Raw genomic sequence first — 58755 nt, 5'->3', positions numbered from 1 at the left:
GTGAGCGTGCATGGATGGCATGGCGGTTCAGCGCATTGCTTATAGTTTTCTTTGAAACAACAGTACCTGCTCTGATTGGTTGTAAGTCTATCCAATTGAGTGCAGAGGCATTTTTTGTCCTGGTTCGGATGAAACACGCCCCTTAATCACAGCAGCCCATTGGAGCGGTTTCAGACTTAGATTTGAGTATGACAACGTCAGGCTAACCGACAGGCCTACTCAGTTTTAAATCGTCTGGCACTGGCATTTATCCACTAGGGGGCGCTGCAGCTAAACTGATAGAAGGATCTCACCACCACAGCAACCATTTAAAGGGTTAGTTCACCCAAAAATGAAAGTTCTCTCATTACTAACCGTCATGTTGTTACAAACCTGTATAAATGTCTTTGTTCTGATGATATTTTGAGGAATGTTTATAACCAAAGTAGTCTTTATTCCTATTATAAAAAGTGAATGGGGATCACAAACGGTTTGTTTACAAACATTCCTCAAAATATCTTCCTAACGGTGAGTAAATGATGAGAGAGTGATCATTTTGGGGTCAACTATCTCTTTAATCACAGCACACTTAAAGCCAAATATCTACAGCCAGCATTCAAAGTGCAGTACACTAACTAAAGTCACTAAAGTGTGTGTGTCATCATCCTGAAAGGCCCTTCAGATGGTTGGGAAGCTCACGGCTCTCAAGACGACACGGAGAGTCATTCAGTGACGCTTCCCAACAATACATGAAAATCACACTGTGTCATGTATTTATTTATATGTAGGTTTACCCCATGACAACCATCTTGTGGGAAATTAAGGTTGTTGTTTAACCATTGTTCTATAAATGCAAATCAATATGCTAGAAACAAGATGGTGTCAAACCCTGACAAAAGATGGCTGTATAAAGCCCACAAATGGCTGGATCCACAGGGACATTTAATTCCTGTTGAATTAACATCTGAAACCTCTCTCAAAGAATTCACATCTACCCCTGAGAAAACCCACCCCCTGCACTCTTAAAACAAATGGGTTAAAATAACACATCTTGTGTGTTGTCCTTAACTTGAGACATCTTTTTTGGAACAACACACTTTGTGTTATTTTTACACATCTTGTGTTGTCCTTTTTATTTATTTGAACTCAAAATCAACACAAAATGACATTTAGGGGCGGTTTCCCGGACCAGGATTAGCTTAATCCAGGACTAGGCCTTAGTTTAATTAGGAAATATAACTAGTTTTAACAAACATGCCTTACTAAAACATTACATGTGTGCATTTTGAGGTAAAACAAAGGGCACTGATGTATTTTAAGATATGTCAGTGCAAGTTGTTTTCAGTTTGGAGAGCTCTTAAAAGTGTTTAAGTCTAGGACTAGTCTAATCCCTGTCCGGGAAACCACCCCATAATGTTATAAAACAACAAATAATGTGTTAAATATTTTAACACAAAACAATGTGTTAAAATTAACCCATCCTAGATAACACATTGGTTTTAAGAGTGTGGTGTGGGGACAGAAGAGTCACCGTCTCCTCAGCTCTTAGAGCTAAATATGAACCCTTTACATGCACAAACTATCTGAAACAGGGCTGGTTTGGTCTCATTTGAAATAGTTCAACCAATCATAATTGCACTTACTCTTAATAGGGTTAAGTTTAGCCTATCGTCTGCCTTTTACTATTTTGGTCTGATGAACTACTTACACACTTAATCAATAGAGTAAAGTTTGGCGCATCATCTGCCTTTTCACTTGATGTGGTCTGACCAACCACTGAATCTTAACTACAGGGTTAAGCATTGGCGCATCGACTGCCCATAATGACTTGGTCTGACAAAACAGTTAACTCTTCTTACCAGGGTTAAATCTTGGCGTATCGACTGTCGTTAATTATGAGGTCTGACTAAGCTAGTTGTATGGTCGTGAACCTGCAGCAGCTGATGCAAGGACTTTAAGCGACAATTGAGATCCATTTAAACGACTCACTATATTAATCAGTTAAAAAGAATGATCAAACGTTTATCAAATTCCATAATTATATCTAGTGGATCATATTACAGATAAGTCAGATAAAACTACCTAAACTGTGTGAAGTTAAAACGTCATTGGTAAGCACCGGAAAAGACAGAATGCGAGGACACTTCGCCATGCTGGTTGGTTTCCACCATTGGGCAAGACGGATTGATATATACTTATTTGCAGCTGTATCATACAAATAAATAGTAAAAAAATTAACATCGTGATTCCTGGATTTTTTTTAGATTATGTCTCTCACAGTGGACATGCACCTACGACAACAATTTCAGACCCCTCCATGATTTCTAAGTGGGAGAACTTGCAAAAGAGCAGGGTGTTCAAATACTTATTTTGAAAGTGCTTGAAAAATGAACTAAGTAAGCACGGGAAATCAAAAACACTTTATTTTGGCAACAGCATGTGAAGAAGAGGTCCAGATACTTTTCACTCGTAAAACTAGAAGTGCTTCTGCAAGTGTACAGCAACTACACATATAAATATATATATTATGTAAAGACAATTGACAACAGGCCTAAAAAATAATGCAAAAATAATATTTGCAAAAATGCAAAAATAATATTTGAAAATAATGCACAACCAAGGTGGTAATGTAGTACAATGCAAAGTACCGGAGTCAATTATTCCTCTTGTACCTCAGGGGTGTTGAATGCTTTCTTCTGATTGGTTGAGAAATATACATTTCTCCACTTCGTGTGTTTTATTTTAAAATTATTTAATGGCCTGTCATGAATTATTCCTTATATACCACTGTTACCACAGACATTGCTCTTAAAAGTTTGATATTAATTAAACCAAAGAATGTCAAGCCGGCATTTGAACTCAGGTTCCCGAAAATACATCTGAACGGTGCGCAGCACTACTCACTACACCAGCTGAAACAATTCATAAGAAACGTAAAGGTAGCTGTTCGGATGTTATAGCTCAGTCACAATGGCTGATTTTAGTCATATAAGGATTAGTTTTGAAAAATATCTAAAATAACAGCAAAGAAAAATGATACTGCTTTAGTAAATGCACAGAAATATGACAAAATCCACTTCTGGCCTTAACATAACTGTAACTTTCTACAAAAGAATGAAACCATCATCTACAGGTCAGGATCTTCTACAAAAGGAGATGAAATTTAATTACTTTAGTATATCAAATTTTGCTGATGATTTTGCTTCCTTCTTTGTAAAGAAAACAAATACTTTCAGCAGTCAGTCGCATCTTGCGCATGCTCAAACTTCTGAAGAACGCTCACTCCCCTCCTTCTCTCTCCTATCTGAAGCGGACGTTTCCAAGGTCTTTGCTTCTAACCATTTGACTACCTACCCGCTAGATCTCATACCCACCCATCTCCTTAAGGCCATCTCTCCGTCAGTTATCCCTGCTCTCAACTACATTATCAATTCATCTCTTTCCACTGGTACTTTCCCCGCAGCATTTAAAGAGGCTCGGATAACCCCGCTGCTGAAGAAACCCACACTCAATCCTGCTATGCTAGAGAACTACAGACCAGTTTCTCTTCTTCCCTTCAGTGGCAAGACTCTTGAACGTGTGGTGTTAAACCAGGTCTCCTCTTTCTTAACACAAAATCATGTCCTTGATAGCAATCAATGTGGTTTCAAAAGCGGTCACTCCACTGAGACCTCTCAGGTAGGTAATTTACGGTATCCTGAAGAGGTGACGTCTCTGATCCCCGGGTGTCTCGATAACGGGGTCTCTCAAGGCTCCGTGCTTGGACCACTTCTCTTTTTAATATACATGACATCCCTGGGTTCTGTCATTCGAAAACATGGCTTTTGCTACCACTGCTATGCGAATGACACTAAGCTTCACTTGTTTACAGTTTCTGCCCGCATCTCGGCATGCCTGAGCCGAGGGTCATCTCACTCTGGATAAAGGATCACCATCTCCAGCTTAACCTTGCAAATCAAATCTCTGAAATGACTACACAGACTTTACAATAATTGTAACTGTCTGATTATAATACTATAATTATTTATATTTAGTGTTGATCTAATAAAAGATGTGAACTAATATCATTTTATGTGTTTCATAATTTCCCGTTTTCTATGATTTCTTTCTTTTCTTGTTTTTTACTGTAAAGCTGCCTTGAAACAATGCAAAACTGTGAAAAGTAGATTTGAATTTTATCCCAATGACTGATGTGATTTTATTTTCATCTGAATCAGGAAGAGATTATGGCTGATGTTTCCTCCTGACCCATCTGTCATTCATTTTATGCTTATACAGTAAAGACATCAAATGCACATTCATGAAATATTTTCATTGTATGTATGACAATATGACACATAAAGCCACAAGTGATAGTACATAAAGAATCAGTTTAGAGACTTCAGGAGTATCAGTCATCTCTTTAATTTACATAGAGTGACCCATAAAGATTTCCTCATTTGAAAATTGCTTTGGGATCTGGAAAAAACTGATTGTATTGTATTTAATAGTTCAGCATACAGTTATGTTTATTTATTTCTCCCTGATGATGTATTTTCATCTTTTTATATCATTTTTCTATTTTTCTCCTGTTTCTTCTGTGCTAACATCATGTTTTTTACGCTGTGAACATTTCTCTCCCCATCAACAAATGTGATGACCGAATTTGGCTCTGTGTCCACTTTTCATTTCCCTTAAAAGAGAAGAAATATAGTTAAAATCTAGTAACCATTGTGTAAGGGAAAAATAATAATATGAACACCTCTCTATCAGCTAGAAGTCTGACCCTCAAAGACCTGTTAGTCTGCCTTTAAAATGTCCACCTCCACTCTATTTATTATCCAAAATTAGATGGACCTGTTTGAGGTCGTTAACTGCATAAAGACATCTGTTCACCCCATACAACCAGTAAGAATTAAACTACTAACATGACCAAGACTAAAGAGCTGTCCAAAGACACTAGAGACAAATTTTTCTATTTCCCTCGGACTGGGGCTTCATGCAAGAAAGGTCAGAAATCAGCCCAGAACTACACAGGAGAAGCTCATCAATGACCTAAAAAGAGCTGGGACCACTGTTTCCAAGCTTACTGTTGGTAATACAAGACGTCATGGTTTGAAATCATGCATGGCACTGAGGGTTCCCCTGCTTAAACCAGCACATGTCCAGGCCCATCTTAAGTTTGCCAATGACCATTTGGATGATCCAGAGGAGTCATGGGAGAAAGGCATGTGGTCAGATGAGACCAAAATAGAACTTTTGGTCATAATTCCACTAAACGTGTTTGGAGGAAGAAGAATGATGAGTACCATCCCAACAACACCAACCCTACTGTGAATCATTGGGGTGGTAGCATCATGCTTTGTGGGGGTTTTTCTGCACATGGGACAGGGCGACTGCACTGTATTAAGGAGAGGATGACCGGGGCCATGTATTGTGAGATTTTGGGGAACAACCTCCCCTCAGTTAGAGCATTCAAGATGGGTCGAGGCTGGGTCTTCCAACATGACAATGACCCGAAGCACACAGCCAGGATAACCAAGAAGTAATTCTGTAAGAAGCATATCAAGATCTCCAGACCTAAACCCAATACAGAATCTTTGGAGGGAGCTCAAACTCTGTGTTTCTCAGTGACAGGCCAGAAACCTGAATGATCTAGAGAAGATCTGTGTGGAGGAGTGGGACAAAATCCCTCCTGCAGTGTGTGCAAACCTGGTGAAAAACTACAGGAAACGTTTGACCTCTCTAATTGAAACAAATGCTACTGTACCAAATATTAACATTGACCTTCTCAGGTGTTCAAATACTTATTTCCAGCTGTATCATACAAATAAATAGTTAAAAAATCGTGATTGTAAGAAATTGTGATTTCTGGATTTTTTTCCTGATTATGTCTCTCACAGTGGACATGCACCTACCATGACAATTTCAGACCCCTCCATGATTTCTAAGTGGGAGAATTAGCAAAAAAGCAGGGTGTTCAAATACTTATTTTCCTCACTGTATCTAAAAAGGCTCAAATCAAAGTAATCAACATTAGAGCACCCTCATCAGGCTGCGTTACAAAAGGACACTACAGCTCTGCTCAGAAGCGCTCAGTCATTTAAATGCAACGCTTGTGCTAAACCACTAGCAGTTAATTCTAGTCATATATCTTATGATAGGACCAGGAATCTGCCCCACCTAAATGTAAAGTCAGGAGCAGCTACTGCATTGATGGGTTGAACAACATGATTAACCAAATTTTACAGATAATATACAATGAATGCTAAACCAACTCAACCCCCCCCCCCCATTACTCAAGAGTTTGAGATATTTAGTTTGATAGAAATTATTACATAAAGTGTTTAGACATAGCAGCTTGCTTCTTGTAAAAAGGCTCTTTTTCTACACAGATGTAGTTCTTCACTTTCATTTAAATTCATCACAGCAGTATTAAACAGAAATGAATGAATCTTTATCTTAGAAATCAATGATCTTGCAGACTGTAAACTCACAGAGGAACTGTACATACTGTAGACCAGAATGATGTTCAGAGTTTTACTCAAATCAATTCAGCAGGTTCAGATTTCTAAAATAGACTATAAGCTTTGAGCTTTTTAGTCAAGCGTCAGGTCAGGGCTTGTATACCTCTGCTGCGGTGTTAAGAATGTTATGTGAAGTGTACGTCATGTTTTCCTGAGACGTCAAGCCCCGCTTGGTCTCATCCAATTACCCACAATCCCCCTCTTCTTCTCTCATAGAGTCTCATGCATGGCAATCCAGACCTGGCATCTAAAAGCTTTAAAGAAGATTACACTGAAAAACACTCACCAGCTTTCCATGTTTCTAGATTCTTCTCTCATGAAGATCAACTCTACTGAAACTATTAGTGAAATAATACATCTACAAAACACTGACTGAGCTTTCACTACAAACATATTACATTAAACAAGTGTTTATGCAAGTTATCAACAATTCAAAAAAAATGTATCCATTAACTAAACTAAGAAGGAACCAACACACACGTGCACACACATGCACACATACACTTTTTAGTATGTTTATTTAGATCTTTAGTTTACAGGGACACTTGTTGTGTTTATAGCATAATACACAGGTCATTATACACTATTCAAGACAAACACACACGCACACATGCAGACACACACAGACACACACACACACACACACCCGCAACTACTGCGAACATTGAAGACAGAGCTACAAGCTGCAGGCAGAGTTTCAGAGTTACACCCAAAACAAGCGTACAAGTACTAAAATAAACATCATCTCCACTAATGAGAAGAATATATAATGTGACAGTGCCTTGTTTTGAAAGTGATTTGATGTTGTTAAATGAAGATTTACACCATATATAATGCAGTTAGTGTCAAAGATTATAAATGAATAAATGAAATATAAAGTGAATATATGGTGTTATAAGATGATTGCAATCTGTCTGCATCCGTCAAGTGCATTTTAAACTCACGCCAGGGGTTTGGTTATCTAAAATTCAATACAAACAACTGAAAAGATTAAAAGAGTTATAAAACTGTGAGCTATTATTAGAGGAATAAGCTCTTTTACACATGTACACACATGTTTTGTGTGTTTATGCTCGTGTATACGAACAGAGATCTTTTCTGAAATGCCAGAATAAATGAGTATTGCATTATTTTAAAATGAACATGCAGTAATGTAAACAGGGCCGTAATGTCAAATATTCATTTATAATAAAGTCAGTGTAATCAGACTTAAGAAAAATGAGGCAACCAACCAACAAAACTACACTTTATAATTGAATGATTTTGTTTAGTTACAATCTCTCTTTGTTTTATGGGGGGCACAAAGGGGATGAACCCTACTCAAGGGTGGGCTGCATGCATGAAAGGCATAAGAAACACCATCTTAACAAAAAATATTCAAATACAAGATTAGTTTTCAACAAAACTCAGTTCTCTGTGGTGAAGTTATTGACATTAGCTGCGGTCCTCTGTGTGTTTGTGTGTATAGCGAGGCGCATCATGCTCTCACATGTTCAGGAAACAAGACATACACACACACACACACACACACACACACACACACACACACACACACACACACACACACACACACCTTTAATAAACCCTAAAGAGCATTAAATCAATTAGTGTGTGATGGGAGGAGTCGATCTTTGACCTTTAGTGAGACTATAAAAGAACAGAAGAGAGAGAGACGGCAGACAATTCACAGAGAGAGAGACGCCACCCGCCGATCATAAGCACAGGTAAAGATCATCCTGTCCTAGTGTTATTTCTGATTTTACACTAGTTTAGTTAACCAGATTTGTGTGAGTTTAGTCGTACTGAATATCAGAATGTGTGTTTTTAATGAATTTATGATGATTTGCACTTCAACTTGATTACATGTAGCATCTTGTACTTCATCATAAATATCATCTGTATGAGAGAAAGAAATAGTTGATCTCTGCTGCAGGTGCTCAATAATATCGACTGGATAAAGAAAATCTTATATTTGTGCTGTTTATGTGATGAAGAGCGAGAGTAGTGTCATCATCATCATCATCATTATCTATATGAGAGTTTGATGTGGATTATTATGATTGTGTGAGATTGTTATGTGTTTAAGTCAAATATCTCACACAGAAATAGAGTCATGTAATGAGATGAAGCCATGTGCAGTGGATTGTTGTGAGTGACAGATTAATCCCATAATCCCAGATTACTGAGTCTCTCTCACCTGCTTCAGCTCTCAGGAGAGCACCGACATGAACTCTGCTCCTCCAGCAGGAAGCGCTCTGGCCACGCCAGCAAGCACAGCGGGACCCACCACGCCCAAGAAAGGGCCTCCGAAATTTAAGCAAAGACAGACGCGCACATTTAAGAGCAAGGCCCCTAAACCTGGACAGAAGGGGTACAGACACACACACACACATTATTATATAACATTACAGAAAGTTGCGGTGGGTAACCGTGATTCTCTTTCTTTCAGGTTTGGCGATGATATTCCTGGTATGGAAGGACTCGGCACAGGTGAGCATTTAATGAAACGCTTTATATTGCAGATTGTTTTTACACTGCGCTCTTTTAACAGCTCTCCTCTCATCCTGTGACAGATTTCACTGTTGTGTGCCCATGGGAGGCGTTTGGAGACATGGAGCTCAGCGACTTGGCCAAATATGGCATTATCTAAAGTCCCCACGTCCCCGCCCCTTTACTTCATGTTGTCATGTGATTATGATGTGTGATGGTATTGGATTGATACAACAAAGAACATTGTGTCTATATTAATACTGCTATTGTTATTATTATATAATATTTTATATTTTGTATATGTTGAAATAAGACGACAACCTTTTTACAACCGTCCCTACATCCCGTCTATCAATCAACAAATCAAAGCATCGTCATCGAGACCAAGACATGATCCTAGTCGTAACAGCGACATCATGTTTTTAGTGGCAACACTTACTGTATGACATCACTTCCTTTCCACACAGGAAACACGTTTATATTATTAAATGTGTCATTTGCGATTACTGGAGTTGTTCAAAGTTGATATTTTCAGTAACTCTGTTGACTTTATTGTAAATGACTAACAGAATTATTGATGAATGTGATTAAAGATTATCATGCCAACAGACCGTGAATAAACACTGAATTAATGCTATTAAACATTTCCATTATAAACATATTGACTTGTGTGGAACGTTACAGTGATCTGTGCTGATGAAACTCGCAGTCTCTGCTGGTGAAAACACACTTTTAAAAAATTATTCACAACTAAATCTAATAATCCCAACAGAAATTTATAAAAACAGCTAAATGTTTCTAAACAGATTTAAACAACAGTCAGCGTACAGAATAGACTCGTAAATATTCTCTTTACTGTAAAAATTATCTGATCAACATTTCACCAACTAACCTCTAGTCAAGATCTAAAACTAAATGGAAAGTTGAAATTACTTTTGAACAGTCAGATTATATGTAAACATTTACAAAGTATGGTACACACACACACACAGAGAAAGAGAGAGCAGAAAGCTTATCTTCTCCACCTACCTGACAGACAGACAGACAGACAGACAGACAGACAGACAGACAGACGAGTATGAGGATGTGTTGGCTGTGTGGATGATGGACAGAGATTCTGGCTACAGGTGAGACAATTTCATTTCAATAAACTCTTAATAGAGCATTAAATATCAGATGAAGTTTATATAATAAATGAATGATATCTAATCACAGTGAGGTCACAATGTTGTCATGTTTGTGTTTGACATGTGTCGTAATTTACTGTTAGTTTTGCCTTCATGCTCAAGAACAAAACTAGTCTGGACAAAATGAATCACAAACAGGTGTCAGATCAATGAATCAAAAGCTTTTGTTTCAGTCATCAGTTGTGTTTAGATGATAAATGAACTGAGATACACACACGAGCAAAGAAAAGATTTTAAAAGCATAAACCAGTAAAGACTTTTAATACTAGTGACTGCAGAAAGACAAATGCAAATGTGAAGCAGGAAAGAGATAAATCCAGTCAGATAACATCAGAATTAAAACCATGAAGAGGAAACCGTCCTAAATATCATCATTACACTTCATCAGTAAAGCTTTACAGACCTGCTGCAGATGTTTTCTCCTTCATGTCATTAACTTAAAGAGGAAGCCCTGCTGAAATAAACAATAGAAACCATGACAGAGAGATTTATTAATAAACCATTATCAAGTGTGTGTGTATTTACCATTAAAACCATTGCAACATATCTTTGTGTAGTGTGTTTGATCTGCTAATAGAAATACTGTGAATAAATCTCAGGTGTCCTGTCAGAGACAGCAACAACACAATAAATGCAATGTTATATGACCCTCATCATAGATTACAGAATGGCAAACCATCTGTACACGGTGACAGATCAAAAAAACTGAAATCAGATCCAGACTCAGTGGACACAAGCTCACTATAAAGATGGACACAGAAGGAGAGACGGTGTCCACACTGTGACCAAAACCAAATTCAGACAGAGCTTCACTCTCAGTACACAGATCTTCTACCAACAAATAAACTGCAAAAACGAGACATTTGAAAGTCTATCAAACAATGAGAAAATCATCATTCTTTTAGGAAAACACAATAACTGATGTGTGTTAGCAGCACAATATGACCTAACCCTAATGTCTTCATTATATAAGTTATCTCTCTCTCTCTCTCTCTCTCTCTCTCTCTCTCTCTCTCTCTCTCTCTCTCTCTCTCTCTCTCTCTCTCATACACATGTGTTCAGGTCATCTTTCTCACAGTCTCTTGCACAAAGATTTGAATCAGACTCAATTGAACTCTATTTTGTGTAGGTCATTGTGAGGATTGGATTCAGCCAAAGTGAATTTGTAGCTGCCAATCAAACAGACATAACCTCCCCAACGACACTCTCAATGGACGCAGAGGTCAGAGTTCAGAGACCAAACGGCTCCGGGCCCGCGGGCTGCCGCTCGGATTTGCAGGAGATTTACTGGCACCTGTGCAACACCTGGGGCATCGCGGTACAGGCCGCAACTGCTTTAGGCTTCGTGACCTGTGTGGCGACGGTGCTGGGCCTGCTGGTGAGGTGGGGGCACGTGTCTCGTGAGCCTGGGCGAAGAGCGGCCCTCCTGCTGTTCCTGCTGGCCACGGCGGGCGTGTTCGCTTTACCCTTCTCTTTTGTCATCTCGCTGTCTGCAGATGTGCCCGATACGGGTGTTTCTGTTTGGGGTGTCATTCGCCGTAGCGTTCGGCGCTCTGGTCGCTCGCGGTCTCGCCCTGCTGGACGTTGGGCTGGCGCTCGGGTGGAGGGAGGTGGGAGTGATCCTGGCACTGGCGCTGGTGCAGACGATTATTGCAGCCGAGTGGCTGCTGGTCGTTTTGGTGCGGGACGGCAGGCCGTGTGCGTTTTCGCAGCCGGAGTTTATCATGTTGCAGCTTTACGTGATGGTGCTGATGGGTGCGGCGCTGGTGGTGGCTCTGCGCTTCCTCCGAGCTGCATGTGTGACCTACAGCTACAGTCACACGGGGCACACGCGTCAACGCGCCAAACTGCAAGCCGGGCTGCTGGTCCTCACGCTGTTGTTCAGTGTGTGCGTTTGGGTCACCTGGATCACTCTGCTCACATACGGTAACCTCGTAACGGGTCACAGGCCAGACTGGGACGACCCCGTGATCGGCGTAGCGCTGGCTGTTAACGGCTGGGTGTTGCTGCTCGGACATGGCTTCCCTCAGGTCCGCTTCCTGTGCCAGCGAGAAGGATACGCTAAAAATCCGCCGCTAGACTTCACGGGGTGGACGAGCTCCACGACAGAACCGGCAGCCGAGCCGAAACCGGGCACAGACGACAGCGGCTTCCAGCTGGATGCAGATGAAAGAAGAGGTGAGAACGAATGCAATGTATTTAAATGTATAATATATTTTATACTTTATTGGGACAAATGCTGACATTTGTTCTAACCCTAACTGCAAATGAAAACTAAAACAAGTCATAAAGAATATCAAAGCATGCAGGTTAAAGGTCACATCTCTCTGTTGCAGATCAAGCGCTGGAATCATTTGGAATCCCCATGAAAGTGAGTAGGAAATGTCCAATCACAACCTTTTAGAGCGGGTGGATTGACGCTGTCACAGTCATGTGACTGAACTCTAACTGTGTGTTTTATGTTTCAGGAAATCAATGCTGAGAAAAATTATAGGATCCCACGACCTACAGCTACAAACATCAACCAAACATATGATCATTATTATGAACACAGAGCTTGAGGACACACAAACACACACACACACACACACACACACACACACACACACACACACACACACACACACACACACACACACACACACACACACACACACACACACACACACACACACACACACACACACACAGATGATGAGAGATACAGTACAAATATACATCATGGTTCAATAAAATCCTCCAAACTCTAATACTTGAAGATTAACTTCCTAAAAATAATACAACATTTAACAACTTAACGTTTTATTGTTACTTTAAATGTGGTGAAACATACTGTCAGTAAGATAATCTAAAGCTTTAAATGAAAGAATAATGACACTTACAGTTTTTTTATGGACCAGGTCAAAAGATGTAAACAACACTGGTCCAGAAGCACTTCCTGTTTCCGTTTTTTAACACTAGATAAACGTTGGGATAAAATAAACCAACAGAACATATAAACCTGAATTAACTGAAGTTAAACAAACATCTTAAAGATAATAATATATGTAAAATAAAAAAATAACTGTCACAAACTGTAACAGGAAGTGTTTCTGGACCAGTGTTGTTTACATCATTTGAACTGGTCTATATTGCTAAACGTCAGTGGGCACAACTGGAGTCACATGTGCAAAACTCTAACTACAGTCTGCACAGCAGCAGTTCATGTGGACCAAACTCTAGTTCATTTTTCATTGCTTGAACACAGTTTTCAAAACTTTACACACTTATCTCATGACTTTAAACACAACCTGCACAACACTGTGGATTTACAGCACTTTGTTCAAATGCTAACACACTGCTGTCAAAACTGTGAACCACACATTCAAAACACATTTGATTTCAGACTTGTGCCTTTCAAACACTGCTGACTGCAATTTCATATAAATATAATTATATATAAATATGAATAAATGTATATATATAAATAGATATAGGTATAGCATAGAAAGACTAATTTTGGAAATGGAATAAGGAAGACGGGTTCATGGAGGGAGAAGGGTGGCATGTAGTGGCCTGATGCTAGAGAGAGGCAAGATTAGCCCCTTAATTATTTGTTTGAATTACAGTATGTACTTTTAGTTTCTACCTTTTTTTCTCATTACTAATTCCGTAAATTACTCCAGACTACTGAAGCAAACTGCTAATTTTCATTTACCTTAAAGAATTGTTCTGTTCTAAAAATGTAAATACATCATGTGATAAATAAATAAATAAATCATGTGATAAATAAATAAATAAATCATGTGATAAATAAATAAATAATTATTTGAAAAAAATATTATTTTGTATGAAGTCACTAAAATTGTTGAAACTGTAAAGATATAAAGTTAGTATTTTGTGTATTGGTGTTTGATGTTAGTGTTTTTCCTCTCAGTGTGTTGTGAGTGACAGTGTGTGTGTTATCTCATTGAGGGTTGTATTTAGTGTTTAACTGCACTGAGCTGTTTTGAGTCATGTGTTAAGAGTTGTGTTTCTTGAAGTGAGTTTTGCAGGTGATATGAACAGTTTACAGTAGCTCTTTTATATTATAAAGGATATTACTTGGGTTTGTGTGATATTATTGTGTATGCTGTAATGCAGAACACACAAAAAATGTGTAAAAAACTTTTTATTTTATTTTTTCTAATTTATTATTATTCATACTACATACATCACTATGTTACCCAACTGTCTGAAATGTGGTTTTATTTTCATCTTTAAAGAAATTCCAAGAGTAGATTAATCAATATCCAGTTTTACTTTACAATGTTTTACATTAAACACGTTGAAATGGAATAATGATGATGATCAGATCTTTGTGGGGATCAAACAAGTCTACTCGACGTTCATACAAAAATGTCACTTGATTATTATAGTTTCATGGTAAAGAAACCCATTTAATATGTATGTCAGTATAAATATTTGACAGGATGTTTATTTAGTGAAGAAGCCGCAGATTCAGTGCAGTAAATGATTTAATCTCTGCAGGGTTTTGAGTTTAGGTTTCACTTTCACATTGATGTAAATCTGAGAAAACAGCGCTTCTGTTTCTGCAGTAATGAAACTCTCTTCATCTCCTGACGTCACTCGAGCTGTGGACCAGTAAGAGCGCGCGGCGCAGTAGAATAGGGCGCGCGCATGTCAGGAAGGGCGCAGTTTACTGTAGACGCTTCAGCTATTGTACGGGCAAACTTCATGTAAGCGTAACTTTAATGTTTTCAATTTGTTAATGTTGTTTTTGTTCACGAGCTGTAGTTTGATGTGTTCTTCACTGTTTCATCTAAAGGATCACTCAAGATGGACGCGTGCGCACAGATGTGTAAATGTTTCCTGATCTTGTTTAACATTCTGTTCGCAGTAAGTGTTCAGCGTCACTCAGATACTTTTAACTTAACTTTTCATGTAAACATGTTTTAACATATGGATGTTTATTTTTACTTGAGGAAATCATATAATGATGATCGTTCAGTTCAGGGCAGGAAATGCGGGGGGTGGGGGGGGGTGTAGCTTATATCAAAGTGTGAATCAAAGCAGTTAACATAACATATCCGCCCACTATAAAACTCAATCATGTGTTTTTTTAGGCCTGTCAGTAATAGAATCAAGTTATTTAATTTTAATTAAAAATTACTGTAAATACATTTTGGCTCAAAACTTAATCCTAAAAGCAGTATTTAAAATTATTGCATAAGGTTCCGTTAAATGCGTATTTTGTCCATAATTAATTGCACGAACTTAATGGCCCTAAATAACATAAATGCATTAGATAACAATGTTAGTACAGTATAGTACAAGAATGTTGTGCTCTCAGTTAAAGTGGATATTAAAAAACACACTGAAAGCACAAGATAAACACTCACTGTGTTGTTTTGTGTGACCGTGTGTGTGTGCGTGCGTGCGCCAGCCGGTGCTTGTGCGCATGTCTGTTCCTGCAGCAGGTGCATTCACTGCTTACAATCTTTTAAGCGCTACTCAAATTCCATGAGTTATTACTTCGTCATTACTTCGGTGTCTAATGCATTGCACAGTAAATTAAATGATAACATTTCTTACAAAGGGGCGGGTTAGTTTACCATGATAGATAAATCAACAAGCGTTAAAATGAAGAAATAAATGACTGGCATATTACTAAACAAATCAAACAAGCGCGGTGGCTCTTTACTGAGCAAGGCTCATGGGCTCGAGCCAAGTCAAGCTTAATGTTAAGTCCAGCCTTGATTCTGGTAATAATAATATTGATGAAAAGATTTTTTTAGCGATGATGAAAACGGTGATGATAATAATTGTGATGATTTTAATGGTAAGGATAATAATAGTGATGGTTCTGTGTTTTTCAGTTGTTGGGTTTCGTGATGGTCGGTCTGGGTCTCTGGTTGAGGTTCGGTGCTGAAACGAGAGGATTTTTTGACATTGATCTGAACACTGCACAGTTTACTATCGGTGTGTATTATTGTTATTAGCCGTTATATATTTGCTAAAATTAATTCTTTTGAATAGCTGAACCTTATGCTAATTTTGTTTCACTATAGAGTTAACCCTAACTAACCCTTAAAATCAAATACTAATTAATTTCTCTTTGTCAGGTATAATTGTGTTGCTCGTCACTGGTGCATTGATGTTAGTGGTTGCTGTGGTTGGTAATTGCGGAGCGTGTTGCGGGAGTAAATCAGCTCTTGGTGTGGTAATGTAAATTATTATTACTTTAACTTGTCACACTCAGAAAGCAGGAATTAAAATGCAGAAATACATAAAGAAGTTTTCTTTAATTTTTACTCATTAATCCACAATAGATTCAGCATCATTCAGAGGATCTCTCTTACTGTGACGTCCGTCTGTAGTGTTGTTGTGTTAAAGTTGTATTACTGTATTCTTCTTTTGTCTTCAGTTCTCTTGTCTGGTGACTGTACTGGTGATTATTGAAATAGCAGCAGGTGTGATGGCCTTCATCTGGAGTAAACAGGTAAACAGTCCAGCTTCATTTTAAAGGTACATTCATCTTATCATGATATTACATTTGATCACATTTATTTATTTAGCAGTTGCAAATTTGTACAATTAGAAATTGTATTACATTTAATATATAAACATTTATCATTTTGATATTTGATTATATGTAGGCGTGGGCCGGTAAGAGATTTTGGCAGTATGATAACCTTAAGCAAAAATACCACGCGTGCCATATTGCCATTGCAACACTAAAATGTGTTATTTTCAAATATACAAACAACAACGACTCAACTGGACACAATACATTTTATTTTTAAGCAACATACAACATGTATGCCAGGTAAAAATGAAGCCTTTAAATGATAATATTCTTCCAAAAAAGTTTATTTTTGTAATATATATTAAACATCAAATCAGTGACTTGATTTAATACATTTTGTGTAAACACCGCTCATGGCGTTATCACAGAACATTTGACTCTTTAAAAGCTCGGTATACCATGAAAGCGGTAACGGGCCGTGTCTAACTGTATGTGAGCTCTTTTGGGCTTCTGCTAGTTTGGTCAAGCTGCTGGATTTTAAATCATTAGTAGCGCTTTGATCAGCTAACAGCAGTAATCCAGAGTCTGTGTGAGGAGTTAGATATCTTAACCTTTAATCTCCTGATGTTGGGTTAGGGTAAATCTGCATGACCGTGTTGTCTTTGTGTTGTGTTTAGTGAAGGTTAGCTCTGGTTATTAAAAACGACATGAATGTTTCTGGTTGGTGTTTTGGTTTTGTACCTGCAGTATTTGGATGGATAAGTTAGGGTTAGCCGGGATGAGCTGGAGATTTCTGATGCCGTCTGTTTTAAAACAGACGAATATTGTCAGCATAGCAATTAGTCTTTTATATAATATCAGTCCTGCCCAAGAATATTAGCACCCTTGGTAAATATCACCAAATAAGGCTGTGTAACTGCATTGTTAATCCTTTTTCTTTTATTTAAAAGATTCACAAAGATCTAACCTTTCATTGGATGGTGGGAATTTGGAATGGGGAGAGGTGTCATTGTGAAGTGAATGATTTGCTCTAGTACACATTGGCCACAATTATTGGCACCCTTTTATTCAATACTTTTTGAAACCTCCATTTGCCAGTTTAACAGGTCAAAATGTTCTCCTATAATGCCTGACAAGAGATCAGAGACCATTCCTTCATCCAGAATCACTCAGGATTTTTCTTGTAACCCTCCCAAACAACATGTGTTGATGTAGGTTCTGTTTGATAATGTTTTTAAAGGTTTTCTGAATCAGAGACGTAACTATTTTCTGCAGTTCTCCAGCTGTGACCCTATGAGAGTCTTTAGCTACTCAAAATCTCCTCCTCACCGCACATTAGGACGATATCGAAACACGTCCTCTTCCAGGCAGTTTTCTAACATTTTCTGATGGTTGGAAATTCTTAATTATTGCCCTGATGATGGAAATGAGAATTTTCACTGCTCTGGCTCTTTTCTTAAAGACACTTCACCAAATTATCTTTTGCTGCACATCAGAAATATATTCTTTGATGTTATGTTTATAATCATGCTGGAGTGCTTTAAATTGTGAATATGAATGAAAATATACTTCAGAGATATTTTACTCATTCTAGGGGTGCCAATAATTGTGTCCTATGAGTGGTGGAGAGAATCATTTGTTTCATGGTGACATTTTCCCCCATTTTGAATTCTTATTATCCAATGAAAGGATACATTTTTGTGATTTTTTTTTAAAATAAAGGATGGGTTCATTTTTAACACATTTTTTGTGTTGTGTTATTTAACACATTTTGTGTTCAAATAAATAAATGTGTTGTTGTTATAATAATAATACAGGGATGTGTTGTTTTACAACACTTTTAAGAGTGTGTGTTTTTTTGTGTAGGTCTCAAAGGAGTTGGCCAATTTCTACATCACAGTCTACACTCAGTATCTGAACACCCAAGCTGAAGGTCAAGCTGTTACCCTCAGATTCTTAAACCATGCTGTAAGATACACAACACACACACATCTACAATAAAATATATAACTATTTAAATCTTATACACCACAGCATATTATGGCTGAATACTAACATGTGTTTGTGTGTCAGTTTGACTGTTGTGGTGTTGGAGGAGCCATTGAGGTGTTTATACGAAACACGTGTCCTGACGGCAGCTTCTTACAGCAGATCACATACTCTGTGAGTCACTTTTCTGTGTCTCTTAAATCTGTTAAATACTGAAGTCCTCACAAATCACTCACCTGTCTGTCTGTCTGTCTGTCTGTGTATTTGTCTGTCGGTCGGTCTGGTCTGGTCTTGTAGAGTTGCCCCAGTGTGATCGAGGGTATGTTTCAGACGAAAGCTCCGATGGTGTTGGGTGGTTTTCTTGGAACGGCTGGAATCATGGTGAGTTAAATCATGAACGCTCACTCATTGGTCTGCAGTCCTGCACACGTGTTTAACCGTCCACCCGTCTGTGTCTCTTCCTGTTTGTTTGCTTGTCTTTCCTGTCGCCCTCAGTTGGTGGCGCTGGTGTGCAGCAGTGTCATCAGAAGACAAAACTCACCATCTCACATGTCTCCACCAGCATACGTGCTCCTCACATCTCCAGATACTGCGCCGTACCCTTTACCAGCTTACCATCAGCAGCACGTCTAACTTGCTTCTCTCTCTCTCTCTCTCTCTCTCTCTCTCTCTCTCTCTCTCTCTCTCTCTCTCTCTCTCTCTCTCTCTTGCAGCTGGTGGCGCTGGTGTGCAGTTGTATTCTGAACAACAGTCTAAAGACGTCTCTGCCCATCTACTGAGAGACAAACTTATCTGTCTGAGTCTGTTGAAAGTAAACTGCTTAATATTGTTACATTTGATTAAATTTTTTGAATGTATTGTTTGGTCTTTGATTTCAACGTTTTCAACTTTTTTGTGTTTGTGTTACTTTTCACTATAAAACATTAAAGACACTTTCAAAAGCCTGTTAAAGTGGACTGTGTTTTTATTTATATGGTGCTTTTTTTAACTATGTTGTACATCTTAAGATTGTAGCCGGATCATTATAATGAAAGCTAGATTAGCAGAATTGACTAAACCCAAAGATAAATTAATCTAATCATTAGTCTCTCAGTAAACAAGCCAACACGCTTGACAACGGCTAGGAAGTCAACAGAGAAGTTCATAAAAACAATGACGAATGCAAGCTGTTACCAAGGCCAAAGCAGTCCATGCAAAATAAAGTGTTTTGGTATGATGTGGGATTGAACCATACAAACAATCGTGATAATAAAGTGTAGAAACCACATCCATTCATTCATTCATTCATTGATGTTACTGTAAGAGTGTAAATCTGTACAGTAGTCGAGTGTAAACAGTCAACAGAACAAAACTCACAGTCGGAGATGTCTGAAACTCTGGGGTGGAGTGAACGTGACTCACGTCATCATGATTCGCCCGCCAACATGTTGTTTTTATTTGAAAAGATGATCGTCACTGACAGAAAGAGAGAGAGAGAGTCACATGACATATTACTATATAAACACCTAAATATTCCCTGTCATTATTCCACTAAATATGCTGACATTTTCTGTTGTGTTTCCTGTATGATTGAATGAAATGCATTCACCGATACATGAAAGGGCAAAACAAAGTTAGTGTTACATGATAACTGCATCTTTCTTTGCAATTTTGTTTATGTTAGCATCACAAATGTTTGGGTTGCTAAGCTACTCATAGAAATGTGTGTGTGTGTGTGTGTGTGTGTGTGTGTGTGCGTAAGGCAGTGGGGTGTGGTTGAGAAAAGTGTGAAGCATCATTCATGCGAGCGTGTGTGAACATGCATGAATAATGAAAGATGGGAGTGTCCAAAATCTTCCCATCCAAATTTCAACACAAAGACAATCAACAGTTAAGAAATATTGCAAAACTTGACAGACTTTCATCTCAGACACAGACAGACAGACACTTCTAGAAGGTTGATAATGCAATACGTGCTTGGAAAGAAGTGTGTAACGTATTGAAGTTGTGGGAAGCGTTTCTCACACGCAGGCTTATAATGAGGTGTGTGTTCAGGTGAGGTTACTAACTGTCCCGCAGGTGAAATCTGGTTGAGCAACATTTTAACATTCTCCTTTCATTAGGGTGTGATCTCTAACACGAATCAGACACTGAAATCATATTTTATAAAGAAACAAAGCAAGGATTTATGAAGTCAATTTATGATAATAATAATTTTATAATGCTTTATTTGGCTCTTTAAACACATGAACATTTTCCTCACAGACACATACACACACCCTACTGAAATGATGATGATGATGATGATGATGAAGAACTCTTCATATAAATCATAATGTAAATAACACTCAGAGTACACAGACAGATCTGTCAATATGAATGTGTCATGTCATCTCTCTCTCTCTCTCTCTCCAGGTGTAATTAGCAGACCATACTTCATTATATTATAGTGTAGTATATTATAATGATTACTACACACTTTTTGTCATGCAGTTATTTATATAACTTTCATGTAGTTGACAAGAACAGGGCTTGCCAGCAGCGTCCCAGCCCTGTTACACCTTCAGACGAGATGAACGGTTACCCAATGAAAGAATGAGCTGGTGAGAGGGGTGGGGCTTAAGTTTGACAGGGTGGGGTTAGTTTGAGTTAGGGTTAGAGGGAGGGGTTAATACTTGTGCTTTAGTTTGAGTGGCAGTTCAGGCTAAATTGATACAGTCGAACAGACATCACATCTGTATCTCTGAACTTCTGTGAGGTAAGATTGAAAACTTTCACTACATATAATGCTCTTGAATGACCTTTCAGTAAACATGAGTGAAAATAGTTTTGTTAGATTATAAGAGTAAGTGTTGGTCAGATTGTGATGATGTTGCTGCTCGTATGATTGTGTCCGATGTAGGAAACCGTGATTCTGTCGCTTTATTCGGTTTTCTGCATTAAAAACAACAAAAGACATCCAGATGAAATCTGAAGAGAAATGTTGTGTTGAATTAAGTGTTTGTGAGGAGACACTAAAACTCTTTTGGCACACTAGTTAGGGAGTGGCTGCTCTGTGGAATACTGAAGACAAGTTTCAACTCATCTAGCTTTAAAACATTCATTCATACCTGTGTAACACACACACACACACATACACACCTAACATCACACAACACACAGAGAGAGAGAGAGAGAGAGATTAATAACATGTTATTTGCTGCTGTTTCAATAAAGGAATAGAGAAGTCAAACTGTGACTGTGTAAACTGATACTAACATTAACTGATAAACATCTCATTGTTTTTTTTATCTGTGAGTATCATGTTGATTTTACTTGCTGCCATTTTCATTCTCCACCTCGCCTGCATCGCACTGCTGCTGGCTGCCACCATCAACAATGTGAGACATACAGACACACACACACACACACACACACACACACACACACACACACACACACACACACACACACACACAAACACACACAATAGATGTAATGAATTGTAATGAATGTATAGGTTGTATATTGGTTTATGGACTTTTCTGAGGGGAGGACGCACCGCTCTGCATATTTTGTATGTTTCTCTTAACTGACAGACACACCCAGATCTGATGATGGATCTCTATTAATGATCTGAATCAGGTGTGTGTGTATGTGTGTCTGTGTGTCTGTGTGTGTGATAAAGGAGACACACAACATGTGCGGAGCAGTGGGTCCCCGGGGAACCTTTTGAAAATGACTGACCCTTCTCCTAATCAAAGTTTTTCTAAACTGGGCTTCACAAACCACCCGTGATTCAAATGTAAATTGCAGGAGTTTTGTGGGTTGATAAAACAAATTAAATCATAAAATGTTAATAAATCATTTTAAAAAGTAGAACATCTCCATACACCACTTTTTACCAAAAAAACTGAGATTTTATTTGTTTAATCTGAGACCATTAGACAACACTACAATCTAAAACTGCAAAATGGAGAAATACATTAAGGGCTGTTTCCAGGACAGGGTTTATCATAGTCCCAGACTAAAATGCATGTTTGAGCTGCTTTAAGTACTCATTTGAATTTAACTCATTTTAACATATATCGGTGACATTGTTTTGTCTTCATATGCACAGCAGTACTGTTTTATGTAAGGTATGTTTGTAAAAATGTCTTAAATGACCTAATATAAATAAGACCTAGTCCTGGATTAACCTAAACCCTGTCCGGGTAACCGCCCCTCTGAGTCTTGTATTATAATCTCTGATAAGGCTGAAGTGATCTTAAAATAATCCTCCATGAATGTATGCTGCTCTCGTGTCCTCGGTTCTCATATTTACTCGTGTTTAAATCTCAGCGGGTACTTTTACTTCAAGGGGGTTTGGCTGACAGAAGTTTAAAAACACCTGACCTAATCCAACCACTCCCTTACAAAAATTAACCGTGGTTTTGCTAATAGTAAAAACATAGTTACTACACTTTTACAAAAAAAGTCAAGCAAACCCTTACAGAAAACTTTCTGCTATTTTAGGTTTTGAAAAAGCCTCATTCTGTTTGATTTTTAAGTTAAGGTGAAAAAACAACAGATTTTACTTTATTTGTGGGGTACGTACACAGACATTTGCCATTCACTATAACTTTGAACTAAATGCTCACCACAGTTTAAATGATGGGCAAGTTAAAGTGAAAATACCCAAAAGATAACAAGAGCTTTAGTTTCAAGTGTCTTCTTTCAGAATCTATCACATTCACGCCTGTGGGTCAAATAGTTTAGGAGCTGCAAACATTTTAGTGTGGGCGCGTCATTTTCATGATTGGAGCTAAAAGTGGGGGACAGGAATAAAAAGGTTCATCATCATTATTTATCTAGTATAGTAATGTATTGTGTACATGAACAAACCTACTGAGATCTTTATAAATATGACACAGGTGCTATGAGGTGATGATCATGGAGTCTGTTTTAAGGTCTTTACTTTCTATTACATCTTAACTTTTGCATTTTCTTTCTAGTCTTTCTGATGAAAGATGTTTGTGGTGTGAGCAAATATTTGTTAAACTACATCACTCCAGCAGCGCACGTGTCACTGATATAAAAGCAAGTTTTGTTGTTTAAAGTTCAGAAAACTATTAACAGCGTTATGTGTGAGAAGTGCTTTCTTTCATATTCACACACAATCACAAGTGTCTCTCTGACACCACATCTCCATTAAAAAACCAATCAGCGTATCGATAATATGAATACTCAATAATCCCGCGTGTTTATACATGGCAGCCATATTAACATGCTGTCCTGTTTTTGTTTTTTTGCATTGATGGAATTTCAAAATGCCTAGCTTAGCTTGACCAATAAATACATTGGCAAGAACACATTTTATATTTACAACCCAATATAAATAAAGTTGTCATATATGAAAACCCAATTTTGTAATTGAGGTTTCCTAAAATGACAAAAAGAGGGCAAAGTCTGAGTGTCCAACTCTGAGTGTCATGAGCATCACAGAAGGGACAAAGTAAAACCATTTCATTCAATTACGAAACTAAACTGGCAGAGAGAGAGAATGAGCGAGAGAGAGAGAGAGAAAGAGAGAGAGACCTCTGGTGGATTGACAGATGAATACAGAAATGAGTTGTTGATTTGTTATGAGTGGATTATTTCAGGTTTCTCCATCACGTTCAGTCTAACACGTGTGGGAGTGTCGAGTGTCATGCAAACTTATTTGAAAAAATCTGTTACCACCCAGTTCTACATAAACACAAAGACACACACGTGTTGTGAACATTTTTGTAGTACTGAAGTTGAAACGTGTGTTGTTTTTATTGTGTGTTTGTGTGTAGGCCTGGTGGATGACTAACACAGTGTCCACTGATATTTGGGCTCGCTGGGTTTTGAAAGATGGAAATTGGAACTACACGGAAATTCCTGGACATTATCCTGAAGGTTTGTACAAGCAGATCTTCATCTTTCTCTTTTTTCAGAACATTATAGAAATCTGATCTGTTTTTAGTGCAGACAGAACAATTACGCAATGATGGAAATGTATTTAGCTGTCAATAACAAATCTTAACCCTTTAATGCCTACATCACATTAAACAGTCTCATTCAGTTTTAACTAGTTTGATTTATCAGCTATTTGTCAAGAGTTGCATTGTGTTTATTATTTTCAGACGTTTATAAGATGTTGTGTGATTGTGTTTCAGAGTATCTGCGGGCCGTACAGGCGACATCTATACTCGCGTGTATATTCTGCATTCTGGGCCTGTTTGTGTTTGTAGCACAACTCTACACACTACCTAAAGGAAAACGCTTCCTGTTTACTGGAGCCTTTCAACTGCTTGCCTGTAAGAACACACAATCGCACCCAAACATCTACAACACAAACACACACATTATTGTGTTGTACAGTAAATGTGTGTATGTGTGTGTGTGTGTGTGTGTGTGTGTGTGCTCCAGTGTCATAGTACATGTATGTAATAGGTGTGTGTGTGTTGTACAGTAGATGTGTGCGTACTCCAATATCTCAGTGTTTGTGTTTGTGTGTGTCTGACTGTGTTGTGTATAGTGATCGCAGCATCTATCTACACTGATATCTTCCATAAAGATGAGTCGGATGGTTGGTACGGATCATCATTTATCATCGCATGGATCTCTGTTTGTCTCACCTTCATCTCCTGTGTGACTTACTTTGTCCTGCGAAAGAAAACAGCATAAACACACACACACACAAACACACACACAAACACACACACCTGACATGTTCTCACTCATAGACTAAATATATATATGTCACATCATTGCCACTAAGAATTTGTGATTAGTTTTTGTGTAGATCTAATATAGTATAACTCATAAGCTGTTTAAAGTGTTTGTAGATTTGAAACATATAACAGATTTATAATTTAATATAGTGTAATTTTATGATATATTGATGTCATGGAGCATGTCACTGGATTTCAGAAGAGACTTTACTGTTAGTTTATCATACATCTGTTTTTGTTTTGTAGATTCATGTTATCTGACATGAACATCAGACGATTATATCTTATGTTTGGTCTTAGGATCAGAGGCGCTACCTTAAAATCTGAAAACTTTCACTGATGTTTAATTCATTTGATGTGTTTATCTGAGTTGTTATTATGGGTCATTAAAGGGATTTGGGTGTTTATAATGTATTACAAAGATTTAAGACATTAAATCACTTCCAGTCTAAATGTGTTACAGAAACAAACATTGTCAACGTACACTCATGAAGGTCATAATCATAAACGTTTGATCCTAATGTTTTAATGGACACCACAACCTGATGTTTCAAACATTCATATGCCATCAGAAACAAAACCAGCTGCTTTTAATACCTTTTAAACAAAAAACTCTGTTTGTAAATAACATCTAATAAACCTTTTAGGGACAAAATGCGAAATAGATTTTGTATCAGTTTAACAGTTTTGATTTATTACACAATGAAATAAAATCCTGGCAAATGAAACAATCCAGGTGAAAGTAAAGTGATTATTATCTACACATTTCACACGCAAATCAAAACGTGAAAGAAAAGCAGTGCTCATATAAATGAAGAGTCTTGAACTGAAAACAACCACGCAAAGGAAATCTGTAATATGTTTAATATATAATATTATTAAAAGTTTTTATTTGATGCAGTTTATTTTAATTATATGTGTGACAGTTTAAACTCAATGATGTTTTGTAGGAGTAGAGAAGAGGTGCAGAATTAAGAGGCTTACACATTTACACTAAAGTTTAACACAGCGTTTTTAAAATGATCCTCATCTATAGCGATCACACAAGAGGCGGTCCAGCACAACTTTACTGGATGACTTTAGTAATAATCACAACAATCTAACAAATCTCCTCTCAGTCTGTACACGCTCATTCTTAGAAACATCACAGTCTGATCATTATGTGCACACATCAGTCAAGAAACCAAACCATTCAAGAAAAAGAGGAGAGAGCAACACAAGAAACAACTTTATGTTCCCTGTATTGTGTCAAGATTTGGAGGTTCATCTTTATGAAGCCATTTTTAATGATGTCAAATAGAAATTCTCTAAATGATACGAATGTATTTTCAGATGAGTTTTCCCGAGTCAGTTGTTGAATCACATTGACAAAATCGGTATTAAATGATTAATCTATGAATAGATCTGGTTTGGTTCTTGAGTTAAACTCACAGATTCAATGATCCTGTCGCTGTTTGTTTAAGCAATGCCTTAACTTAGAAACAAACAAACACAGCGTCAGTAACTCGAGTAGGGGGACGGGGGGAGTACGACGTGACAGAAAGTAATCTTTAGAAAGCTTTAATGATGTTGTTTAAAATGGTATCAGCTTATGTGTGTATAAAGATACACAAGCTGATAATGTAAAGGATATTGTGTAGTTCTTTTAATTTACAGACCGCTGCCGTGGCAAACCGTTGCGGTTGTGTAACCGTTCAATTCTGTGTCGATCCGACCGAACGCTGCGATTATGGTTGAATTTTTCACAGTGGGTCTGATAATAGCATCAGTGTTTACATCCGGTATATGCGATGTTAATAAAAAGCGTGTTATGTAGGATGATCTTTTATTTTTTAGGACCTAATTTGTGTTGACTTTGCTTAAATAAAACACTTTACCAGCTACAGAAAGAAACTGCAGCAACGGCATACGGGAATATTCGATTGGCACTGTTAGATATCATACTGAGAATTCCAACCCGGGAACGGTTTGTGATGGTGTTGTGTCGAAACATCCTCGAGCGGAGAAATGACTTCAAGCGTTCCTTATGGTTCTAAGAGATGTTGGGCCTGACGGTGAGAAAGCGCACTATAATTTATAGTCTTAGCATCTTTAAACACATTGTTGTATTGGGGGCCGGACTACAGATTAGCCAGACGGCCCCAGAGACTCTACAGTAGCGGTGCGTTGATCAGAGCGAACTGAACTCCTCATGTGAGCAATAAGATGATGTGAAACTCAGAGGAGACAGAAGGAGGGGTGTAGGGGGACAAGACGCCGGCTGGAGGAGAGACAGAGAGGGCGAGAGAGGGGCGGGACAAGTTGGAGGAGGTGGCAGAGGAGCAGACATATATGGAGAGAGAGGAGAGAGAAGAGAAGATTGGGGAGGGTAAGTGAAGTTTTTGCAGGGGTAAAAAACACTTTTATGTTTTGGTCCAACCATCAGAAACTTCTTGGTGTAGTTGTTGAGTGTGGAAACCCCAGAAGACATGCAGCAGGTGAACGCCATCCAAGCAACGCTGCAGTCACAAACACAAAACATCATCTACATGACTGTCAGGATGGACGTCTATTCAATTAGCAACACATCTAATGTATAACGCCATTGTATTCATGCACAGTACAGGTCATTGATACAAACTGTTAGTGTTTTGCATGTTCATAATATCTCATAAAGGAGAAAAACATCTGTCTGTATATTGCCAACATTCATTCCAAGCTTTACTTAAATAAGGGAGGAAATCTGTGTGCCGTTCCTAATAAAGATTACTGTATGGTGTGTTACTCACTAAAAGGCCCACGAGTATCCATAGCTGTGAGGTTTGAAGTCTTCAGGACCGTGAGATATAGTCACCAGGAAAACTTGCATGTACATCATATGAGCCACCATCCCCACCAACCCTGACAGACAGACAGACAGACAGACAGACAGACAGACAGACAGACAGACAGACTATTGCTGTGAAGGCACATACAGGACAAACACTTGTGTGTTAAGGTGTTTGTTTTACCTCCGAGTACCGTACAGACTGCAGCGAATGCGTTCAATAAGTGACCCCAACGCTGCTGGAGTGGAAACCAGGCGGACAAACCCAACTGAAGTAACAACAGAACAGAACTGACGCACAAGAGACCGATATAAAACAACTCCATCCCAACACAAAGCCACAGGATTCCTGCACACACACACACACAGTAAACTCGGTTTAGACACAGACATGTTTAAAAAGATAATAAACACATTTTGTTTTATTGTTTTATTGCCTTTTTCATCTTCAGGTATCAGGTCCATAAAACTGCGACATTTCTCTTCTGAAACAAAGCACACCACAGACAAATGATCAACTGGGTTTACTGTGAATTTTAAGCTGTGATTGTGTAAAGTAAGCATGCATTTGTTTTTTTAAACATTGGTCTCTCTGATGTTAAATGACTATGAATACAGATGGATACTGAGGCAAGAGTCACCACATGAGATTTTCCCTCTGTAAAGATTTAATCATCATAATTATATTGGATTATTACAGTCATATAAATGAAAGTCTATGACTGAATACTTCTGCACAGTCTGATGTACTTTACAGTCAAAAACATAAAGTGGGACAAGCAACAGCTTGGCATGCACAATAATCGAGAAATCATGGAGGGGCATTTCGTTGTTCACAGTTAAAGGGACAGTAAGTAGGATTTACCCCCATCTAGTGGTGAAATTGTATTTTGCGTTCAAACAAACAGTGCTCTCTAGCGCCTCGCTTTTCCAAATGCGTGTTGCAACTACGGTAGCCGTTATGTAATCACTGATCTTCTTGTCCTTTTCAGCTGGTTCACGTGTAATGAATGAAAATGCGTTGTGGAAACGTGTTGGTAGGCTAGTGCTTTTTGTCCCTCTCTGCTATTCTAGTTTCTCAATACAGCGAAACGAAATGGAAGCCTCCTTGGACTTACCCGTTCAATGTAAATAAAGAGAAGAAGTTCTAAGCTTACAAACAAAAGTCAGATCACTGGCAGAGGTCATTTGACACCAACGAGGACATATTATTTATGAATAGACCCCTTCACGGTTCACGTCACAGGCGGTTCCCACTGCGCATGTCGGGGTCAGAAAACTCATTACAGCAGATTGGGTTGCGTATTATTCGGTATCGTCAAAAATGCCTATTTGCGTCGTGGGCTTTGAAAATCACACCAGGTCTGCCGTCAAGTTTTTCGGGATTCCTGTAGAATCTCAAAAAATACAACATCTGCGGCTGCAAGCAATTAAACATGCAGACTGGAACAATGCAAATATCAAAGAGGCTTGTGTTTATAGTGCTCACTTCATTTGAGGTAAGTCATCATTTTTCAGCCCTCTTAGATTAAATTATAAAGCCTAAATGGTATGAACAGTTTGACCCCATGCTGCGCGCGCACCCGATACTCATTCAATGTTTACAAACCTTGAAGGGGTCTATAAATTGATTTGAATTAATAAATCATTCTTTGGTGACGTTCCTGATTAACCAGAAAATAAGGTAGGAAGATTTAATTTAATTTACATGGTTAGAGCTGTCTGGTGGAAGAGTTTTTGAGTTTGAGAGGGTTTCTCCACTTAGACAGGAGTGGAAAGACACGGTAAGGATAGTGTTCAACAAGCTGTGCCCCGATTTACTTCACATAATCTGCAAAAGTCTTTCAGAGCCACGTTCACTCTGGTATTTCGCTCGATGGATTTGTTTTCACATCATACGTGTGTTTACAGCGGAAATTCGATGCGGCTGAGCCGGTGCATAACGCACAACATAACTAAATGATAGCCCCTCCCACGAGAAGGTAAACACTTTTCAATTATGCCCAGCCAGACTCTGTCTATAAAGCGTAGAAAAGTAGCAGAGGATGGTATTACCAGGCTAGACAAACGCATCCATTGGGTTATAAATTAACATATGCTACTGTAGGTTGTTTTATTACAGAACACTGGGTTGTTTTAACCCATGGATGGGTCAAATTAAATATAAACCCTAACATGTTTAATATGCTATATCAAGTAAAACAGAAGCTTGTGAACATTTGTTTTTTTTATATTGCACTCACGTGCAGTGTCTAACCATCAGAGCTAAAAAAATTGCAAACATTCAGACACAGACATGGATTTGGGGACACAACTTTTAACCAACCTTATTAAAGTATACATGTTATATACTTGATTTGTGTTAAAAATGTATATTGAAGGAGTTACAGCTGTCTGATGAGTGGTGGGAACATGCAGATGTTGTTGCACATGGGATCTCTCAATTAAACTTACTTAAATATGTATTGAAAAAAAAAGAAATGAAACTTAACAGTGAATTAATTGTGTTTATACTGTACAGAATACAATCATGCAGACATTTGATGATTTACTGGTATATAAAGTTGAGGGAAAGCCCGTGTCACTGCATTAATGTCCTTAGCGTGTATATTTAATTATACATAATAAATCCTTCATGAGCGCACACACAAGCCGTCTGAAAACCTAAAGAGTTGCTCAGCTTTATTTCTTAATATTATAGATGCCCTTTACTCGGATGTCTTCATGGTATATTTTCATATAAGTTTGTTACACATTTACTGAATATTCATGTATTTACTAATTAATAATCATGTATTACAATTCTGAGAAAGACATGCACACGTTTAAGAATAATATTCAGAACGCTCTTGTAGGAAATCTGAGCTTTTGTAGAGAAGGCAGAAAAGTGCTTATTGAATTAGGGTCATTTTAATTACAATTTTTGCATTGGACCATATACGTATAAATGTGATATTAATGAAAGTTTTTGCTTGAATATTTTTTTATGTGTATGTGTATACTCCACTTTTAAATCTATAATCTTTATTAGAGTCCTGCTGTTAGGGTTTTATTTCACAGTTGAATCAAAACTATCTAAAATAATCCTCTTTAAAGACAAAATATCACCAACCTTTCTCTCTCTCTCTCTCTCACAGACACACACACACACACACACACACACACACACACAGTTAACACATGAAAACATCTCAGCTTCAGTGAATAATAAATCACTTTTCAGTGTAACAATAAATATTAATCTTTAAGCCACTGCTAGATGATGAAAATATAAATACATACAGCATCATTACATTTACCTTTAGTATTAAATGATGCAATAAATGATGCAAACAAAACTTAAAAAACATACACAAATTTCTATTGTTTCAATGGGTTTATCACCATTCACTAATATGTATTAAATGTTAAGCACCTTCACAATTATTAACAGTTTGCTGGAGAACATCAACAATTGGGAAAAGTAAAATTGTCAAAAACTAGCCATCATATCTAGACAGATAAAAATACACTTTGATATACACACATTGACCGTGTGACCACTCACCCCAGGCATCGGTGTATATGTTCTCCTCACAGGTCGTCCACAGGCCTGCGTGAAATGTCGGGAAGATAAAGCGATCGTCCCCAGTCTCCCAGAAGAACTGGGCCGAGCCGTCCGACATGCCGGGCACCGGAGTACACCTGAGCCGTCGCGTCGGGGAGCACAAGGGCTTGGGGACCTTCTGACGCCCTACACACCAGTGTGACGACGACAACGAAACCAGCGCCAAAAGAAGAGACAACAACGTCTGAATGAAGGACAAACGTGGAGAGCGCAGATACGACAGCAGAGACATGCTAGATAGAAAAGGAATAAAGTCAATGTACAAAAAACAGTGTGTCATCTCATATATACACAAAACATCCTCACCTTAGAAATCTGAATTGATGGATTTCCTTACTTTGATATTTGAACTACTGCCTTTACTCCTGCACATCCTACAGACGAGTCTGACATCAACTCTTCTGAATGATCTGAGATCACACACTGGATTAACCTGAGCTCTAATCTGTCAATCTGTTTGGTAACACAAACTGGCACAATGATCTTCCCCCATCATCACTCATACTTCAGTATATACTGTATGTAGCCAGACTTGAATGTGGCATTTCATTCGTGCTCTGATGGTATTAAGGGTCAAGACCGCATAGCAGCGGCACCATGAACTGCTGACACAAGGCAAGATGGACGCTTTTACATCTGCCCAGATGCCATCTGAGATTTGTCCCAGGTGTAGTCCAGACCATAACCGTGAAGGCGAGAGCTTGTGACTGATAGCCAGGTTTTGCTGGGTTTTTTTGGACTGACGGACAATAGGTAGATCTCTCGAAGCTACATCAGTAGTAATAATAGTGTTAGTAAATGCCTTGTAGATTCATCCAGAAGTGTCACACGGTGTTCCCTCGTTCTGGCGCGTGCAGCAAATCTGAGCGCGTTTCTCAACTCACGCTGCTTTTGCTGGAGACTATAGTGAACTATACATTAGTAAGAAGCGTTAGCACAACTTTCAACATCACGAGTTGTGCACACAAAATTCTCTCATCGCTCACTCATCCTCGCGTCTTTCCAAACCCCTATGACTTTATTCTGTATAACACAAAATACGTTTGCCAGAATATAAGTAAGTTTTTCATACAATGAAGGCACAAACACACACACAAAACTCCAGAACTTTATCAATATAATACATCCAGTCTTCAGAAAGCTTGGTGCGAGGAGCGGTCCACGCCGTTATCTACTGATAATCTTTTCCTTTACTGCAGATCTCTCACATCTGTACATAAGCCCACATGAGGCATTTTCTCTTACAACATATTTGTTGTGTAAATGACATCACGCCTGACATACTGGACCCAATGGGAAAGAGCAAAGAAAACATTTCAAATTTTGCTTAAAGGTGTATTGTGTAATCCCTTGACAGAAATGCCATATAATCAACATAACTATATTATCAGTGGTGTATAAAGACCTTACATAATGAACCATCTTGTTTTTATTACCTTAGATTAGGTCATTTTATCTACCTACACTGCGAGTCTCCTTACATGAAAGTCACTGTCATGTTTCAACAGTAGCCCTAAACGGATAAACTGCTCGATAAAGCGTGTTTCTTCACTAGGTCGGCCCGGACGATGACATGTTTGTCCTGTGGCAGCTATTGTAGTTTCACTATGCGTTTTGAAATTGAGTTTGGTTGCAATTTGCAATCTCACCGCTTGGTTCCCCCTTAAACCCACATTACATCTTTAATCTTCATCAGTACTCAATGGAAGTACATCAGAAGGATTTAGTAAGACAATAGGCTTGTTTGACTTTGTCCGGCGCTGCAAGAACTAACAGCCCGATGGCATCAAAGTATCGTGAGAAATATTTGAAATTACACTTCTCTGTATGATTGCTCAAATTTCTCTTGCAGTACCTTGACGTCATCCGCCTCTCGCTTCTTCCAGCGCAGCATGAAGCCAAAATGACAACAATTTTACTCTCTGGGTGAATTATACCTTTAATTGAAACACACTCACACAAAATGTTTCAGTTCAGATTCATCTTTCAAATATGACATAATACAACAAAACAAGTCCTACGCAAGGCTAATTTTAAGTGTCTTGTATTTGGTGTAAAGTGCACAAGCCCACAAAGACCTTCCAGTATTATTCAGCATTAAACTACCAGGTCAAATTAAACTATTATGTTGCAAGATGGGTGTCACCAGCCGAGTGCTTTTCATTAGCCGCCACCGACAATAGTGCGGCTGCAGCGCTGGCACATACTACACGTGAGACCCCCTTATCCCTAACCTTCGAAAGGAAGGCACACAGGAAAAACTGTTACAGATCGTAAATCACAACATTTATAGTGAAAGGGCTGCATGCATTTTCTGTTGTTGAGTCGCCATCATTTAGGTAGGTGTTACGTTAAGAGGGGAATTTTTTTTTTTAAATCACTTTGAGCTAGCCTAACTGTGTTTGTTTATGTTTTGTAATGTTTTGTAATGTGTTTTTATGTAGTCTTTTTTTATTGTGTTCAGCTGTAATGGCACAAAATAAATATTTTTTTTTATCTATAAAGGCTTGACTGTTGTTGCTTTTCACCTCTTTGGAATTGAAACCAAGAATCGTTAGGAATCTGAACCAAAAAAGGGGATTTGAATTTGGAATCGATACATTTGAAATGATGCCCAATCCTACCTATTAGTGTACTACTAAATAGCATTCTAGTTATACTACCCATCGGAAGGCAGCACACATACTTTTAGAAAAAGATGAAGACAGATAGTGTTTGCGGTTCATTTACAACCTTGCAAATGAAAGCTCAAGATTAGAGATGCACCGATTGCAATTTTTCTTGGCCAATTCCGATTTTTCTGTAGGTGTGACTTGCCGATACAGATTTTTGCTGATTTCGATTTTCTTTCTAAGAACTATAATTGACAGCATATGAGCTACAAACAAAAGTCCACTTTTCTTTAATGAAAAATATTTTCATTATAAAAGAAATTAAACTGCATACAATTACATCATCTTTCATTTGAACAGACTGACATTATGTTAGATGTCCAAATATCAGTTGTGAAACCGATTGCTGCTTTGGGATCGGCTTGTAACTGGCTGCGTGTTTAATGAGACACGAGATGAAACAACTCGAGGAAATGTGATGTCCGGAAAATACCTAATCTAAACCTCTGCCCGGAGAACGGCTGGTCATCCGGAGCAAAGTCAAAACCATTTCAACTTATTTCCGTATGCACTAAAAAGCAAGTGTATTTAAAAGTCTTATTTGTGTTCACAGTCTGAAGATTTCCAATTACGGTGCAATTTTTGGGGACGGTTCAGGTCGCGGTCTTTATATCAAACGGATAATGTTTCTGGGTACAGAATTAAATCAATGGTGCTGTTGTATAACAGGTCAGTTGCTGCTTCCCTGTAAGCGTGCGTATGGTTGTAACATTATTGCTTTCGCCACCGGCAACAAAAGGACCGGAACCTGAATGTCATGAGACTGACCGGCCGTAACCGGTCCGGGTCGATCACGTCTACAATCGGCCAAATACAATCTCTGGTCGATCGGTGGATCTCTAGTCAAGACAAGTACATTGTTGGATGAAGTATCCTACACCATGTACTCTAGGTTGTATGCTGCTTATTTTTGGCAAATGTAGCAGAGAGCATCAAGGTGTTTTACGCATACACAAATGTACAGTAGACAACACAGAAACTGCATATACTGAAATAGTTGCCATTCTGACATGATAGCCCATACTCGAAATGTGTCTTCTGCATTTAACCCATCCCAGTGAGTCATGAACACACACACACAGCAGGCAGCTGCAGCACCCGGGGAACAACCGGTGGAGACCTGCCAGCTGTAAGAATCGAACCGGCTACCTTCGAGTTACAAGCCCGACTATCTGACCCTCAGACTGTCCCAATAGAGAATCAAATCAACAAATTGTAAACAGAAAATAAAAAAAGAGAGAAAGAGATTCACACAGCAGGGGAAACAAATATTATTCTTTGTAATACTGTATTCATGAGTCAGAAGCATATTAACAGCCTTCTAGTACAACATGTTTTTATATTGGTCATTCTTTTCATTGCGCTTTTCTTTTTGAAAGAATTTTTTAAAAAATTGACAGCAATTGTTCCGAAGATGGAGTTTTGCACACATGCCTATAATTTTTTTTGTCTTGTAATGGCTGAGGAATGTTTGTCTGTCTCACGTGTGGAAACGGAATGGCAGGTGGACGTCTTCTGAAGCATTCTGACTTTACACCGTATGTCATGAGAGCTAAACATCTCACGACAGAAGTCCAGCTTGGACACAGCGCAGTCCTAATGCTTTTGAAAAACACCCTAATGTCTCTTTTATCTCATCGATGGCACAAAAGCCTTTGAGGTGAACAATAAGAACACTTATCAAAAGAACAGACACAAGCATACACACAGCAAAACTTTCTCTCACACACACACACACGCAGGCACACCTTCAAAGGCAATATATGTGTGGTCTCCATGACAACAGTGTCTCTGTGGCAACCGGACCTCGACATTCCACGAGAACGTTCAATGATGTCACATATCCTGGTCCTTCTTCAGACTGTCTGCTCAATGATATGAAGATTCAGTCAAACGCTCAGAATACTGCGTCTGAATCAATGGGTAATATACTGGTTAAAAAAACAATAGTGATGCTTAAAATGATAATGATAATACGAGTTATGATAAAATACTACATAGAACATGTGTAAAAACACTGCCTCGTTCTTCCTTAGTGCCTTCTGGCTTTACACATGGTCCCCTTTCCTCATTTCAGTCTTCCAGGGCACTGTTTAAGAGAATAAACTACTAAAAATAAATGATGGACTCAAAAGTCAAAAGATTTGAAATCTCAATTCAGGTTTCCGAAGGCAGTTAGCGTTTCTTTGTCTTAGAACGTCCGATCTTCTGCTCTGATGGATGTCTGCCCTCTCTTTCATTTTGTTTTGCTTTTATCCACAGAACAGGTGATACGTGGAAAACCTTTTTCCTGTGACATACCATTTTCCAATAGTTAATAGTGTTTTTAGTGAACGTTTTTTACATTCCAAAATGTATCCATGATGACTTCATCTGTAAGCACAATGGTGTCCTGGTTCAGCTGAAACTCACACAGCCAGCGGGATCCTGTCTGGTCTGAGAACATATAGGACACGGGGTACAAGTCAGTGACTCTACAGGAGCAACAGTGTGAAAACCCAATCAGACCTTGTGGTTTTATATCTAACCTTAACTCAACAACATTCAGAACATTTTCTCATGGAATACAGTCTACTCACGTCTGATCTGTGTGTGTCTTGTTTTGTGTATGTTCATCCTCTCTCTGACTGCTCCAGATATGCAGCTCCAGGCTTAGCAATTCTGTTGCTCTGTGGAAACAAAACCAATAAACACATCTTAGCACTACAATAAGCAACAACACTAAATTTAGCTCTGAAAATGAATGTATGTTTACATCCAAAGCGATTTGCATACAATATATGCATACTTTTATTACTTCAGGAATCAAACCCATGACTATTGAGTGATGCTCCAACAATTAATCTACAGGAACAGTGCAGAAAATGCACAAAATAATTTTTTGCATATAATGAACAAGAGGATGAAAGCACTGGAATAAAGTTAATCTGGTGTCGTTTTTCTTCTAGCTCATACAAAATCAGACCCCTAAGCATCCATCAGAATCTCACACTGGATGACATGACATACGCATTGAAGGTGCTCACTTACCTTGTGCTTTGGACACCTCAGTGAAAAGTTGTCTTCATTTAGAGAGCAATCTTTAAGAAGGGGGGAAACCATTTAGCATTTGGTGTCACTCAAAATTTTATTATCCTTTCACAAATACAGGTCTTGACCATGGTGCTTTCATGTCTCACCTGCCTCAATGGCGCAAAGGTAGTGGTACCTATGTGTGCAGCCTTTACTGTAGCAGCCAAGTGTTGAGCCAACCATCTCGCAATGAGAGCAGCTCTGAGAAACAAGCAAATATTCAAAATATTAACACCAACTATTCTTATCCACTGGCAAAAAAAAATGTAAAGCACATTAAATGTTAGATAATACAAAGCAAATTGCAGAAATTTCCACTTACCGCATCCTTAGCACCATCCAGCGCTTCCTGAAGGCCGTACAGTCTCCCATTAACTAAGTACACCCCACTGGTCCAGACGAGGCAGCCCTCATGCACCCACAGCTCTTCAGGGTCTAGGGGCACTAGTGGGAGCTGCGCTAGCTGGGCCATGGGGCCCATGGAGTCCAGGCTGGGAGGGGGAGGCTGGAACGGCAGGGATGCTTTGCTGTTGATGGGTATAGTACGGGGTAAATCTTCACTGGATTTGTGTCTTCTTTTGAAGCGTGGATGGGATGTCAGTTTTCTGTGTTGAGGCCTTTGCTGTGAATCTTCTACCTGCAGTTGCTTCAGTATAATCACACTATCGAGTTCTGGCACTTTTGATGGTCCCAGATCACTTGCCAGTTCTGCCACCTGATCCCAAGTGTGAGTAGTAACTTTGGAGGCCGAGCTGCTGGTCTTAGTATTCTGATAAAGCATTTCCTCACCTACACTGGGGGAGGCAGTGTCAATGGTAGTGGCTGGAGATGTTGAGTTTGTTGCTTGACTTATGGTGCAATCACTATCTGTAGATGACTTGACGTTTTGAGGGTCATGCAATTGTGTATCCTGGGGAGTTGATTCTGTTAAAACTGTCCTATTGAGTCCTGCAGGAGTTGCTCCATGGCAGGACAAGATTTGACGGATCTGAGGTTGATTCTTAGGAAGCTTGGCTGCATACTCAGCAGGGTAAAATGGACCATAAAGATCCCCAAGATTTTTGTAATTGGCCCACTTCTGGCAAAGGCAGCATAACAGACGGCCAGTGTGTCCAGTCTCTGCTGTCACAGGCCCTGGCAGAACAAACCCAGATGTAGGTAGTGTCTTTCCTGACTTCAAAGCAGATTCAACCTGTTCAGATGCCCAATTTTCCTTTGCTCTTTCGTTTTCCTTTTCTCTTTTAACTAGCTGAGATGACAGTGAAGCATTTGATGGGGTATCGGCTTTGGCTCCACCTTTTGATTTTTCATCCTCTCCATTGACTATTGTGCAAACTGCCCCAATCTCTGCTATCTTTTTCTCCACATGTATGTAAGGAGAGAACTTATTATTATTTCTGGCATCTGAGAGTATTCCGCTAAGACCCATGTTTCTCCTGCTGCTGGTTTGAGTGCTCAGCTCTTCTTTGGAAGGCATTCCTCTCCTTCTCCTCTGCCTGCCACCTGAATCAACAGTTTCATTGACCTCTTCTCCCTTTTTCTGTCTATGTCTAGCCGGCTTTACATCCATTTCCGTCTGTGTTTCTTCACTCTCTGCATCCACCTTCACAATCTGGGTTTGAACAGGAGCCTCCGCAGATGGACAGGATTCCTCGTCAGGTGGTGGTGGTGGTGTTTGTGGCACGTCACCGACAATGTCTGAGGCTGGAACACACTGAGGGGCAGCTAAAGGTGAGGTGAGAGTGACTACAGGTATGGAAGTTTCTGAATTGGGAATTTGAGCTTGTGCACGCTTCTGTTTATTCACACTGCCTACTGGTCGTCCTTTTTTCTTACCTGATGGAAAATAACCTTTGGGCACAGTGTTTTCTGATGCTTTAGACTCTGACCTTGCCAACTTGAGAGAGGTCATCTGGTGCTGAGGAGCTTGGGAAAGAAGGTGATGCCCAGGACTCTGATCATGAGCAGTGGGGGTACCATAGTAATCCGCAGTTGCATACTCGTCAAAGCCCATTCCAGATTCTTGTAGTTTCTGCCTAAGCAGGTTAGCAGCCGACTGCTCACTTCGTCTGGTTTCTAGCTGTTGGTAAGTGTTTGTGAACTGCTGTATGTCAGACAATGCAGACGAAGATGGAGGAGGGGATCCCTGTACAGGACAAGGTAATGGAGGTGGTGGTGGCAGGGGTCCAAACAAAGTAAAATCGTCTTTATCATTTTCACCCACCAAAGAGCCTGAAGATCCAGTAGCACCTAATCCAAAGTCAAAATCTTTTGGCAAACCTCTGCTTGAAGTCGCTACAACAGATTTAAGAGACTGAGAATCACAGGAGTAAGTGTCTTCAACTGCTCTAAATGGCATTAGATCATTTAAAGTATGAGCATCATCAAGGTAAGCTAAACAGCCCTCATCTTCATGAGTAACACTAGAAAATGATGCACCACCCTCAGGGTCAGGTGTTTCAGAGGCATAGAGAGATACGTCAGAGTAATTAGAATCTACATGACTATTATTAAAGGCCGTCTTTTTAACACTGGGAGTAATTTTCTGCACGATAGCTTCAAGTTTTAGGCCGCGACCTTTTCTTGGGGGAAGAACCTTTGTTTTGCACTGCAGAGGAGAATTTGTAATGGCTATGGATTGTTGTGTCTGAGGGGATGCTAATTTTGGCTGAGTATCAGCATTAGCAGAACAGTTGTTGCCGACATGTCTAGACTCAGAGTGGGACACAGAAGAATGATAAGATGATCCTGGCCGCTGAACTGGAACATCATGGTGCTGCCTCTTAGCTGGAATAGGAGAAATAAATGATCTAACTCTTCTTCTCATGATTAAGGGGTTCGTTTCTGCAGAAAGTCCAGTTTTGGTAAATCTCTGCCCCTGCTGAATCCCTTGGGGAGCCTTAGTGGTGTGCCCAGCAGGACTGACACCACCATCTGAAGCAACTGAGTGGAAAGATTTGTCAGGTTCTTCTGCACTCCTGTCCGAAATGTCCCCTTCCCTTAGTTTAGGAACAGTATTTGCAATTGGTGGAGAACAAACAAGTTCACGTGAGTCGTGAGTGGGTAGATGTCCAGCTCGTTTTCTTTCTGGATAAGCATCCCACATTTTCATGTCAAAGTGTGAACCAGGATAAGAGTGCTGTCGGGATACGTGATGCTGACTAGACAGAATATCACTTGGATATTGGGACTTGCATTTCTGTTCAGGTAGTCTCTGTGGAACAGGTCTATCCACATCTTTTAGCCTATACCTCTCAGGAGACCAGTCAGGTTGGTCTTGAGGTAAGCTCTGTGAAAATGCTTGTAATTTGTTAGTAGCGGTTGTGGCTTTAGAATATGCCGTGGCTGCGAGGAATGGCCGATGAGGTGTAGAGTTGGAGATCATTTTTGTCCCATCCATAGTGTCACTAAACCCACATGTCCGAAAACCATCAACAGCCTGAGAGTATGACTGGTCCCTTGGTGGTGAGGACAAAAGATTTGAGGATATTTGAGAATGGTATGTCAGGTTACTGGTGGGTTCACCTTTGCTTTTTGCGCGACTCACCCTTTCCAAATCAGAATCAACATCTACAGGGAGACGCAGGGACTTATTTGGATCTTTACTGGATGGTGTGCTACAGTATGCATCAGAATTATGACTTGAATTATCAATCTTTGATGTGTTCTCCTTGTTTTGCTCTTTCTTTGCCTTTGTTTCCTCCTTGCAGCAGTCTTGTTCATTTGAAGATGAAACTGATTGCTGAATGACTGAAGCTCCAGAGGTTCCTCTGTCTCTCTCTGGAGTTGTTAGTCGTGAGGGGGACATGTCACAGATTACTGACCGCCTTCCTGAAGATGATGATGTCTGAGAATGAGTCTGACTGATGTGACCAACTCCACATGCTAATGGTTCAGTTTCTTGTAAAAGCAGTTGTTCCACAGCAGACGGAGAAGTACCATATCTTGATGTTTTTCGATGCTGCAAAGAAAACTCAGCTAAATTAATGTGCTTAGGAGGGGCTCCTGTTGTGAGATCTGATGGCTGATTCATATGGCTGGGTTGGCTGGGAGACAGACTGGTTTTGCCTTTTTCCAAGGAGATTCCATGAGTCAGGTTTGGTCTTTGTGCTTCAGAATCCCAAGTGGGACGAGGCGATGAGCCTAAAACCAACTCTTTATCTGGTCCGTGATTCTGATGTACATTTGGTGATTTTCCAGAGGTCATCTGATTGAACTGGACATTAGGTCCACCCATAACTGGTGGAGGGCCTATTCCATGTGAGCTGAAATTTTCTATCATATTATATGGAAGTCTTGCTTGATAACGATGATGGGATGTATCTTGAGACTGATTATGAACACTAGAGGTCTGATCAGGATGTCCATAACGTCTATCTAAGTGATGGCCTTGGAGGACTTCTTGCAAAAGACTGGGAAACGATTGCTGGAACTGAGAACTGCCATCAAGACCTCTTAATACAACCCCCCTCCCCCCTTCCACAGCAAAAACGCCAGTGTTCTTGCTGGCAACAGATCCGTAGCTGGCCTGGAGCTGATGATAACTTGGGTATCTATTTGTGCCCATTCCACTCCCTGGTCCAGATTTTACTTTGTTCTTTGTGCTAATACAGGCATTGTAATGTGCCTCAGGGTTACTTTGTTTATACAAAATGGTATGAGAATTATTTGAGGGTATGCTTTGGCTGCTTTCTTGTTTAGGTGAAAAATTATATGGTGAAACATATGTTTCCATGTTGATTTCCCCTTCTCCATTGTGATTTCTTGTCTCTCTTAAGATGTTGACATCATTTTGCTCCTCAGGACAGCTGTGTTTATTTGGGTAAGGAGAAACTCCACACCGTGAAGATTTGGCTCCTGTGTGCTTAGTTGATTCAGTGTTCATTTCAGAACGTGCAGAAACAATAACCCCAACACCTCCAACATTATGCTGTTCTGAAATATTGGCATGTTTATTTGGATCCTCAAACTGCTCCGCATTGCCATCAGTTCCTTCTAACTTAGCTTCCTTCTGTATGGGAGAAACAGACCGTAATTCCTTAACACTAGCAAAACTAGTTCCTGAATTTTCCCCATCATAGGAAGGATCTCCCATTTCAACCTCACTTTCTTCACTTTTAATAATCTTTTTCCCTTTCCTTCCACTATTAATATTACCAGGGTCTCTTTCAGCCACACAGTTCGGATATGTTGACAGAGTAGGAGACAAGGGACCCGTAGGATGTAGCTGTTCTTTTGTGCTGGGTTCTGCAGAAGGATGAACTGTTGATGGCGAGGAAGAAGATGAGGAGGAGAGATTTTCTGGTGTCTTTGTTTGAGCAAGCACTGCTGAAGACCTAGCAGCCGGTTGTTTCGGAGCAGCTGAAATAACTCCAGTGTTAACCTGCTGATCTAACTTATGCTCACTATTTTCTAACTGCATCTTGGCCTGTGATGATGGGTAGCTGGGTGGCTCTGATTCATTGCTAGTTCCACTTGCCTGCCTGACTCGTTTACGTTGATCCCCCTTTGTTTCCAGCATCTCAGAACTTTCCTCATTTGATGTAGATGGACCACTGACACTGGAACTTCCACATTTCTTTTGGTTTCCAGATACTAACTGGGATCCCTGCTGTATCAGCACATGATGTGTTCCATCTCTGCTCTTCCTCTGGGACAGCACCGTGTCTGTTAGTAGCATGTGTTGCACTGTATTAGGCAAATTTTCCACTTGAGAGGTCAGTGCATTTAGGCTATTTAGACCAGGATCCTGCAAAAGTTTGTCATGAGGGTAAAGAGAGCCATCTTCTCCTATACTCTCTCCTATACCCCCTCGATGACCTAGACCCACTCGGTTTTGACTCATGGCTGGCTGGCCAGTCCCTGCACTGTTGTTGAAACCAACTGTCTTAGTTCCTAGGCCGCTACCACAGCTACTGATGCTGCTATTAGAGCTGGGAGTTGGGCTCAGCTGAGGTACAGCCTGTGAAAGCCGTCCGTGGCTTAGAGCGCTATGGGTGTTTGAAGGGTGAAATGAAGGCTGCATTTGAGTAACTGTACTGTTCCCTTCTGAAGCCCCCATTAGTGGAGATGAGGAAGAGCTGCAGCTTGGTGACTGTACAGCAGATGGAGCAGGGGAGGGGTTAGATATGGGACTGAAGTTTTGATGAATGCGAGTCTGTTGATTTTGGGAGTGCACAGGAGATTTAGTAAGGTCTTGGGGGTGTTGTGGCGGCAGAGCAGGACTGGAGGGGATAGAGGAACAGGCCTTTTTGATGTGTGCAGGGACATGATGCTGCATTTTGAGGGAAGGATCATAATCTACCACAGTGCTCTGGGAGGCATGCTGAGAGTGAGAAGCAAGCTTGTGAAGGGACTTGGATTGTGGAGAATATGGGGTGTGAGTGGAGGATGAGTAACTTTGGGCCAAATTCTCACAGCTGTTGGAAGCAGAAGAATTTGGATTAGACTGAGTGGGTGAGTTATTCATTTTGGCATCCATGCTGTTGCCACTGCTGCTCACATCGTACCTTTGCAATTGAGAGTTATACAATCCAGTAGAGGTTGTACTAATGGGGACATAGTGTCCATACTGGGAAGGTATTCGGTTTCCAGAAAGAGTGTATGTCCGATGTTGATGTAATCCTTGATGCGAGGCATACTTTTGACCATGCTGTCGTTGCTGCATTTGAAGACCTGATTGTACTGAAGTGTTATGAACCATACTGTATTGCTGGGAGGGAGAAAACGAACCAGAAACACTGCTGCTACTACCCCCAACTCCAGATCCAGCACTGGAGCTGTAGTCCATAGGGTAAGGAGAAATCATTCCAGAAGATGACCCCGATCCAGACAAATGTTGGTACTGGTGAGGTGCATGTCCATCTGTGTTTGAGTACCTAAATCCTGCACCATATCCTCTTCTGCTTCTTTCCCGCCCACTTGCTGAAAAATAATAGTCCATACTTCCCTCCTTACGGTAAGAGTTTACAGTACTGCCACTTTGTGTGGTTCCCTGTGTAATCTCTCCAGTCCCCCTCCTAGATCCATAACCATGTATAGGAGGAGCATGTATAAGATGCTGTTGGGTTCGCAAGTGCAGATGCTGCCCGTGACTCTGCAGGTTAGGTTGAGCTTGCTGCATAGCAGCATAGTCCTCTGAGGATCTGGGGGAAAGATCTGAAGTGTGCGACTGATACGGAGAACTGACAATGCTTCCTCCCCGGCTAAATCCTGGATGAAGAGGTAATGGACTATTGGGAAAATTCTGCATTTTCTGCAGTTTGGATAAGCAGTCACTGTCGATTTTCTAATTAAAAGGATCCCAATGGCAAACTGGAATGTTCTGTTTTAGCTTTGCCAGATGCAAAAAAATCATATAAGCATGACTTTACATTGAAGATTACAATAAAGTGAAATGTAGCCACATCTGAAGCAGCAATGCAGGAGAGACCAGCAAAGGTCTGCTGACTAGAAATTTTACAAAATAAGCAGAATAAATATGCTGCTTGAATTACAGATGTAAATTATAAACAGTATAGCAGCAGCACATTCGATAACAGAAATTGAGTCACTTGATTGCAACTATGTGACTTGGCACTAGATCCAAAGAGCTATGTAAAATGATATCAGGTTTAGCGTTGTCACACACAGTCTCTCCCTCTCTGTCAGCCAGAATTTAAAAAAAAAATATTCCATCAAAAAAACACCTCAATTAAGTCTTTGCTCTGTGGTAACTGTGCAAATGTATGTGTGTAGCAGCCACACAGTGAAATTAAAAAAGTTCATTGACAAAATGTTTGGCACGAATATTCACAGAAGCTACAAATGATAAAGATCAAGTTCATGGTCGTGATTCTTTTTCATATTTCCTGTGTAATGGGGATTTGACGCTTTCTCCAGTCATGTTTCATTGAAATCTTTGCTACCAGACATTGCTCAGCTTTGTCCAAACATAGGACTTTCCCCATATTAGCTATGAACTCCAGCAGGATCCATTTTTTTTTATTTGTTTCTTTGCTCATCCATTATTGTAAGGTATTTTTCATTGTTGGTGGTCCATGGCCAGCGTCACATCATCCAGTTGCTTTTTCAGTTCCGTCCTCTCAATGTGATCATTTCTTTTTTACAATGGTCTGAAAATAAAGAAAAACACAGCACATAAACAATCCACATTCTATATTCATAAGTCATAAAAATTCAAATAACAACTCGGGTGCATTCGGTCTAATGTCAGTTTACATTTAAATGTAGCTCTTTAACTTCTGCTTTTAGTTCCTTAAATATTTAAGTTTAAGGAAAATATTTTGCAGATGGAGAGCAGCAAAACACCACTTTCTTCAAAAATGAGAAAATTATTGTAACCCTATGATCACGACATGCATTATACGTTCATCAAATACATTTGCGTCAAATCCACTAAGTCCCATCCTTAAGGCATTCGAAAATAACGTTTCAGCAGAATCCATTAATACTCTGATAAAAATGCTAATAAAAAATAAATCATTCCAGACGCACTTTTTGCATCTGAGCTCTTTAAATACAACCTAATTGTAAAGTGTTACAATAACATTTTACCATGTGGAAGAAAAGTTTAGGGATGGGCAAGAGTAATCGATTGCTTGAGTACTCGAACATGGCATCGATGATCGATCACAAAAACGATGATCGTGTGGGTTTATTTTTTTATGGTTATGGTGGCATTTGGATATTTTGTAGCTTAACGTTATGAAGCTTGTGCTTTAACTGGACGTGTTTTAAAGCGCACTGATGCACATCCACAATGGGAGTTAAACTTTCTGTCCAGTAAATAACTCCAGTTTAAGTCTTGCATTTTGTGCAGATATATGCACGCTGTATAATACATTTATGTTATATAAGGCTTAATATTAAAGGGGCCATTTGTAAGAATTGAGGTAAAAGATTTTAAAAAATGAGCTACATGCATCAAAAGAATGAGAAGAAATAAGGGCAAAGATGTCATAAAAAAATGACAAGGTATAGTGCTGCAGAGATATCAATCTGAATTAGCATGCTAAATTACTAGCTACACCCCGACAGGTGTCGTAATACCAGTTTCGACCATGGGAGGCGGTATGCGGGCCACGTACATAACCGCCAGCCAAACTGCAATACACGAATAAGTCGCACGTGTGGGAGTACAGCCCTCTACTACCGCTGCGTCCGAAAACTAAGGCAGCTGACTTGTTGCCTCGTTGCCTCATCAGGCAATGACTCAAGAGGCATGAAGGCAGCTCAGAGAAATGCAATTCGAACAGCCATGGATTCGGACTGACGAGAAGCGCAATGACTATCGCATGCAAATTATCGCGCATCCTTAGCTGTTAGCGTTTAATAGCTCTACCCACGGATCCGATCCGGTTTTCACCCGTTATCTACCAACCTGATGCTAAAATGTAACATTAGCTAAGAAGCTTGAAATGTCTTCGATGATAATGAACACCAAATGGACGCACGAAACGTAGCGGAAAACATTGCAATGTTAATGAGACCAAATGTTTTTTTTTTGGTGACTAATGATAACTTACTTATATCAAACTTGATATATGCTGCTAAATTAGCAGCTGCTAATTTAAAATAGACCAACTCACTTTCTGGAGGTATACTGCACCCATCTTTTTGGAGTGTGGACTATGAATTGATTTTTTTTGGGCGGACATTTCAAATGGCCCCTTTAAGTAGAGTGCATTACAACGGTATCAAGGTCAAGGTCAAGGCCACTTTATTATCCCCGAGGGGCAATTTGGATTACAGCACGCAGTAACACATAAACAAATATACAAATCAACATCAATAAATAGACAAATAACAATTAACATCACCACAGTACTACATAATTTAAAGGATGCTGTTAACAATAGGAATAACAGACGGGATAAATGACTTCCTCAGTCTATTTGTTTTGCATCTCATCAGACTGTATCTGCGCCCAGAGGGTAGCAACCGAAATTCACCCCATAAGGGATCACTCGGGTCAGCCAGAATATGAACATACAAAGAGTTTTTACTGTTTTTGGATCAGTAGATGCTTAAGTGTTTTATAAGATGGGTAGGAGCACCACCTAGTAGATAATAGCGGAAAAAAAGATTGCCATAAAAACACGTCAGGGAAGCATTATTGGCAGGAAAGCGTTTTCTCTTAATTGACGAGATAACTAGTCTAGGGCTGTCACAATGATTAAATAGTCATCTCATCGTGATTCTTTGACCTCATCATGATGATTTCAGATCACCGCAATAATTGCATATCTCTCAAAAAACAAAAAAACCACAAGGGGAGCTGCAGGATCTGTATAAATGAGACAGTATCAGATGGATTAGTAGGATTGGCTACTATTTAAGGCCTCTTCTGTCAGTTTTTTGTTGATTGCATTTATTTTTCAGTTATTTTTCAGACACTTTTTGTGTTTATTACTTATGAAGAATTTGCAGTTTTTTTAAATATATATTTATTAAATAATTACTTTTAAATATGTGTTATGTGTATTATTAATATTTACTGCCAGGTAAACCTTGCAAAAGATTTCATTTAAATAACCACAACAATGTGTGAAAATTATTTCATGAACAAACAAAAAAAATGTATGAGAATTAAAGGGTTAGTTCATCCAAAAATTAAAATAATGTCATTAATGACTCACCCTCATGTTGTTCCAAACCCTTAAGACCTCCGATCATCTTTGGAAACACAGTTTTAGATGTTTTAGATTTAGTCCGAAAGCTTTCTGACCCTCCATTGAAAATGTATGTACGGTATACTGTCCATGTCCAGAAAGGTAATAAAAACATCATCAAAGTAGCTTCGTTTACAGTCTGAGGGAGACGCACGCTGTATTCAAGCTATTCCACATTGTTTGTATATTGCTATATTTTTTAACTGCAGTGTGGTGAACAAAGTTTCACAACAGACCCGGAAAAGAAGACAATGCTGAAAAAAGTTGTAATTTGTGTTATTTTTGGACCAAATTGTATCTTCAATGCTTCAACACATTCTAACTGACCCACTGATGTTACATGGACTACTTTGATGTTTTCACCATCTCTCTGGACATGGACAGTATACCGTACATAGATTTTCAATGGATGGTCAGAAAGCTCTCGGACCAAATCCAAAACATCCGAAACCGTGCTCCGAGGACGAACGGAGGTACCACGAGCCCGGAACAACACGACAGTGAGTCACCAATGACATCACTTCCATTCCTGAATGAACCAACCCCCTAAATGTCAAAGCAATAAAAGAGTCAACTTATCATCACAATTTATTAGACCATTAACCATCAGCCAAATTTCATAATCGTTAAAGCCCTCATTTGCGGAGAAAGAGTTAAGATTATATAAAGAGGCAGAAACAAGGTAAGTGCTCATCAGGTCTTAAAGAGACAGTCACATAATTAACCTACAACTAATGCCAATGCAACACCTTTATGTGTAACTTTATTCTTTTTTTATATATATTCTTGTAATGTCTTTATTTGTTCTCATTTTATGTTTCTCACCCCTTTCTTTTGCTGATCCAAAAAATTATCCAATTTGTGGCTTAAAAAATGCAATATGATCCGAACTGTGAGTTTTGAGATCATTTCACCACTACAAACTTAGTCAAAACGTTATATAGTCAAGAAATAAAATAATAATAATAATTATACATCATCTAGATAAGTCGTTTTAATAACACTTTCTATGTAGCCAGTATTTATAAAGCATTATTATATGCATAATATATGTTAATGCCTTATTAACAACCTTATATTTTATTGTATCGTCTAATAAATAATCATAAATACACTTACTTATTTGTACACTTACACATGTATTTGAACGTATTTCCTAAACTGCTGCTTGATTGGTCAGAATCAACGTGCGCAAAATTCCAACGGAACCCCCGGAAGTAAACAAAAGAAGGATAATACAGCAGACACCATGAACAGACGGCTGCGCGCTGTAATTATGTCCGTGGTTGTTATACATAGTTTGTATACAGCACTCTAGACAAACTGTTCATTTTCAGAATGAATCGCAGATGCGGCTTGAAAACAACGGTTTAATGCACTACAAACGACGAAGACACCAAATGTCCGAGGCTCCGCCCGCACCTCCTCACAACGTCAGGTATGTACGCGATTTGTCATTGTGCTAATATTGCTAATTGAAACGGTCAACAAACACTTCCTCATCCGATAATGCACTGCGCAGCTGACTACGGCAGCTGGTTTAGTCCAAAATGCGCAGTATTTTTGCAGTTAGGTCGGTTAGATCTCAGATCGTGTTCTCACCACAAACGAACCGCTCTAGAGTTCGTTTGAAAGCGTACCAAGGTCCGCTTGTTTAGAGTTCGATTGCTGCATTCTCACCAGTCCAAACGAACCGCACCAATGGAGCAATCAAACTCTGGTACGATTCAATTGAACTAAACAAGATAGGTGTGAAAACACCCAAACTCTGCTTAGTTACTATAATTATAGGACTGTTTTCACAAACAAGGCTTAGCTAAAGTCAGGACTAAAACTTTCCTAAATGTTTAAAAAGATGCCTTAGAAAAAGACGTTACTGGTGTGTATCTTGAGACAAATCAATGGCACTGGCATATTTTTAAAAAGGTTGACCGATTTTGCTATAGGCAAAAATCCATTCCAATAGTTGTTCCGAGTCCCATCTGTTGTTGAAGTTATATGGAGAGAATACCTAACCCCATCATCATATAGTGCGAGAGCGGCCTCCAGAGGCAGAGTTACCTCGTGGAGCTTGTTTTTCACGCGTGAGGCAGCACGCAGAGAGCGTCCCCAGGTCAGATGCACATTTAAAATGCAAACTGTGGTAGGTATACAGTACATTAGAGTGCATGTTGTCATATCATCTTAAAGTAACTAATGATGCATTAGCAGACAACCAACATCAGGAGCCCAAGTTTTTCAGGATGACAGGAAGCTAACCTAACAGTTACACAAAAATACACGCAAATAAATCCAACCCAAATGTTCATTGTCATGATTATTACCATCTACTTGCATTAGTTTATATCCAGTTGGTTACTTTTATCCATGATTTAGCCAGCTAAGCTACATATTTTAAGGATGTTCCCAGACCTGTATTAGGGCTGCACGATAACGTGCATCTCGTCAGTAAAGCCTGTTCCTTGATTAGTTATAAATCGCATTCAGCTGCTTTCAGATGGAGCGGCATTTATTACACAGAGCCATAGTTCACTAACAAGCGGGAAAATATCACATTCATAATTGTGGATGAATCATAAAAGTGCTATATAAATGTAACAAATTATTAATTTATTATTATTTTATACAACGGGTCTGTTGAAATCTGCATTCTGATTGGCTGAGAAATGTTCTATGGGTGTTGATTATTTTTCTGTAAACCGCACACTCCGCTTTGCGTCGTGCCGCATTACCACCTTGGTGTGCATTATTTTCTTATAATTCAATGGCCCATCGTCAATTATTCCTTACATAATTGAGTCGGATTGCTTTCATACTCGTAGAGAACCGTTCCAGAGTTTGTTTGCAATCAGGCTGAGACCACCTTGTTCAGATTGTCTCAGGTCAGTTGTTTTGGTGTGGATCCGAGCGCAATTGCAGTGTTCACATATGCCTAAACGAACCATATCAAGAGAGAAAACGCACCAGGTTTTGAAACAAAGGCTCATGTCTGAAAACACCCTTACGGCGCTTTTCAATTGCATAGTAGTCGACGCACTCCGCTAAGTTGCAAAAATGTTGTGCATACATGCAGACGTTTGCGTCGCGGATGTGCTGCCACAAACTGCAAGGAAAACACTGGTATGGTGTTCCTGATTATGAGCCTGTGGATGGTTTTCATTTTCATTTAGTTAGGTAAAGCAAATCTTGAGGTTAGCAATGACACCGGTAGTGACAATTCTCTCAGAACAATCAGTTATCTTCAGTGATTTCTCCTCACATTTTAGTATCAGCTCAGATCTCTTGGTGGTACTAAAAAAATTTATCTGGTACTACGTACTGCACCTAGTGGAAAATCCCCTAAAATTAAGCTGGCCCAAAACATGGGGTACTATGCAATGGAAAAGCACAATTAGTAAATAATGTGAGAAAGCAAACTATAGGCATTAACATGTCCAACAAATCAAACTCTGATTTCACTTTCTTTTTTTATTAAGATTGCAATACATCTTTTGTTATTTTGATTAGATAATCTTAGATAAGCGTTTATTCATTTAAGTCAGGTTTTTTTACTCCTAGGAGTTTTGGAATCATGGAATCCAAGCAACGCGGAATGTCACGGAATTTGGCAAATTTTGGATTCATTCATTTCAAAACCCATGACTCATATCAAATGCTAGTTTTTTGACATATTTTTTTAATAAAACTATGTCAAAAACTAGCATTTGATAATAAATAAATTACAGAAATACGCAGAAACATTTTTACTTTTGTGTTAAGCTGGACATAAAGAAAGGTACAACCGTCAGACCCCGGGACACAGCAGACTAAAAAGGCACAGTTCTTCCCGGAGACGTGTTCGCTAGCAAGACGGACAACACAACACTCTTCATCATAGATTGTTAACTGACAATTTCACAACTAAAATATTTACATTTAATACAAATGCCGGAAAAAAAACGATGAGTATATGAGTCTTATGATTAAATAAAGACTGATTGTCAGTAGCATGGTTGAAGGACATTGTGGTCACAGTGATAGACAAAATACATTTTGACCTGTGTGTCATTTTAAATAAAACTTTCAATAAATTGTTGTTAAGTTTCACTCGGTTAATGTTTTCAATTGATTAGGGTTTAATTGCGGAAATTAAAATGTAACCATTAAAACCAGAATCCAGAAATATTTAAATGGAAAACACAGAATTTGAGAATAAATGGCCCTAGGCTTGCATCAGTAAAAAACACTATCGGTCAACCTATATATTTTAAGATCTGTCAGTGGAAGTTATCTTCAGATGAGATAGTTCAAACATGCGTGTTAGTCTAAAGCACTATTCGGACGGGATTAGTTTTCCAAACGACGTTTGAGTTTCAACGTGTCCCCCAGGACGTCTGTGATTTTATGTACCGATTCCGACGGGATTAAAATGATGCAGGCTATTCCAGAGATGGGAGTGTCTGTTCTGTTTCATGCATTTGGGCGTTGCAGTAGCACGTGCTCTGTATATGCGTGTTTGTAATGTTTAATATTTTGCTTTAAATGTAAAATTATGACAGAACAGTTAATTTATTAATTTAATTTTTACAAATCAAAATAAAATATACAAGTCCTACTAAAGTAACGTTAACCTACGTGTTTTATATAACTGTCTGCTTATAACAAACACAAATAAATTAAGAAATAATGATTAATAACAATTTATTGTCTTTATTAATTAAAGGCGGAGTCCATGATGTTTGAAAGCCAATGTTGATATTTGAAATCACCTAAACAAACACGCCCCTCCCCCAATAGAATCTGGACCTTGTGTTGATAGACCCGCCCCACACATACGCATTGATTTGATTGGCTATAAGTGTGTTTTGGTAGTTCGCCCGTCTCCTTTTCCAAACCGTTTTTCAAACATCGTGGACTCCGCCTTTAACATTACCATTCCGGAGTTGAACAACTTAATGTTATTACAGTGGCCAGTCTTAACAGTGTTTGATATTCAGCTCGTCTTGATTTAATTATTGTATTTAGCTCAATGCGAAAGACATTCATATCTGAATGAATGGGACTCAGGAAATACAAGATACGCGCATTAGTAAGACCTAACGGCAGATCACGTTGGCCAAAACACGAAATGAACCGCGTTTTCAAAAGATATTGCGGGCAAACACAGACATTTGCATTCGGACGGGATTAAATTTCTCAGAGGACCTCGGAGTTCGGCGAAAAACAGTAGGTAAATTGCTCTGGAGTTTTTACGGAGGTCGTCAGAGAAAAACACAGACATGGCCGATTCGGACGGGATTAAAAACACAGAGGACCTCTGAGAAGCACGATTTTCTCAGAGGTTCCCCGTGTCAAACTAATCCTGTCCAAATAAGGCTTTAGACTAGGCAAAAACAAATGTAAAGTCTACTTATAAACATCCACTAACCTTTATAATGTAAGTGATCTTTTTCAGCTTTAAAGTCTCATCATAAACTGTCATAAGATTTTATATATTGATTAAACATAGTTACACTACCTATCCAATCCCATGCAAAGCTTAGAATACCTAGCCTTGCCTGACCAGCTAAACAAAGTGTCTAAAACTACTCTAAAACCAGCCTGCTAAAACCAGATTGGAAAACCACCTAAACCAGCCATCTGTTTTTTGGTAGGGCCAACTCACAACTTTAAGCTGACTGAAAACATGCATAAACGGTTTTGAAATTCAAATAACAATTAGGCAAATCTTTCACATTCTTTACTAACTACTTGTTTAATAAGTAAACTGGACAAGGAGCCAAATCTGTATTTAGTTTTTGATTTCTTGCTGCCTGAAATCTCTGATAAAACAAAAATAACAGAGAGAACGGGTTCACTGAATCCTCTTTAAATGACACACTCAGACACTTAATGGGATCATAGGACACAGTATATAAGTCATGTCATTAAATAAATAGTTAAAAAAGCCAATCTGATGCAGTAAGATTTTTGAATTGCCCCAACAATTGTTTTAATGTTAAGCCGACATAAATCTTTTTGTTTATGCAGTGTTGAATTTTATTTTGCTAATCAAGCTGACAAGTTCACCCATAAAAAAAACTAAATCAAGTAACAGTTTTAGATGCACTTAAGTCTGTGTCGTCATACTGTACCCATAGACCTCAACACTGACTGAACAACACACAAAACTCAAACATGATGATGACAACCAACAACAACACATAAAACAAGAAACCCTAAAATCTTAATCCGTTTTAAAAATATAAACCACTAAATTGAACATCTTTTAAACCCTTATTTAATGTAAAACACAGATGACATTATTGTAGTCTGGGCAAACACTTACTTAAACAAGCATTTACATATTTCAGACACAGTTTAATCCTATTATACATAAATCAATATATAGATTAAAGACTTCTACAAAAAATATTTGTTTAAATTACTTTATCACCATTTTGAAGGAAAGGATTTTATAAATGCAGTCTTCTGTACTGTTAACAAAAACTGTTGTGACTGCACATAAACACACACGTGAGTGAGTGAGTGAGTGAGTGTTTGTTTGTTTGTTGTTGTTGTTGTGTGCAGGTAATGTGTATACATAAGTGTTTGTGTATACATAAGTGTTTGTATGTGAGGTTAGGATCAGTGATGTTCTTCACACTAAACAATGTCTGTAAAACCCTTTCATTCGACCTTTTTTTTTTACCTTAGATTCATTAAAAATGCTAATAATAATAAAATAATCATAATAATAATAATAAAATCATAATAATAATAATAATAATGCAAGTTTCACGCCAGTTTCCAGTTCCACTATGACCGAGTGTTTATTAGATTCAATCTCAATCTGGCATTAATGATGGAGTTACGTTACATGATATTGAGTCAGAACAATCGAGAAATGAAAAGCCCTCCATCCATAATCAGCAACATCATCACAGCCACGAGATCATTTCTGCATTTTATTTTCTTCTTGAATGCACATTAGCTTTAGCTCTTTAGCTTGCCTGCACAAATACTAAATCCATAAGCAAAATCTTTAGCTTTATAAACGCGTCAGAAAGAAACGTGTAACGCGACACACACACCGCCAGAGATTGAGTGAAAATAAAGAGGATTGTGAGGGGAAATGATGAAGATTATGATTGAAATCACTCACACACACCGTCAGCGTGATGCTGGAAACCGACAGAAACGCCACACAAGAGCGCAAACGTCAACACAAATGTCTGGTAATATGACGATGTTTTTACCGGACAGGCCCGTCTGATCTCCACGGGCTCGAGTCCCACGGCCCGCCGCTCCCCCCGCACCGACCCGCGGCTCACGCGTCGCGCACTACCGCCTCACGGAACCGACCGGGCCTCAGTATCCGACGAACACGAACCCGTTTCTCTCCTGCCGTTTTTTTTCTTTTGTCTTTCTCACGTCAGGAAACGAACGAGAGGAGCTCGAGCGGTCCACGCGCTCCCGCCCCCCTCACGCGCGCACCGCATCCATCACGCAGACGCGTGTGACGCGACAACAACGCGATGCCACATCTGTAGTGATTTACAGATGCTTCAGATTCCCGAACATTATTATATTGAAAGAGTGAGTCAGCCAAAACTGATGAATATCAATTATTATCATCTGTATGATTGTTCCACTATTTTAATTTTTTAATGTGAGTAAACTAAATATGTAAAACAGATTTCTGGTTGTGTGTTGATGCATCAGGATCTATTCTTTTTTTGTACTTTATTTTTTAATTATTTTTTTGGTGTAAATTATGAATGTTTGCTCAGCTATGATCGGTCAAACGGGTCAGTAACAGACGCGACGCGCACTGCTGCGGTCGCGTCGCGTCGTTCATTCAATCAAAGCATCCGTTCCGTTCATGTTACAGCACCTAATGTCATTTGCACCACCTCAAACTCAACAATAGCTCTCTTCTGCAGCTCCTATGGAGATACACACGTCTATTTCCATCATGGTTACCATAGCAACTGAATCACAGCGGCCTAAGTGTGCGGATACATCATAGGCCACATATTTACACAGACATCAATGCTAAATGATAAATGAATACAAATGAATAAGAGTGCAGGACATGTTTCATAAAAAGCACATTCCAAACATCAGCTGAAACTATCTACACAAAAAGAAATAGACATTGTCGTAGATTAAAATACTCGTTTTATTACTGCAGTACATTAAAATAAATCACTTGTGCCTGACGGACAGAGTCAGTGCTTCGGCTGATTAAACAAAGAAACATTTTTGGCTGTAATCTCACTCTTTATTTGTTCCCTCTGTAGAAAAACATAAACGCGGCCTATTCAACCTTTAAACAACATAAGAAGGTAATAAGTTGATGTTTACGGTTTGTTATGTCCATTTGAATGTTTTGATATTAGAACTGAACATATAGGTTAGCATGACATTGACTTGTTTTGACTAAATTAGAATGATTATGACTGAAAGACAATTGACGCTGTAAAACAAAACATGTTATGACAGACAGACAGACAGACAGCTGTATTAGCAGCGTGCACTGTTCTCTGAAACAGGCGAGCTTTTCTAACCACTGTAGTAACTAAGCAACACTAGCACACAGACAGTCCAGAATAAGTTAAAGCTTTTTATGCAGTTTTGTGTAGCTTTGTGTTTTTAAATGGAAACACAAGTTATTAGCTTATTTTTTTACATTTCTGAATATATCATATTTAATGTTTAATTGTAATATTAATTGTAATAATCTTTTACAACGTTTGCCTAAAGGTGGTATGTGTAAATTTTAGTGGCATCTAGTGGTGAGATTGCGAATTGCAACCAACAGCTCAACCCTCAATTTTAAAACGGATACGGTAGCCGTCACAGGACAAGCACGTCATCGTCTGAGACAACGTATGTATAAAGCGCACTCTGTAGAGCAGTTTGTCCGTTTAGAGCTAGTGTAAAGACATGACGGTGACTTCCATGTAAGAAGCCCTGTGCTGTATGGAGATAAACTGACTCATTCTAAGGTAATAAAAATAATACGGTTCATTATGTAAGGACTTTTTAGATGAATGGTGACGATGATCCGGAAGTGAGTATAGCACAAACAGGGGTATAAATACAGACAGACTAACAATGCACAGGTGTGATGAGGAAGGTAATTAATCAATGAATTGTCCAGGTGACGGTAATCGGAACAGACACAAAACATGACACAGGTTTAACCGTGACATTACCCCCCCCCCCTCAAAGAGTGGCTACCAGTTACTCAAGACAAACACAAACAAAAAGTCTGGTAGAGTGGATCCAGGTGAGGGACGGAGGGCTCGGAGACCACAGCAGAGCCGGCGGAAGCTGGGGTGAAACCGGCAGGGCAGGAAGCCGGGAGAACTGTAGCGGCCATCTCAGGGACCGGCTCTGAAGACTCGATCCTCCTGGGAACCTACGGGGATCCGATAGTCCAGGGAGTCAACTCCCACCATCTCGGGGAAACGGGCTCCTCCACGGGAGCACCCATCCCGGGGAAAAAAAATCGAGCATGGCGTCCGTGCTGAGCCCCAAATCGAGCATATGGCGGTGGACCTCCCAGGAACCGTCCCAGGCAACTCAACCAACAGGAGAATCACAGGAACCGATTCGACCCTCACATAACCCGGCTCGAGTGTCGCGGCCAACACCTCGGGGAATGAATCGGGCGTGGCGACGGCTAACTTGAGCTCGGCCTGGAGTTCTGACCATTGCCTCACAGTAAGCTCCAAGGGACCTCCTCCTCGAACCCGCTGCGTCCTTGAAAGGGCCGGATCATTCTGTCACGCCGGGAAACAGGAATCAGGACACATACGCAGGGTTCACATAAAAGGGTAACATTTAATATAAATAACACAGAAAACAAACACGGGAACCAAACAACGGGCATAATAAATAAACTGGAAACAGACAGAATGAAGATGAATGGTGACAATGATCCGGCAAGTGAGTATAGCACAAACAGGGGTATAAATACAGACAGACTAACAATGCACAGGTGTGATGAGGAAGGTAATTAATCAATGAATTGTCCAGGTGACGGTAATCGGAACAGACACAAAACATGACACGGATTTAACTGTGACATTATTATCTCAATACTTTAAAGGTATAGCGGAAGATCACTGCTAGTAAAAGTTGATGTAAGCTATGATTAGCAATGCTAGCCCTGGCACAAGTCACGAACCGCGCAGACACGATACACATATAAATGTATGAGCCATGATGGCAACCACTAGAGCGAAGAGAAGAACTAGGCTCGTGCGTGCTCTCTCTCGTGCACACGTTTAATAGGCTTTCCATCTCAGGAGCAGGTAGAGTGTTTCGCATGTGCATTTTTTTTAAAGTGGAGGGGCGGTTCTTTTTAAAAATTCAGGAAAATCTTCTGCTATACCTTTAAACACAAATCAAATTTTTTTTAAGATAAATTCACAGACGTCCTGACTCTTCTAGCAGAATCAAACAATCCCTTTACAGTACTCAAAATCAAACTTCAAATCATTCACACGAGTCAATAATATATAGAGCATCCATTAGACACTATATTAAAAAGGGTAAACACAACATCCAGGACATCTGGATACAAAAAATACAAC

At 39.2% G+C, this 58755-nt stretch overlaps 6 protein-coding genes across 12 annotated transcripts; 4 read left to right on the top strand and 2 right to left on the bottom strand.

Annotated features, from left to right (window-relative positions):
• The first annotated feature begins 8089 nt into the window (after window positions 1-8089).
• On the top strand, window positions 8090-9637 carry pde6hb (phosphodiesterase 6H, cGMP-specific, cone, gamma, paralog b). Of its 2 annotated transcripts, none has more exons than XM_055195183.2 (4): window positions 8090-8209; window positions 8692-8856; window positions 8935-8975; window positions 9059-9637. In XM_055195183.2, exons 2-4 carry the CDS (start codon window positions 8711-8713, stop codon window positions 9133-9135), a joined length of 264 nt encoding a protein of 87 aa, XP_055051158.1. In that variant the 5' UTR covers window positions 8090-8209; window positions 8692-8710; the 3' UTR covers window positions 9136-9637. The 2 variants fall into 2 exon arrangements, with proteins under 2 accessions (XP_055051158.1, XP_055051159.1); XM_055195184.2 differs by having other exon boundaries at window positions 8118-8209; window positions 8664-8856.
• A 1658-nt stretch (window positions 9638-11295) lies between these two features.
• Window positions 11296-12855, top strand: LOC129436883 (G-protein coupled receptor family C group 5 member B). The gene is given in 4 exon segments (XM_055195177.2): window positions 11296-11653; window positions 11655-12340; window positions 12499-12533; window positions 12631-12855. Coding segments are annotated over 4 exon segments (1095 nt in total). The 5' UTR covers window positions 11296-11372; the 3' UTR covers window positions 12724-12855.
• A 2045-nt stretch (window positions 12856-14900) lies between these two features.
• Window positions 14901-19603, top strand: cd9r (CD9 molecule related). 2 transcript variants are annotated; one of them, XM_055195181.2, is made up of 8 exons: window positions 14901-15040; window positions 16021-16123; window positions 16267-16364; window positions 16569-16643; window positions 18537-18638; window positions 18744-18833; window positions 18957-19040; window positions 19373-19603. In XM_055195181.2, the coding sequence occupies exons 1-8, from the start codon at window positions 14981-14983 to the stop codon at window positions 19436-19438; spliced, it is 678 nt and encodes a 225-aa protein (XP_055051156.2). In that variant the 5' UTR covers window positions 14901-14980; the 3' UTR covers window positions 19439-19603. The 2 variants fall into 2 exon arrangements, with proteins under 2 accessions (XP_055051156.2, XP_055051155.2); XM_055195180.2 differs by lacking the exon at window positions 19373-19603 and adding an exon at window positions 19155-19366.
• Window positions 19604-21296: 1693 nt separating this feature from the next.
• LOC129436886 (epithelial membrane protein 2) lies at window positions 21297-26052 on the top strand. Its single transcript, XM_073857887.1, has 5 exons — window positions 21297-21396; window positions 21937-22018; window positions 24437-24539; window positions 24800-24942; window positions 25152-26052. The coding sequence occupies exons 2-5, from the start codon at window positions 21941-21943 to the stop codon at window positions 25308-25310; spliced, it is 483 nt and encodes a 160-aa protein (XP_073713988.1). The 5' UTR covers window positions 21297-21396; window positions 21937-21940; the 3' UTR covers window positions 25311-26052.
• A 228-nt stretch (window positions 26053-26280) lies between these two features.
• Window positions 26281-35560, bottom strand: LOC129436884 (germ cell-specific gene 1-like protein). Of its 2 annotated transcripts, XM_055195179.2 has the most exons (6): window positions 32077-35560; window positions 31711-32003; window positions 28601-28648; window positions 28348-28512; window positions 28126-28237; window positions 26281-27855 (listed from the first exon to the last, which is right to left on the bottom strand). In XM_055195179.2, exons 2-6 carry the CDS (start codon window positions 32000-32002, stop codon window positions 27528-27530), a joined length of 945 nt encoding a protein of 314 aa, XP_055051154.2. In that variant the 5' UTR covers window position 32003; window positions 32077-35560; the 3' UTR covers window positions 26281-27527. The 2 variants fall into 2 exon arrangements, with proteins under 2 accessions (XP_055051154.2, XP_055051153.2); XM_055195178.2 differs by lacking the exon at window positions 32077-35560 and having other exon boundaries at window positions 31711-32060.
• Window positions 35561-35713: 153 nt separating this feature from the next.
• Window positions 35714-55684, bottom strand: tcf20 (transcription factor 20). Of its 4 annotated transcripts, none has more exons than XM_073857885.1 (6): window positions 55311-55684; window positions 37837-45628; window positions 37622-37715; window positions 37473-37522; window positions 37028-37111; window positions 35714-36882 (listed from the first exon to the last, which is right to left on the bottom strand). In XM_073857885.1, exons 2-5 carry the CDS (start codon window positions 44764-44766, stop codon window positions 37055-37057), a joined length of 7131 nt encoding a protein of 2376 aa, XP_073713986.1. In that variant the 5' UTR covers window positions 44767-45628; window positions 55311-55684; the 3' UTR covers window positions 35714-36882; window positions 37028-37054. The 4 variants fall into 4 exon arrangements, with proteins under 4 accessions (XP_073713986.1, XP_073713987.1, XP_055051148.2 ...); XM_073857886.1 differs by having other exon boundaries at window positions 55317-55684; XM_055195173.2 differs by having other exon boundaries at window positions 35714-36873; window positions 37022-37111; window positions 55405-55684.
• Window positions 55685-58755: the final 3071 nt, after the last annotated feature.

This window comes from Misgurnus anguillicaudatus, chromosome 19 (genome assembly GCF_027580225.2).
Source record: "Misgurnus anguillicaudatus chromosome 19, ASM2758022v2, whole genome shotgun sequence".
Lineage (NCBI taxonomy): Eukaryota > Metazoa > Chordata > Actinopteri > Cypriniformes > Cobitidae > Misgurnus > Misgurnus anguillicaudatus.
Note: the sequence above shows the minus strand (reverse complement) of the source record. Positions and strands in the feature narration are given on the sequence as shown.

Coding starts and splice junctions, on each gene's coding strand:
- pde6hb (XM_055195183.2), top strand. CDS start 8,711: ATGAACTCTGCTCCTCCAGCAGGAAGCGCTCTGGCCACGCCAGCAAGC. Junction 8,857..8,934: donor CCTAAACCTGGACAGAAGGG/GTACAGACACAC, acceptor TCTTTCTTTCAG/GTTTGGCGATGATATTCCTG. Junction 8,976..9,058: donor TATGGAAGGACTCGGCACAG/GTGAGCATTTAA, acceptor ATCCTGTGACAG/ATTTCACTGTTGTGTGCCCA.
- cd9r (XM_055195180.2), top strand. CDS start 14,981: ATGGACGCGTGCGCACAGATGTGTAAATGTTTCCTGATCTTGTTTAAC. Junction 16,644..18,536: donor CCTTCATCTGGAGTAAACAG/GTAAACAGTCCA, acceptor TTTTTTGTGTAG/GTCTCAAAGGAGTTGGCCAA. Junction 19,041..19,154: donor TTGGAACGGCTGGAATCATG/GTGAGTTAAATC, acceptor TGTCGCCCTCAG/TTGGTGGCGCTGGTGTGCAG.
- LOC129436886 (XM_073857887.1), top strand. CDS start 21,941: ATGTTGATTTTACTTGCTGCCATTTTCATTCTCCACCTCGCCTGCATC. Junction 24,540..24,799: donor TCCTGGACATTATCCTGAAG/GTTTGTACAAGC, acceptor ATTGTGTTTCAG/AGTATCTGCGGGCCGTACAG. Junction 24,943..25,151: donor CCTTTCAACTGCTTGCCTGT/AAGAACACACAA, acceptor TGTCTGACTGTG/TTGTGTATAGTGATCGCAGC.
- LOC129436884 (XM_055195178.2), bottom strand. CDS start 32,050: ATGACACACTGTTTTTTGTACATTGACTTTATTCCTTTTCTATCTAGC. Junction 28,649..31,710: donor CATATACACCGATGCCTGGG/GTGAGTGGTCAC, acceptor GCTTTGTTTCAG/AAGAGAAATGTCGCAGTTTT. Junction 28,238..28,347: donor AGTCTGTACGGTACTCGGAG/GTAAAACAAACA, acceptor TCTGTCTGTCAG/GGTTGGTGGGGATGGTGGCT.
- tcf20 (XM_073857885.1), bottom strand. CDS start 44,766: ATGCAGAATTTTCCCAATAGTCCATTACCTCTTCATCCAGGATTTAGC. Junction 37,523..37,621: donor CCTTTGCGCCATTGAGGCAG/GTGAGACATGAA, acceptor CCCTTCTTAAAG/ATTGCTCTCTAAATGAAGAC. Junction 37,112..37,472: donor TGAGGTGTCCAAAGCACAAG/GTAAGTGAGCAC, acceptor TTGTTTCCACAG/AGCAACAGAATTGCTAAGCC.